This window comes from Myotis yumanensis, unplaced genomic scaffold, assembly GCF_028538775.1.
Source record: "Myotis yumanensis isolate MYYU_CA2020_CCGP unplaced genomic scaffold, mMyoYum1.0.hap1 SCAF_1, whole genome shotgun sequence".
NCBI classification, from domain to species: domain Eukaryota; kingdom Metazoa; phylum Chordata; class Mammalia; order Chiroptera; family Vespertilionidae; genus Myotis; species Myotis yumanensis.
In genome coordinates, this window is record NW_027223752.1 from 1,379,426 (window position 1) to 1,440,373 (window position 60,948).

Here is a 60,948-nt window from a genome sequence, read left to right on the forward strand (position 1 = left end):
GTCCCAGCAGCAGCGCCATGCACACTCGGCCGCCCGCCCCTGACGGGACCTGTGGCCCGGCCGCCACATTCCAGGACAGAAAGACACTCTCACAGAGGGAAGGGCCAAGAAGAACCCAGTGGAGCAAGAGGAGAGATTATGGAAAATCAGTCCAATGCAGCCTTGGCGCAGTGAGCAGGAGTGACAATCTCTCGCAAGGAAACGTGCACTAACGCCACCCTCCGCGGCCGGGGTTGGGGGGGGGGGGGCGGGCGTCCTGTGCACAAGGGTTGGATTCCAGGTCCCGCGCATCCCCAGGTGGTGGGTTCGAGCCCCAGTCCGGCGTGTGTGAGAGGCAATGCATCGATGCTTGGCTCTCACATCGGTGTCTCTCTCCGCGGCTTCCTCCCTCTCTCTCTGGATCAGGGAAGGCCCGTCCGTGGTGAGGGTGCTCTCACTGTAACCACCTGAGCAGGCGCCGGCACCAGCACTGGCCCGAGTGGACCACGGAGCCCGGAGATGCAGAGCGAAGGATCAAACCCCACAAGCAGGAGACAGGAGCCCCGCCCCAGGGAGCTGCCCTGGCCCCACCCTCTTTGGAGAGAGAGAGAGAAAGAGAGAGAGAGAGAGAGAGAGAGGGAGGGAGGCACCCAGGAGTCACTGGGCGGTTGGCGGAGGAGAGGGAGGGTGGCGAGCCAGGGAACTGTCCCGGAACCAGACAGCAGCCCTGAGTGCGAGCACAGCCCATAGGAGCCGATGGACCATTGCTGACCACAGGGCGGGAAAGCACGTGCATTCACGGTGGAGCCTTCGAAAAGCAAAACTTCAGAAGCAAAAAGCAGAAAAGGAGGCAGCCTGCCCTCCGGGAACCAGGCAGCAAAGGCGAAAGGCGTGCGGGGGCTCGGGGCCTGTGGGAAAAGGACCCGAAACTAGCAGGACACACGGCCCCCCACGCCCACCACCCACCAAGTCCATCATCCAAGACGCTAGACCTGCCGTGGGAACCAGGAGGTCAGGTTCGATTCCCGTCAGGGCACAGGCCTGGTTGTGGGCTCCATCCCCAGTGTGGGGCGTGCAGGAGGCAGCCGATCCATGACTCTCATCGCTGATGTTTCTCTCTCCCTCTCCCTTCCTCTCTGAGATCAATAATATATATTTTTAAATGATAGTGAAGCCACTGCCGATCGGACCCTGGGATAGAAGCGGTGACAGGGAGAACCCTCCCTCTGATGCTTCCGCCCACAACCTGCAAGCGAGAGGAGCCGGGCTCCGGTCCCCCAGCCAGAGAGGGAAGCACAGACCAGGCCGCAGGCGCACGGGCCGGAGGGGAGGAGGCGGAGAGCAGAAACCCGGCCTCACTGATAAATCAAACCCTGAACTTCTTAATTAACAAAACAGGCAAACCGCTAGGTGACCTTATTATGAACGGAGAACGAACGGCGAGAGGAAAACCGCTGGCAGAAGGGACGCCGAGGTCACGGGCTGGTGCCAAGGAGATGTGAAGCCTCGATGCTGTGGTTACATGGTGCTCCCTGTGAAAGGGGGAGGGGGGAGGGGGGAGGGAGGGGGAGGGAGAGGGGGGGAGGGAGGGAGAGAGATTTGTTGAGGTCCCAACCCGGAGCCCAGAATAGGACCTAATCTCCAAATAGCATTTTCGCTGAGACCAAGAGCAGGGCCCACTCAGCCCAGCCACGGAGGGCCCAGGGATGTGTCCCCTCGGGAGCCCCATGGGGCGGGGGGGCCAGCTGGGCCCCGCAGCAGGCAGGGACCCTCTCCCCGTCCCCGCGTCCCACTCACACATCCAGCCGACCTCGGCCGAGGCTGGGCTGATGGGGCCGCTGTGGGCGGCTGAGGCCAGCACCCTGATACCCTCAGTGAACCCCATGACTTCCCATCTCCAAGGACGGCCTTGGGGGGAGGGGTGGGCGTCTGTGCCGCGCCAGCACGGCCAGGGGTGACCCTCAGAGGGGCGGTGAAGGGTTAGAAAAGACAGACAAGAGAAGAAAGCTGGGTCTGGGTGGGACGCTGCCCTCTCTGATGGAGAGACAGCGCCATGGCCTGCAAGCCGAGTCTTTATTTCATAGCAGATCCCACGAGGCGCAGTAAGGGCGTGGTCACAACGGTCTCGAGGGTTTCGAATCCACTCAATTGCATGCACCTGATCGAGCTTTGTTTCCTTGCTGCCCCTCCCGCCGCCCACATCACTCAGGCCACGTGGGGCCACAGGTGCGGACCAGAAGGTCAAGCTCACAGCCACAGCCTGTGGCTGTAATGGTGCTGGGACTTGCACGTGGCCTTGCCAGAGAGGACCGTGCCCTCTCATTAGTCCCAGCTTGAACCTGTCCAGACGCTGTAACCGCTCCCCACAGGCGTCCACCTAGGAACCTGGAGGAGTTCCACCCCGCCCTCCCGCCCAGTGCCTCTGCGGCACAGCATGGCCCCAGGTGCTCAGCCGCCCGGCACCGGGGGCCGGGAAGGAGGTGGGAGCCCGCGTGCCCCGGGCACACCCACCCGGCACCCCAGCCCCCGGCAGGACGGACCCCCACACAGGCCACGGGCAAGCGGGCCACACAGGAGGGCAGCCCGAGGCTGGGGGTTCCCCGGACACCCCACCAGGGACACCCCACTGGGACCTCCAGCCGCTCCCACAGCTGCCGCGCAAGACCCTGGAGCCGTGGCCCCGGCCGCACACCTCCACCAGGTGGCCCTCCCGGGGCCCATCCACCCAGCCGCGGCTGCCCCCTTCTGGGGTGCACGGGGCTCCCAGGCGGCTGCTCGGTCCACCCGCTCCACAGGGAAGGGAACTGAGGCCGAGTCAGGGTCACAGCCTGGCGAGGGGCCCGCCCACTGCCCTCCCGCCCGGGGACTCTGAGTGTCAGGGCTCACGCGGCTCTCGGAGCGGCGCCTTTTGCTTCACGGCTAAATGACTATTGTACACACGGAGCCCACGGAGGGGAGGGCGCCCCCGGGAGCGGGAGTGATGGCCGGGCGGGAGTGTAAATTCCCCGAAGCTCCGGCCGCCCCGGGGCTGGGCCCTGTCTCCCCCGACCTTTATTCCCGCCCCACACACAGCCCAGCAATTTGCAAGTTCAGCAGAGACGGGCTTCATAACTTTTATATGCAAATCAGTGAAAAGCCTTTTGCTATCTCATTTAAATCACTGAATAATTAACCAGGCTGCCCCCCCCCCCCCCCCCCCCCCCCCCAGTTCTCAGCTGACCCCTGGATGTGAGAGGGTAGCCTGGCTGGGAGAGAGGCCTGAGCCCCGGGAGTGGCAGCCCTGGGGGTGCTGCCTCCTCACAGCCGCCTGGCCTGACCCCGATGATGAGGAAAGCGTGACCGATCGACCGGCGGCCGGAACGGATGCGAGTCACACGCTGATCCACAGGAATCACCGCCTGGCCCTGTGCCAGCGACAGCGCCCAGGAACGCGCCCCTGACCCCGGGCAGCCCGGCCGGAGCCAGGCAGGGCCGCAGAGCCCAGTGTCCTCAGGATAGTCTCTGGATTCTCTTCGCCAGCCCAGGTCCCCGCAGGCGTTTCAGGAAACTCCCCGATCCCGTCCCAACACGTGGTCCCAGAGGGAGGACCTGCTTTTCCAAAAGGCAGAGGAAGGGGCCCTGACCGGTGTGGCTCAGTGGATGGAGCGTCGGCCTGAGGACTGAAGGGTCCCCGGTTCGATTCCGGTGAAGAGCACGCACCTCGGTTGCAGGCTCATCCCTGGCCCTGGACGGGGTGCGAGCAGGAGGCAACCAGCTGATGTGTCTCTCACATCGATGTTTCTCTCTGTCTCCCTCTCCTTTCTACTCTCTCTGAAAATTAATAAATAAACTGTTTTTTAAAAAACCGTGAAGGAGAGTGGAGGACAGCCTGGAGGAGCCCCCGCGACTGTCCCGGGTGGGGCAGGTGAGCGGCCGGCGCCTGGGCTGAGCCGGCAGCCTCTCCATCTCCCCACCCCACCCCCGCCCCCCCACCTGTCCACCCCCACTCCATCCCCCCACTCCCACCTCCCCACCCCACCCCCCGCCCCCCCACCTGTCCACCCCCACCCCATCCCCCACCCCCACCTCCCCACCCCACCCCCCGCCCCCTACCTGTCCACCCCCACCCCATCCCCCACTCCCACCTCCCCACCCCACCCCCGCCCCCTACCTGTCCACCCCCACTCCATCCCCCACTCCCACCTCCCCACCCCACCCCCGCCCCCTACCTGTCCACCCCCCATCCCCCATCCCCACTCCCACCTCCCCACCCCACCCCCGCCCCCTACCTGTCCACCCCCACCCCATCCCCCACTCCCCACCTCCCCACCCCACCCCCGCCCCCCACCTGTCCACCCCCACTCCCCACCCCATCCCCCCACTCCCACCTCCCCACCCCCACCCCCGCCCCCCACCTGTCCACACCCCACTCCCCACCCCATCCCCCCACTCCCACCTCCCCACCCCCCACCCCCGCCCGCCACCTGTCCACCCCCACCCCATCCCCCACTCCCACCTCCCCACCCCACCCCCGGCCCCCCCACCTGTCCACCCCCACCCCCCGCCCCCGCCCGCCAGCTAAGTCTGAGGCTGGTGACTGAGAGTCACAGACATGGACTTTGCACCGGACACAGGACACAGGACACAGGGCACAGGACACAGGACACAGGACACTGGACACAGGACACAGGACACTGGACACAGGGCACAGGACACAGGACACAGGGCACAGGGCACAGGACACAGGACACAGGGCACAGGGCACAGGGCACAGGACACAGGGCACAGGGCACAGGGCACAGGGCACAGGACACAGGACACAGGGCACAGGACACAGGGCACAGGGCACAGGACACAGGACACAGGGCACAGGGCACAGGACACAGGGCACAGGACACAGGGCACAGGGCACAGGACACAGGACACAGGGCACAGGGCACAGGACACAGGACACAGGACACAGGGCACAGGGCACAGGACACAGGACACAGGGCACAGGGCACAGGGCACAGGGCACAGGGCACAGGACACAGGACACAGGGCACAGGACACAGGGCACAGGGCACAGGGCACAGGACACAGGGCACAGGGCACAGGGCACAGGGCACAGGACACAGGACACAGGACACAGGGCACAGGGCACAGGACACAGGGCACAGGGCACAGGGCACAGGGCACAGGACACAGGACACTGGACACAGGACACTGGACACAGGACACAGGACACAGGGCACAGGACACAGGACACAGGACACTGGACACAGGACACTGGACACAGGACACAGGACACTGGACACAGGACACAGGACACAGGACACTGGACACAGGACACTGGACACAGGACACAGGACACAGGGCACAGGACACAGGACACAGGACAGCCGCACAGACCGGGACGTTGCAGGGGTCGCGGGGGCCCCTCTGCGGGGCTGGCTGGGCCCGGGACAGGACGGGGGCGCCTGCTCCAGCCCGGCCCTCCCCGGGGACCCCACTCCGCCCCCACCACCACCTCCAGCTCCAAACAGGTCTTCGCGGGGAGAGGCAATCTGCGCCCTATCAATGTTTAATTGGGAATTAATATTCATGAGGCTCCCGGAGGCCGGGCTGCGGCTAATAAATATTCACGAGGACGCGGCTCCCCGTCCGCGTTAATACCGCTGTTTGTGCAGCATCCATTATTCAACCCCCGCCGGGAGGGGGCTGCCCTGGGGTCCCCGGGGGCTGTGGGGGGGGCTTGGGTCCCCTCTCCGCGCGCGGGGCTGCGCTCGGACCACCCACGGCCGGTCCCTCCAAGCCCCGCACCACCCACCACCCACAGACACGCGCCTCGCAGCCGCCGCGTCCCAGCCCCTGCGGGCCGCTGCCTGCGATGCCGCCTCCCCCAGGAAGCCCTCCAGGCCTCCCCCTCTGGCCGGCTGGGCTCCTCTCTATCCACTAGCGAGGGGACCGCGCCCGGCCCGCTACCCGCGCCCAGCAAGGTCCGGGGCGTAGAGGACCCGGTTCTCTGATGGGCGGAGTCCCAGCACCCGCAGCCCTGCCGCCTGCACTCCTCGCCCGGCCGGGACGCTGTGGTGGAGCTCGCGCGCCCCCGCGTGGCCAGTGCCGGCCCGGCATGGCCTCCCCCGAGGATGGGGTGCGGGGGGGGGGGGGGGGGGGGCGGGGGGGGACTCAGCAGAAATCAGTCAGTCAACAGCCCTGGCCGGGCAGTGTGGTGGTTAGAGCATCAGCCCAATGCGCCATGGTTGCGGGTCCCATCCCGGGTCCCCGCACAGACACGACTCCACCAACAAAGCACACGTGGGTGGGACAACAAATCAGTGTTTCTCTCTCTCCAGCTACTATCTCCATCTCTATCCCTCCCTCTAAAAATATCAATAAAGCCCTGACCGGTTTGGCTCAGTGGATAGAGCATCGGCCGGCGGACTGAAGGGTCCCGGGTTCGATCCCAGTCAAGGGCACGTACCTTGGTTGCGGGCACATCCCCAGTAGGGGGTGTGCAGGAGGCAGCTGATCGATGGATGTTTCTCTCTCATCGATGTTTCTGACTCTCCCTCTCCGTTCCTCTCTGTAAAAAAATCAATAAAATATATTAAAAATAAATAAAAATTAAAAATTAAAATATCAATAGAAATATTTTAAAAAATTAAAAACACACGGACAGCAGTGTGGGGGTCGCCAGAGGGAGGGGGAGGTGCGGCAGGGCCTCGGCTGTGGGTGGTGAGGGCTCGGTGTCACCCCCATACACTCAACTCACAAATATGCCGAGACTAACAACCTGCTCTCCTCACCCGCCCTCCCTGGGAGAACGGGCATCACACACCAGCGAGTAAATTCACGAAGGAGGGGGAGACGGCCCGGCCGGTGTGGCTCAGTGGCTGAGCGTCGACCTGTGAGCCAGGAGGTCAGGGTTCGAATCCCGGTCGGGGCACAGGCCCGGGCTGCGGGCTCCACCCCAGTGTGGGGCGAGCAGGAGGCAGCCGAGCCGTGATTCCCTCTCCTCATGGATGTTTCCATCTCTCGCTCCCTCTCCCTTCCTCTCTGACATCAATAGAAATATCTATTTTTAAAGTTCACACATAAAGTTAACCATCACAAGCACCCAGCCTGCCATCCATCCAGCACGTAACGGGCTCAGCGCGCCGGGCTCCGGGGTCTTGGTAGCTCACCCGGTGCCTGTGCCTCTCGGGCTGACAGAGACGAAGCTGCTCACGGCCGCCTGAGGCCGAGGTGGCCCTGTCCCCGAGGTGGCCCTGTCCCCGAGGTGGCCCTGTCCGAGGTGGCCCTGTCCCCGAGGTGGCCCTGTCCCGAGGTGGCCCTGTCCGAGGTGGCCCTGTCCCGAGGTGGCCCTGTCCCCGAGGTGGCCCTGTCCGAGGTGGCCCTGTCCCCGAGGTGGCCCTGTCCCCGAGGTGGCCCTGTCCCGAGGTGGCCCTGTCCGAGGTGGCCCTGTCCGAGGTGGCCCTGTTTCCGAGGTGGCCCTGTCCGAGGTGGCCCTGTCCCCGAGGTGGCCCTGTCCCCGAGGTGGCCCTGTCCGAGGTGGCCCTGTCCCCGAGGTGGCCCTGTCCCCGAGGTGGCCCTGTCCGAGGTGGCTCTGTCCGAGGTGGCCCTGTCCCGAGGTGGCCCTGTCCGAGGTGGCCCTGTCCCCGAGGTGGCCCTGTCCGAGGTGGCCCTGTCCGAGGTGGCCCTGTCCCTGAGGTGGCCCTGTCCGAGGTGGCTCTGTCCGAGGTGGCCCTGTCCCGAGGTGGCCCTGTCCGAGGTGGCCCTGTCCGAGGTGGCCCTGTCCCCGAGGTGGCCCTGTCCGAGGTGGCCCTGTCCCCGAGGTGGCCCTGTCCGAGGTGGCTCTGTCCGAGGTGGCCCTGTCCCGAGGTGGCCCTGTCCGAGGTGGCCCTGTCCCCGAGGTGGCCCTGTCCGAGGTGGCCCTGTCCCCGAGGTGGCCCTGTCCCCGAGGTGGCCCTGTCCGAGGTGGCCCTGTCCCCGAGGTGGCCCTGTCCGAGGTGGCCCTGTCCCCGAGGTGGCCCTGTCCCCGAGGTGGCCCTGTCCGAGGTGGCTCTGTCCGAGGTGGCCCTGTCCCGAGGTGGCCCTGTCCCCGAGGTGGCCCTGTCCGAGGTGGCTCTGTCCGAGGTGGCCCTGTCCCGAGGTGGCCCTGTCCGAGGTGGCCCTGTCCGAGGTGGCCCTGTCCCCGAGGTGGCCCTGTCCCCAGGTGGCCCTGTCCCCGAGGTGGCCCTGTCCCGAGGTGGCCCTGTCCCCGAGGTGGCCCTGTCCGAGGTGGCTCTGTCCGAGGTGGCCCTGTCCCGAGGTGGCCCTGTCCGAGGTGGCCCTGTCCGAGGTGGCCCTGTCCCCGAGGTGGCCCTGTCCCCAGGTGGCCCTGTCCCCGAGGTGGCCCTGTGGCCGAGGTGGCCCTGTCCCCGAGGTGGCCCTGTCCGAGGTGGCCCTGTCCGAGGTGGCCCTGTCCCCGAGGTGGCCCTGTCCCAAGGTGGCCCTGTCCGAGGTGGCCCTGTCCGAGGTGGCCCTGTCCCCGAGGTGGCCCTGTCCCCGAGGTGGCCCTGTCCGAGGTGGCCCTGTCCGAGGTGGTCCTGTCCCCGAGGTGGCCCTGTCCGAGGTGGCCCTGTCCCCGAGGTGGTCCTGTCCCCGAGGTGGCCCTGTCCGAGGTGGCCCTGTCCGAGGTGGCCCTGTCCCCGAGGTGGCCCTGTCCGAGGTGGCCCTGTCCCCGAGGTGGCCCTGTCCCCGAGGTGGCCCTGTCCGAGGTGGCCCTGTCCCCGAGGTGGCCCTGTCCGAGGTGGCCCTGTCCCCGAGGTGGCCCTGTCCCCAGGTGGCCCTGTCCCCGAGGTGGCCCTGTGGCCGAGGTGGCCCTGTCCCCGAGGTGGCCCTGTCCCGAGGTGGCCCTGTCCGAGGTGGCCCTGTCCCGAGGTGGCCCTGTCCCCGAGGTGGCCCTGTCCCCGAGGTGGTCCTGTCCCCGGTGGCCCTGTCCCCGAGGTGGCCCTGTCCGAGGTGGCCCTGTCCCCGAGGTGGCCCTGTCCCCGAGGTGGTCCTGTCCCCGGTGGCCCTGTCCCCGAGGTGGCCCTGTCCGAGGTGGCCCTGTCCCCGAGGTGGCCCTGTCCCCGAGGTGGCCCTGTCCGAGGTGGTCCTGTCCCCGAGGTGGCCCTGTCCCCGAGGTGGCCCTGTCCCATGGTGGCCCTGTCCCAACGTGGCCCTGTCCGAGGTGGCCCTGTCCCGAGGTGGCCCTGTCCCCGAGGTGGCCCTGTCCGAGGTGGCCCTGTCCCGAGGTGGCCCTGTCCGAGGTGGCCCTGTCCCGAGGTGGCCCTGTCCCAAGGTGGCCCTGTCCCCAAGGTGCCAGGGCTGCGGGGACGGCATGCCCTCCACCGGGGATGCTGCCCAATCCGAGGCTCACAAGACACAGCCCGCGGCGGCCCCTCCCAGGGGACCCCCCACGGCCACAGCCCCGGCGGGGACGCAGGCGCCTGGACGAGGCAGCGGCGAGCACCAGAGGCATCGGGCCCAAGTCCCGGCCCCACGGGGTTGGGGACGAAGAGGTCCCTGCGGATTATCCGGGACCAGCGCCCCCGGGGCCCGGAGCCGGGCCGAGGACAGCCCCACCCGCCGGCGTCGGGCCTACTGCTTCCCGGTCTCGAGTCTTCCCACGGCGGTGATGGGTCTGTTCTCTGACATCTGAAGGAGAAAGCCCTGCACAGTCTTGTCGGAAATTAGATTTAGAAAATAGACGCTGGGCTGGCAGAGACCGCGGAGCCCGACAGGGATGAGTCCGCCTCGCAGTCGCTGACCTCTCGCTCCAGAGCAGATGGCGAGAAGCTGCTGGACGGCCCGACAGCCGCCCCACCGACAGGCACCGCGGGAGCCCAACACGCCTCCTGCGCCACCGCCAGGTCCGAGAGTAAAGGGAGAGAAACCACATGCAGGACACCTCGGCGCCGTGAACGGACAGGCGGGAAGGAGGAAGTGCAGGCCTCTCCGATGCCAACCAACAGACAAAGCGCATTGGGAGCCCCCAGAACATCTCCATCAGTTCCCGACAGGCGGAATCGGCAGGCAGCGTCCCCGGCACGTTCAACACTCGCTCACCCCAGAGAGCCTTCTAAAGTGCCAGCCTCTTATCGCCTGGGCAGAGCCGCGCTCCTCAGACCCGTTCTGCTGCCTACGGGCTGGCTGGTCCACTTCCTCACCTTCGGAGGGTCCACGCTGTCACCTGCACATCCCGTGTCCTGACGATGAAACGGGATCCAGCACCAAGAATGCGCAGCACACAGACAGCGCACAGTGCGTGTCGGCGCCCCTCACCGGGGTAGCCGGAGCCACACACATTCTTCTGGTTAAAGAGGAAAGGAAGCATCCAATTACAGACTCTCTTGATGAATTTGATGATGAGGGTACTGCATTTCAGTGCAGCCAAAGTGGCTCTCTGAGGACAATGGATAGCCTTGAGTGATTTTTTTTTTTTTGATACAAGTTGGAAAGGAGTGAAGCTATGCTTTCCTTGAAGTAGATGTAAAAGGAAAACAAGGTCCCTCCCTCTCTCTCCCCCACCCTTTTTGAGTGGCATTTGAGTAACACACTTGTTACACTGTTGTTTGGGTTTTTATAAGGAACCTGTGTTACTTCTAAACCAGTGGTTCTCAACCTTCTGGCCCTTTAAATACAGTTCCTCCTGTTGTGACCCAACCATAACATTATTTTCATTGCTACTTCATAACTGTCATGTTGCTACTGTGATGAATCGTCATGTAAATATCTGATATGCAGGATGGTCTTAGGCGACCCCTGTGAAACGGTCGTCCGACCGCCAAAGGGGTCGCGACCCACAGGTTGAGAACCGCTGTTCTAAGCTATAAAAGAGCAGAAAGGGACCATGTGGCGGGACCACTCCAGCGTCTGCAGCCCAGGGCTCCTTCCACCAGGCTCTTCAAACAGCTTCCTCATCCGTTTATGAGGGAAAGTTCCAAGCACACAGCAAAGCTGACGGAGCTGCTCAGGGACCCCACCCGCTGCCCTGAGCCCCGCACCCACAGTGCCGGGTCTGTCCCCACCACCCCCCGTCTCTCAGCTCCTATTTTATATTTTCAATCCTCATCCGAGGACACGCTTTTCATTGACTTTAGAGAGAGAGGGAGAAACACCGGTGTCAGAGAAGAACAGCAATCCGTTGCCTCCCACACTCGCCCCGACCAGGGATCGCACCCGCACCCTGGGCATGTGCCCTGACCAGGAGTGAACCCCATGACCCTTTGGTGTCCAGGACGACGCTCCGGCCACCTGAGCCGCACCGGCCAGGGCTGGCCTGTCGTTTAACACATTTCAAGGTGCGACACGGGCCCACCCCCAGCTCTTCAGCCGGGTCATTACCTAGGGTCCGACGTTGGCTTTGCGTCCGCTGTGTCTTCGAAAGAAAATGTGCATCCAGTGCGTGTCCTTCGCCCTGAGGGGGCGTCCAGCACTGACCCCTGGGCTGAGCCGGGAGGCCGGAGGGAAAGGCGCCGGGGAGCGCCACATGGGGCTCCGTGCACAGGACGCCCAGCCCAGGGCCGGACGCAGGCTGTCCCAGTGCCCCCCCAGGGGTCACGCAGCCAAAGGGGAAGGTGCCTGGGTGAGGCTCCAGGTATGAGGCGGGGGGGGTGGTGCCCCTCTGGGTGAGGCAGCTCCAGCCTCGCTTGTTTGATATCTATTTGTATTGATTCCAGAGAGGAAGGGAGAGAGAATCATCAATGAGGAGAGAGAATCACGGGCCAGCTGCCTCCTGCACACACACACACACACACACACACACACACCTGGGAATCGAGCCCATAACCCAGGTCTGTGCCCTGATTGGAATTGAACCCTGACCTCCTGGCTCCTAGGCCGACGCTCAACCATCGAGTACATCGGCCGGGCCAGCTTCATTTTTAAGTGGCTCCATTCATATTATTTGTACACATAGATCAGCAGTTAAGTTTGGTAATACGTCTTGGGTTGGTCTTTTAAATACAGTGAGGCCTTGGCTTACAAGTTTAATTCGTTCGGAGACCGAGCTCATTAAGGAGCTCGTTAACTCAAATTACTCTATCAACTCAATGCAAAAAATCGGCGGAGAGACAGCTGGTATCTCAAAAAACCCGGTAGTCAGTCGGGACACTCGTAAGTCAAGGCCCCACTGTACATCCAACAAAGCCCAAATATCATGGTGTCTTGATACTCAGCACCATCGGCTTTAAAAAAGAGAATTCTCTCGCAGGCGAATGTCCCCCTTTGCCGTCTCCTTCCACTCTGCCCACAGGGTCTAGTACATTCCGTGCTTAAGAGACTTCATTACCCACCACACTTTCCTGCGTGAAACACTGCCAGGAGCTAAAACGTCACTTTTTACTCTTCGCTTCGGGGGCTCTCCGTTATCCTCAAATGTTTCTCGGATTCCGTTCTTTTTACCATTATTAGCTCACAATTCATCCAAGCCACAGATCTAGATGTCAATAACAAACATTTTGATTAAAGAGACGTCGGGAAAGCGCATCTCCGTGGGAAGCACGTCTCTCCATGGAACGCATGGGCTCGTCCCGTCCAGCCCCGTGTCCAGGGTGAGTTTTACTCGTTAAAAACACGCGGTGTCCGTGGGGCGGGCGAGGCTCGGTGGCTGAGGTCGGCCTACGAGCCAGGAGGTCAGGTTGCTGGCTCCGTCCCCAGTGGGGGGCAGGCAGGAGGCAGCCAATGATGCTCTCCCATCCGTGATGTCTCTGTCTCTCTCCCTCTCCCTTCCTCTCTGGCATCAATAAAAATATCTATTTTTTAAAATGCCGTGTCCAGCCTCAGGCTGACTCCCACTTGGGTTGGTTTTTTTTTATATATTTTATTGATTTTTTACAGAGAGGAAGGGAGAGGGATAGAGTTAGAAACATCGATGAGAGAGAAACATCGATCAGCTGCCTCCTGCACACCTCTTACCAGGGACGTGCCCACAACCAAGGTACATGCCCTTGACCGGAATCAAACCTGGGACCCTTCAGTCCGCAGGCCACTGAGCCAAACGGGTCAGGGCAGACTTGGGGGTTTTGACGCTGTTAGCAGGAAGCAACTGCGCTCCCTAAGCCAGGGCGCGGGACAGAGGGAGTTTGTTACAGCGACCCCAGAACTCACTTGGATGCGGCATCAACGCGGACGTCCGCGCAGCCACCTGCCGCGGGGCGATGCTCCAGGTGCGAGGCAGGTGGGGTGCCCCTCCATCACGGAAGTCCGGGTGCGGGGCTTCATTCCCCCAAAACCGCGAACGCCAGCCCAGCCCCGGGCGCCCGGAGTTTGGAGACACTCACCCACCCGCGCCCTGATGAGGGACCACAGGTCGGCGGAGACAAAGGAGGTGATGCCGGCTCTCGCCACCAGAGGGCGCGCCTCGTCCCCAAACGGACCGGCCCAGCGGCCAGGGAGCTCCCTGCACCTGCCGGCTTGGGTGTGGGGCGCCCGAGCCGGTGGGATCCCGAGCCTGGTGGGGTCTCAGGGCCACAGGACCGCCCAGCCGCCCCCACCCCCCCCCCTCCTGGTTGAGAGGCAGGAAAGGGAAGCCGGCCTGGCAGAGGACCCCCAGGGTGGAGGGGTGGTGCCCACCTGTCCCCCCTCGGACGCTCTGCGAAGCCCGCGCCCCCACGCTCCACCTGACCCCACGGGACCCCACACCGGCCCCAGCCTGGACCTGGGGCTGGGCACAGCTGTGGCAGGTCCTGCCCCATCGCCCCTCAGGAGCAGGGGGAGGTGGAGAAGCCCTCAGGGGCGATCAGGGCCGGCAGCCGGGCACCAGCAGCGGGTGCGAGTGGGGCGGGCACTGGCAGTGTGTGTGAGCGCCGACTCCAGCGCCTGCAGTGGGTGCAAATGGGGCAGGACCGCAGCAGGTGCAAGTGCAGGACCGCAGCGCACGGGAGCCAAGAATTTTCAGTCACCACCAGAGGCTCGCCCTGATGACAGCGACCAGCGCCCCCGCTCCCCTGCTCCACCATCCCGCCACGGCCCACGCCCACCATGTTCTGCACGCCCCCTGGTGGTCAGCGCACATCATAGCGCCAGTTGTTTGGTTGTTGGGTTGTTCTGCTGTTCAGTCTATTTGCATATTAGCCTTTTATCATATAGGATAACGGTAGCTGGTCCCCAGTATCCTGTTTCCGCTCCAACAGGAAGGCTGGCCGGGATGGAAGGTTCTGGCGAGGGGAGAGCAAGACTTAGGAGTTGGCGCCAGGTGGGGAGGGTCTCACCGGCCAGACCCCCGGGAGGGAGGCAGCCACGTCCTTCCACCTGCGGAGGCGAGGGTCGGCCGGGGAGGGTGCCCGGAGGACAGCTGAGGCCCAGTCCCCACGGCGCTCGCCCACGGGGGTGTGGCCTGGGCCCCCTCGGTGTGGTGCCTGTGGCTTCCATGGCTTCCTGACCGTCCAGAGCTGTGGGAGCTGTCAGATCTGGAATCGGCCATTTCTCTGCGAGCCCCGGGAGCCCGCTGTCAGCAGGGATGCTCGCGGCTTCCGGTAGCTCAGCCTGTAGACAACAGGGAACAACCAAGATAACCCATCAGCCCCAGCCGGCTCATGGTCAGGGTGTCGGCCCACACACCCACGGGGCTCAGGTTCGATATCGGTCCAGGGCACGTGCCTGGGCTGCAGGTTCCATCCCAGCCTGCGCGGGGCCTGTGCGGGAGACGCCCACTCAATGTGTCTCTCTCACGTCGGCGTTCCTCCTCCCTCCCCCGGCTCCTTCCTTCCACTCCCTAAAAATCAGCGAGAAAACACCGGCGGGGAGAACTCACAGCTTGTCTGTCACACACCGCAGAGCTCTGTGCAGAGGGCCCTTCCCCCGCCCCCGCCCACGCGAACCCAGTCTGCCTTTTCTGTTCTATTTTTCTAGTTCACCTTGACAGCTCTGGGGGAGAGTCTGCGATGTCCTGATTACATCACAGCCGGGGAGGCGCGGGGGACACGACAGGCTCATCCGTGAATAGCCGTGAGCAGAAAGGCAGCCGAGACCGATACATCCCCGAATGTGTGATGAAACTGGATTTGTGCAACGAGCGAGATAAGAACTGACCGCCAGCCGGCCGCATCCTGCCTGCGTGACCTCTGACCGGCCCACACTCCTCGGGCGAACGCTCCTCCTCGGCCTCACGTACCCGGAGCTGAGCTTCCCGCCTCACCTGGTCTGCCCCTCCCCCTACAGCCAGTGTCCATGCTCTCAAACAACTCACATCTGTCTGCCCTGGCTGGTGAGCTCAGTGGTTAGAGCCCCGCCGGCACACTGAAGGGTCCCGGGTTCCATTCCTGGTCAAGGACAGGTACCTGGGTTGCAAGTTCAATCCCCGGCCCAGTCGCTCGGGCCACATGTGGGAGGCAACCAATCGATGTGTCTCTCTCACACCCATGTCTCTCTCTCTGTCTCTCCCCCTCACCCCCTCCTTTCCGCTCTCTCTAAAAATCTATGGAAAAAACATGCTCGGGTGAGGATTAGCAAACACGCAAAGAAGCTCACATCTTTCGCCCCAAAACGTTTGCTAAAAAGAGCCCGTGAGCCGAAACCGGTTTGGCTCAGTGGATAGAGCGTCAGCCTGCAGACTGAGGGGTCCCGGGTTCGATTCCGGTCAAGGGCATGTACCTGGGTTGCGGGCACATCCCCGGTGGGGGATGTGCAGGAGGCAGCTGATCGATGTTTCTCTCTCATCGATGTTTCTAACTCTATCTCTCTCCCTTCTTCTCTGTAAAAAATCAATAAAATATATTAAAAAAAAAAAGAGCCCGTGAGCTCCAGGGCAGGGGTGTCTGCCCCGCCCGGTCCTGCTGCTGGCGGCTTGGCCCTCGAGCCGTGACCTCCTGGTTCAGAGGCCAGAGCTCCACCCCGAGTCCTGCAACTGACCAGCTGTTCTCACCCTCAGCGGGTGCTGGGCGCCCAGGCAGGGGGAGTGCGGGCGGCCCTTCATGTCTGCAGCCGCTCGCTGCCCTGGCCGCTCCCCTCCGGGAGCCCCTGCAGCGGGTCCGCCTGCAGCTCCCACTGCGCTTCCTATGAAATCGTCCCGCTCCGGAGCGGGCCAAGGGCCGAGGGCTGCTCCCCTGTTCCCGCCGCCGGGGGGTCCGCAGTCCAGGCCCCAGGGTGCGGGGGGAGGAATGTGTGTTTCCCGTTTGGGTCTAACCCGAACCTTACCCCTCGGAGCTCCAGGTCGCTCGGGCCCTGACCCTGCCTTCGCGGGAGATCCTGCCGCCTGCTTTGTCCTCAGGCCCGGATGCCCCAGCTGCTTCCCGCTTCCCCCTGCTCCCAGGTCACAGCTCTGTAGCCTCGGGGGCCTTCCTGCCCTGGGACACCTGGCGGGTGTGGGAGGCACGTGGCGGGTCTGGGGGCATCTGGAGGGTCTGGGAGCACCTGGAGGGCCTGGGGGCACCTGGCTGCTCTGCACGTGCTGGCCGGGGTTTGGCTTTGCCCTCTTGGTGGCTTTGGGGGCTGGTGGGGAGGTTTGGAGAGGCTCAACCCGAGGCCACGCCTGCCACACCATCCGAGAATACAGGGAGTTACCGTGTTTTATTTACGTATTTGTTTTTATTGTTACTTTTAGAGCCCACCCGAAGATATTCTTCCATGGATTTAGAGAGAGAGTGGGAGGGAGAGGGAAAGACGGTGAGAAATATCGATGTGAGAGAAACACATCGATGGGCTGCCTCCTGCACGCGCCCTGACCAGGGCCCGGGCCGGGGAGGAGCCTGCAACCGAGGTCCGTGCCCTTGACCGGAATCGAACCCGGGACTGTTCCCAGGCGGACGCTCTATGCACTGAGCCACACCAGCCAGGGCAGGAATTACAGTGTTTTAATAACTCGGAGTAACAGTTGTCTTCTGCTGGGAACCTGGGAGCCAGGAATGCAGCGAGCACAGGGGTGGTGAGCTGTTGTTTTGGCAAAATTAGGGGGGAGCCACTTACAGACGGTGCAGGCGTTGCACACTGTCTGTGGGAAGGTGATAAAAACTAACCCACACCCCTCCCACCAGGATGTGGACGGAGGGGGGTGGGAGGGAGGTCCTTGGCCGTTTAGTCCTGGCAGCTCTGGCCCCAGCGGCGCCTGCGGTTTCTCTCACATAAAACAAAGGCAGCGAGTGACACGCACGCGCTCAGATGGAGGCCCGCTTCCCAGAAAGACAGTCGGCTGGCTGTGCGGTGAGAAGAGCCCCCCACTAACGCGTTAACGAGGCCCAGCGAGGGCGAGTGCCCCTGGCGACACCGCAGGGTCCCCGCCCCCGTCCTGGCGGCTTCACAGGGGAGCTCAGGACTGGAGCCGTGAGGATAGAGTGACTGTTCGCCCTGGCCGGTGTGGCCCAGTGGACAGAGCGTCAGCCTGCGGACCAAAAGGTCCCGGGTTCGATTCCGGTCAAGGGCACGGACCTCGGCTGCAGGCTCCTCCCCGGCCCTGGCCCTGGTCAGGGCGCGTGCAGGAGGCAACCTATCAATGTGTTTCTCTCACATCCATGTTTCTCTCTGTCTCTCCCTCTCTCTTCCACGCTCCCTAAAAGTCAAGGGGAAAATATCCTCGGGTGAGGATTAAAAAAAAGAAAGAGTGACAGTTCCACATCCTGGACCCTGACAGGCGAGGTCACAGGCTTTTCGGGGGCTCCTGTGGGAGGCACTCCTTCCCCCTTCCCGGCTGTCGAGAGGGGGCTGGGCCAGACACCCACTTCTATGTTTTTTAAATATATTTGTATTCACTTCTGAGAGGAAGGGAGAGGGAGAGAGAGAGAAACATCAATGATGAGAGAGAATCATGGATTGGCTGCCTCCTGCACGCCCCCCACTGGGGATCGAGCCCCGTAGGCCCCGGCACATGCCCTGACTGGAAATCAAACCCAGGACCCTTCAGTCCGCAGGCCGACGCTCTATCCACTAAGCCACACCAGCAGGGCTGCGATGCCTGGGTGTGCGGCCTGCGCTGACTGAACCCCTACGCTCGAGGCCCCCCCGAGCCCCGCGGCTTCCCCAGCTGCCGGCTCTGCCCCACCCTGACTGCCACTGCCCAGGACGCTGGTGGGAGGTGCCACCGCATGGCCGCTGAGGCCCCGGCTGGGTGCCGAGATCTGGGACACTCAGCCAGCAGCTGGGAAAGAAAAGCCTTGTGTCCCGGGGCTCCGCCCAGGAATGCAGCCCGCCCCCTCCCACCTCATGCAGAGCAGATGACTCCTGGACAAAGGCCTGCTGTCCCTCTGGCCCGGTGACCGGTGACATGGATCTGAGAAAGGGCAGCCTCGGCAGGTGGGCGGCCACAGCAGCTCCCATGGCTCCTCCTGCTGCAGGGCCCCCACTCCCCCTGCACCAGCCAGAGGCACCTGTGGAGGGGACAGGGTTGGCCCCTGGCTGCAGGGCCCCCCACTCCCCCTGCACCCAGCCAGAGGCACCTGTGGAGGGGACAGGGTGGCCCCCAAAAAGGGGCACGAGGGGACCTTCTGATGGTAGAAATGTCCTCCATATTCTCAGGATGTGAGTGAATGAATGGATGATTGTACGGATGTTGGATGGATGCAAGGATGAATGGATGGATGATGGGTGATGGATGGGTGAATGAGTGATGGATGGATGGATGATGAATGAATGAATGAATGAATGATTGTATGGATGTTGGATGGATGGATGGATGGATGGATGGATGATGGGTGATGAATGGATGGATGGATGAGTGATGGATGGGTGGGTGGATGTTGATGGATGGATAGATGATGAATGTTGGGTGGATAGATGAATGGATGATGGATGTTGGGTGGATGCATGGATGAATGGGTGCATGAGTGGTGGATAGATGGATGGATGGATGGATGGATGGATTGGATAGATGGATGGATGGATGGATGAATGATGGATGAATAGATGGATGAATGGATGTTGGATGGATGGATGATGGATGGATGGATGGATGGATGGATAGCTGATGGATGAATGAATGATGATGGATTATGGACGGATGATGGATGAATGAATGGATGTTGACAGAGCCTGGTGAGAGCAAAAGAAGTGCCGATCAATGGGAAGACAGCCACCCACCCCCAGCTCTGACCCATCTCACTGTCTCGCTTGGTCTGTGTCTGTAAACAGGAAGGCTCTGTTGTGCCCCAGACAAGAGGCAGCCCAGTGCGCTGGGCACGGGCTCTGGGCCCCTTACCTGGGCAGGGTGGCAGCGCTTGCCGCAGGCTCCCAGGTCCTGTGGGATCCCTGACTTCATAGGAAGGAAGGCGGAGGGTGATGACCAGGAGCAAGGGTGACCTCTCGACCCCAGCACCCAGGAGCTGCCCCGACAGCTGACCACCCCATGGCCAAGCTCAAGCCTCGGGCTGCCCCTTCAGAGGTCGCGAAGCCCTGGCAGCCTGTCGGGTGCCCCGCTCCGGCCGGGGGTCCGGAGCCATGGGAAGCACCAGGCCTTACCAGCGTGCCCACCCCCTGCAGGGAAGGGCTGGGGCCAGGCAGGCCCGACAGCACCTCAGACACAAGCCTGCAGCTCCCAGCCCCTCCCCTGGACACCTGCCCGCCTGGTGGAACCAAGGTCTTCCCTCCCGAGCACCTCACTCCCCTGGCCCCCCCACAGAGACGGTGCAGCGGCGGGGGAGGGACCCTAAGTGTCCATGGAAGCCCCTGCCCCCCCGCTCCTCCTGGGGCCGGGGCGTCTCAGCATCATGCCACCTTCCCCCAGGCCCCCGGGGGCAGTGAGCCGGCAGGTGTGGGCAGGACGAGGCTGAGACCGAGGGGAGAGGCTGTGCTGACCTCGGGACTCGGGCCATCAATTCCTCTTCCTCGCCCCCCTCCCCCCAGGCTGGGCTTCTGGCTCTTGCAACAAAGGCTCTGGACTTCCTCCTCGCTGGGCAGGACCCGGGGCTGCCCTCACCAGGACGGGCCAGCCGGCGGCGCCTCCACCACTGACTTCCTGGCCTTGACCTGGACACAGGTCAGGCGCAGTCAGGGTCACCCGCAGCCCCACTGTAGACCAGGAACCCACACCTAGGAAGGTGCTATAGTGTCTGGATACGCCTTCACCTGGGTCAGTGGTTCCCAACCTTCTGGCCCTTTAAATACAGTTCCTCAGGCTGTGATCCAACCATAAAATTATTTTCATTGCTACTTCATAACTGTCATGTTGCTACTGTGATGAATCGTCATGTAAATATCTGAGATGCAGGATGGTCTTGTGGCAACCCCCGTGAAAGGGTCGTTCGACTGCCAAAGGGGTCGCGACCCACAGGTTGAGAACCGCTCACCTGGATGGAAGCTCCAGCCGTAGAGACATGCCCAGTGCTCCACTCGCTGGGAGGCACTGGGAGGCGCTGGGAGGCACTGGGACGTGCTGGGAGGCGCTGGGAGGCACTGGGAGGCACTGGGATGTGCTGGGAGGCGCTGGGAGGCGCTGGGAGGCGCTGGGAGGCGCTGGGTGGTGCTGGGAGGCACTGGGACATGCTGGGAGGCGCTGGGAGGCGCTGGGAGGCGCTGGGAGGCACTGGGACATGCTGGGAGGCACTGGGAGGCGCTGGGAGGCACTGGGACATGCTGGGAGGCGCTGGGAGGCGCTGGGAGGTGCTGGGACATGCTGGGAGGCGCTGGGAGGCGCTGGGACATGCTGGGAGGCGCTGGGAGGCACTGGGAGGCGCTGGGAGGCACTGGGACATGCTGGGAGGCGCTGGGAGGCACTGGGAGGCGCTGGGAGGCACTGGGACATGCTGGGAGGCACTGGGAGGCGCTGGGAGGCACTGGGACATGCTGGGAGGCGCTGGGAGGCGCTGGGAGGTGCTGGGACATGCTGGGAGGCGCTGGGAGGCGCTGGGAGGCACTGGGACATGCTGGGAGGCGCTGGGAGGCGCTGGGAGGCGCTGGGACATGCTGGGAGGCGCTGGGAGGCGCTGGGACATGCTGGGAGGCGCTGGGAGGCACTGGGACATGCTGGGAGGCTCTGGGACGCGCTGGGAGGTGCTGGGAGGCACTAGGAGGCGCTGGGAGGCGCTGGGAGGCGCTGGGACGTGCTGGGAGGCGCTGGGAGGTACTGGGAGGCGCTGGGACGTGCTGGGACATGCTGGGAGGCGCTGGGAGGTACTGGGAGGCGCTGGGAGGCGCTGGGACGTGCTGGGAGGCGCTGGGAGGCGCTGGGAGGCGCTGGGAGGTGCTGGGAGGTGCTGGGAGGCGCTGGGAGGTACTGGGAGGCGCTGGGAGGCGCTGGGACGTGCTGGGAGGCGCTGGGAGGCGCTGGGAGGTACTGGGAGGCGCTGGGAGGCGCTGGGAGGCGCTGGGACGTGCTGGGACATGCTGGGAGGCGCTGGGAGGTACTGGGAGGCGCTGGGAGGCGCTGGGAGGCGCTGGGACGTGCTGGGAGGTGCTGGGAGGCACTGGCCCAGCTGGGAGGTGCTGGGAGGCGCTGGGAGGTGCTGGGAGGTGCTGGGAGGCGCTGGGACGTGCTGGGAGGCGCTGGGAGGCGCTGGGAGGTGCTGGGAGGCGCTGGGAGGTACTGGGAGGCGCTGGGAGGTGCTGGGAGGCACTGGCCCAGCTGGGAGGTGCTGGGAGGCACTGGGAGGGGCCTCAGCTGCCCCACAGAACGGCTCACAGCGGGGGATCTTAGTCAGAGGCTGGGAGGCAGCACAGCCTGGGGGCTGCCCCAGCCAGAGGGCACCCCGCACCCACCCAGCCGTGGAGGGGGCGGGGCTGGACCACTGACCAGAGCCCCGCAGTGGCCCCATAGCCCCCCTGGGGCAGGTTCTCAGGGGCTGGGAGTGGGGGTGGGGCTCACAGCTCCAAGGACGTGGTGCCAGGGCCCAGGGACGTCCAGCTCACGCACGTGCACACACATGCACACACACACAGGATATCTGAGCCACTAGGACACGTGACGTGATGGGCAGTGCTGTGCTGGGGTCCCTGACCGGGACGAGGGGGTTCCCAGAGGCGCCCCCAGAAGCCTCTAGGAGGGGCCTGGTGGGGCCTGGCTGTGCTCTGCGGAGCCTGGGGACCGCTCCCCGTGCCTGTGGGCCCCGTGGGAAGGAGACCCCACCCCCACCCCACTCAGCCAGGAGGAGGCACCGGCCCTGCAGCCGCCCTCTGCCCTCCCCGCTCCTCCCGGCTTCCCCTCCTCCTCTTCCCAGGACACAGATGGTGGTGGAAACAGCCTCCTTCATTCTCGGGAGCGTGACTCAGCCCTCAGCTGCCTCCTCAGCCCGAAGGCTGCAGCCTGCCCGCCCCCCCGCACCCCAGGCCTCCGAGCCTCCTCCCGCATGGCAGGGCGGAGGGGCTGGGCGGCTCTGCCCGGACCCCGCACCCCGTCTGCCCCGCAGCCTGGCCCACCCTGAGGAGGCCCCCCACTTCCTGCCTCCTGGCATCAGCACCCACAGCGAACAGCAGGGGGACAGAGTGTCCAGGGGCTCCCCACGGGGTCCTGGGTCTGGGGGCAGTGAAGGGCCCTGGCCTGGTGCCAGGCTGAGTCCTGGGTCCAGGAGCTCTCTGTGGCTTTCTTTTTTTAAATTTTTTTAATTAAATCTTTATTGTTCAGATTATTACAGTTGTTCCTCTTTTTTCCCCCCATAGCTCCCCTCCACCCAGTTCCCACCCCACCCTCTGCCCTTACTCCTGCCACTGTCCTCAACCATAGGTGCACGATTTTTGTCCAGTCTCTTCCTGACCCCTCACACCCCTTTCCCCCCAAGAATTGTCAGTCCACTCCTTTTCCATGTCCCTGATTCTATTATAATCACCAGTTTATTCTGTTCATCAGATTATTTATTCACTTGATTTTTAGATTCACTTGTTGATAGATATGTATTTGCTGTTCATAACTTTTTATCTTTACCTTTTTCTTCTTCCTCTTCTTAAAGAATACCTTTCAGCATCCTATCTAATAATAGAGAAACATGGTAATTAGCCGTACCTCTGCTACTCTTCCCATTGGCTAATCAGGGCGATATGCAAATTAGCTGCCAACCAAGATGGCAGCCGGCAGTCAGGCAGCTTGAAGCAAACAGGAGGCTTGCTTGCTTCAGTGACAGAGGAAGCCAACATTCCTCGCCTGTGGCTGCTGGCCTCTGAGCTTGCAGTTTGAAACATTGTTACAAATATAGAAGCTAAACAAAACCCCAGAAACCTGCTTTCAGCCAGCCGGGATCTCAGAGCTGGAGTTGAAACAGTGTTTCGATTATAGAACGCAAACAAACCAGATACCTGCTTTCAGCAGCCGAGGCCTCAGAGCTGGAGCCAAGCCTCAGAGCTAAAGCTGGCCCAGAATAAAAAAGAAAAGAAAAAAAGGACAGGTTGGGAGCTTCAGTCACCTGCCAGCCTGAAAACGGCCCTCAGCCCCTCACCCAGACTGGCCAGGCACCCCAGTGGGGACGCCCACCCTGAAGGGGGTGTGACCAGATGCAAACAGCCATCATCCCCTCATGCAGGCTGGCCATCATCTCTCAGTGCTCCAGACGCCCCTGGGTGTGGGGTTGAGGGGACGGGGCTCTGCCCAGCCCCGGTCTCTGAAAGCTTCAGTCGCCCCCGAAGGCCCTGCAGCTCTGCAGGTCTTTACCAGCCTCTATCTAATGAGTGTGACGTACTTCCAGAGGAACACCACCAGCATCACCACCAGAAATAACACTTCTTCATGAGCTTTCAGATTGATCTGGAAAAGTTCCTGTTGCCCTTAGACTAGAGCAAGCATGTCAAACTCACAGCCCGTGGGCCGCACACCTCGTTTACTCGGCCCATGTTAGCCTTCGGGTTTGACATGCTTGGACTAGAGCCTCATATCAAGGTCCCTTGAAACACATCTTTATTCTGTTACTTGTTTGAAATGCAGTTACTTTCTTTTGTTTCCAGTGATCAATCGCTCGGTTTTCTGTTGGAGACTTTGAAAATTTTCTATTGATTTTAAATATTAACCCTGTCATATATTTTGCAAATGATTTCCCTTTTCTCTGGTTGCTTTCTTAAGTAATATTTTTATATTCAAAGTTTAATATTTTTATATAATCAAATCTATTGACCTTTTCCTTTCATATTTTCCCATTAATTTATGCTTCTAGGGGCTTTTCTCGTTGAGTGTCTGAGTCTTTATTCTCACTGCCTGTGATCACAGACACAGCTGAAGTCCTGCGTCCTGAGCCACTCCCTCTGGAACAGGCGGACGCATTTCTGACGAGACATCTTTCTCCACACGCAGGTGTGGCGGGCCCAGCCTGTGACACTGGGGGTGACCTTCGAAGCCGCCATTCTCTGTGACATCTCCCAAGGCCTCTCCTACAGCTGGAGCCTCACCAACTCCGCGGGGTCGCCGGTGCCCCTGCCTCCTGCCATCAGCACCCACAGGCAGACCTTCACTGTCCCCCACTACTTCCTGGAACCCGGGAACTACACTGCGCTGGCCCAGGTGGGTGGCAGCCGGCGGCGGCACCTGCCCAAGCTCATGCTCCCTTCCCATCAGCCTCAGAGACCCTGGGACCCGGACCGGCCTGTCCCAGAGGAGGGTTCTCTTAAATCCCTGGCATTCCTTTAAGGCCATGACATGTTCGGGGTTAGAAAGGGAGCTTAAGCAGGGTAGGCTAAACAAAATCAACACCATGGGGAAATTTACTGTCGGCAGAGCAGGTTTATAAACCAGGGAATAGTTGGGTGTTCTTACGTCCCCAGACCCAGAACCCCAGCTTCATGTTAACACAGACACGGACAGGAAAATGCTCCTGCTCCTGTACCCCAGCCCCTCTGTCCCCTGTGGGCCTCCTGCTCCTGTACCCCAGCCCCTCTGTCCCCAGTGGGCCTCCTGCTCCTGTACCCCAGCCCCTCTGTCCCCAGTGGGCCTCCTGCTCCTGTACCCCAGCCCCTCTGTCCCCTGTGGGCCTCCTGCTCCTGTACCCCAGCCCCTCTGTCCCCTGTGGGCCTCCTGCTCCTGTACCCCAGCCCCTCTGTCCCCAGTGGGCCTCCTGCTCCTGTAGCCCAGGGAGGGAGGACCTGGGAGGGAGCCCCGAGGGAGGAGAAGTTTCCAGAAGCAGAAGGTCCTGCTGCAGGAGCCAGGAGACCAGCCTCCCCAAGGACAGTGTGGCCAGAGGCCCAGTGGGGTGCACCCCAGGGGTCCCGGGGCACCAACTCCGGACCCACCAATTCGGGGCCTTGCTCTGAGCCCCTCTCCCCTCACACCCACCCCCTGGCAGCCCCAAAAGACACTCTCCACTTGGCCAGCACCTCGGCCACCCCCCCTCCCTCTCCCTCCTGCTGGGCCATGGGCACTGAGCTGCCCCGCAGGACACGGACACACATGCATGTGCACACACACAAGCACACACATATGAGCACACACATGTGCATGCACACATAGACATGTGTGTGCACACATACACATATGTGTGTGCGCACAGGCACGATGGTAGAAACAGGCTCCCGCGTGTCCCCACCTTTTAAATTGCCAGCTGCCCCAGAAGCCTAAGTTTCCCTCCTCCTGAGCTAATGCCCCAGGGGCCTGGCTGCCCTCACGGCCGGGCACGTGCCTCCCACAGTCGTCCCCACAGCGGGCGGTGGCCTGCGCTCCCCTTGCAGAGACCAAAGGCTGACTTTCGACACACACACACACACACGTATGCACATCCTCACACTCTCACACCCTCAGCACCACCTCGCTCATGCTCACACATGTGCTCACACACTAACACACACATACTGGAGTCTAACCACCATCGCAGCCTCACTGCCCCCCCGCCCCCCCCCCCCCCCGTGCCAGGGGTCTTTCATGCCATTAGTCAGGTCCCCGCCCAGCCCAGCCCTGCTCACACCTTCCCCTGCCCTCCCACCTCACCCTGCCAGACCGTGTCCACTGACTCTCCCCCTCCCTCCCTCGGCGTGTCCAAGGAGCTGCCCTGCCCCCCAGTGTACAGTGACCCCCCACCCCCGCCCTGCACTTCAGCTGGTCATTGAGGGTCGGTTGGCGGCCTGGCCTCGTCTCTGGAGGACCTGGCGCTCACTTTCACACCCACAGACCCAACCAGGGGGCTTCCCACACCCCCTCCGGCCTCCCAGCGGCCCGAGGCAGACGTCCTGTCCACCCCACTCCCCAGGGGCCAGCTCCTTGCAGCCAAGGGCCTGCTGGGCAGCAGCTCAGCACAGAGCAGGGCCGGCGGCAGCTACAGGGCCCTGGCTGCTCCTGGGCCACACTGCCTCTCCTGGGGCCTCCCAGGCGGCCGGGCCCACAGCTCTGGAGTGTGGCCCGTGGGTGGCACTCCCTGCCCGCACAGGGCCCTGCTGGGTGGGGCCAGGCTGCACCTCCGGACTCCTGCCCCACTGCCCCCCCCCTCTGTCCGGGCCACACCCTCTGCCACACCCTGGGATGGTGGCGATGACTCAGGCCTCCGTCAGCAGCTTAGGGAGGATGCCACCATCCCTGTGCCAACACGGGGGGAGGGGGTGGGGGGAGGGGTGCAGAAGGGCCCAGGATCCGCCAGCCGGGTCAGCAGGGACCCCTGGCCAGGACTGAGTGGTATGGGTTGGCTCAGCGAGATAGACCACCGACTCAGAATTTAAATTTAAGAGCCTTTATTAAGCTGGCCAGCTGACCACAGCCCGCACCCTCCCCCTCTGGGAAGGTTTGCAGCATGTGGCAGAGACCAAGGGTGCAGTATGACCCTTTATAGCAAAACAGTGTTAAAAAAACACAAAGCATTTCATTAGCTGTTCCTTAGAAGTTCACAGAAAGTTCATAAGCACAAAGGGGAGGTAAACGGAGTCACACCTGGCTGGAGCATATCATAACACATTGTTTTCCTAAGACAATCCAGCAATTTTTCTTCCCTGGTCCCTGACCCTGACACAGTCGGTAACCTTTCCAGGCCGCAGTCCCTCCCCCAACACATCCAGTAAGTTTCTCATGTTTCATTTCCTCCCCCAGCACACTGAGCCCCACACCCCCCGCTGGGGCACTGGGGCCAGACCGTCTCCTCTCGGGGAAAACGCACACAAACCCACCTCAGGGAGCTGGGGGGCGAGGGGGGGGGGGGCAGCCCAGCTGGTGGGAGAGACAGACAGTGAGGTGGGGCCCCCGGGCTGCACCCCGCGTGCCCCCAGCAGGCACGGAGCTACCTGCCAACTCCGCACACACGCCCACTGCGCCTCGGCCAGGCCCGGGACTGGACAGGAAGGGGGGACGGGGCTGATCCAGAACTGACCGACCGACCTTCTGGGAAGAACTAGCCGGCGGCCAGGCCCCCCCGAAGCCGAGCACAGGCACTGCCGCCCCCCGCCCCCCAGGCCTCCCACCTGGGCCCGCGGTTGTGTCCAGCGAACACGTCGATGCCATTGGCGCCGAGAGGAGGAGGAGAACGAGCAGGTGCCCCTGAGGCGCCCGAAGCCTGGCCCCGCCCCAGCCACCGGCTCCTGGGCTGGATGCGGGGAGCCCCCAGCACGGCCTGTGCCCCCCACAGCGCGGCCTGTGCCCCCCACAGCCAGGCGGGGCACGGCGCCCTCCCCAGGCCTCACGGACACCCAGAGCCCAGCTGCACCTCATGCTGCTCCGCTCATCCAATTAGAGCTGGATTTCCAGTGAATTCCACCGCTGCCCAGTCCTCAGGAGGGGAGAGGGCGGGGTCGCCAGAGGGCCTCCTGGGGGAAGGCGTCCTGAGGGCCAAGGGCTGGGCACGCGTGGGGACAGTGGGGTTCATGCTGGGGCTCTGGGTAGAGCTCACCCCCACCCCTCACCCCCACCCCTCACCCCCACCCTCACCCCCACCCCCACCCTATCTCCACCCCCCACCCCTCACCCCTCACCCCCACCCCCACCCCCAACCTATCCCCACCCCCCACCCCTCACCCCCACCCCCAACCTATCCCCACCCCCCACCCCTCACCCCCACCCCCAACCTATCCCCACCCCCCACCCCTCACCCCTCACCCCCACCCCCATGGTTCCTCCCAGGACTGACCTTTGCCAGCCTGGGCCTGGAAGCTGCAGTGTGACCTGGGAAAGAGATGTCGCAATACACAGCCCAGGCCAGGAGAGCGGGGTCAGAGTTCAGTGGGACGAGGGGAGATGAGATCCTTCCCTGCAGAGGTGCAGGGGAGGGTCCTTGCCGGCAGGTGGGGGGGCAGTGGGAGGGGTCTCCCAGCGGCCAGAGCGAGTGTGGCTGCTGTGTTTCTGGGTAGAGACTCCTGTGCCGAGTCCTTAACACTGAGCTCAGGGCCTGCCACCCCCAGGCCCGGGCACTGCAGCCGGGACGCCTCCAACAGTAAACCCTGCGCCCAGAGTGCAAACACCGCACCAAGCCCGTCAGGGGAGGGCGAGGGCGAGGCCGAGGGGAGGGCGACGGTTAGGGCGAGGGTTAGGGCGAGGGTGAGGGTGAGGGTTTAAGGTTAGAGTGAGGGTTAGAGTTGTGGACAGAAGGGGCCACGTGCTGACCTGACAGCTCAGGGGAGGCCTGCGGGCGGCCTTGCAAACTCAGACCTAAAGTCACGACAAAGGATGGTCTGAAATTAAACTTTAACCAAAGCAGTGATGGTGGCACTTACATCCTAGGCGAGTATCTTCCCTGACAAGGTCAGCCTTCACCTTCACTGAGCCCATCTGTCTTTTGGGATCTATGATAACACACCCTGGAAATGTCTGGGTACCTGGTAACTCCCCTTTTTCTGGACCCCTCGGGGCACCACCTACTGTGCTGGGCCCAGGACAGAGGCCACAGATTCCTTCATCATCATGTTAATTGTCCCTGCACCCACCTAAGTACGTGTCCATCATTTCACTTCTTATCCAACCCCAGGGGCTTCCCCGCTTTGCTTTATCCCTTCTCCTTAATCCATCACCAATGAATTTCATGTAACCCACCTATGTCCCTCCTTTGATTGCAAACGTATAAATACAGATGTAACCCGCCATTCTCCGGAGCATTATCTCAATTCGTTGAGGTTCTGCTTCCTGGCCTATGTTGACAGTTTGGCTCAAATAAACTCACAAAAATTCTTTACGGGTTTCAATGGCTTTTTTTGTGTTAACAGGGTTAAGATTTGGGGTTTGGGTTGGTTAGGGTTAGAGTTAGGGTGAGGGTTTAAGGTTAGGGTTAGGGGTAGGGCTAGGGCCGTGATGGCGAACCTATGACACGGGTGTCAGAGGTGACACGAGAACTCATTTTTTTGGTTGATTTTTCTTTGTTAAATGGCATTTAAATATATAAAATAAATGTCAAAAATATAAGTCTTTGTTTTACTATGGTTGCAAATATCAAAAAATTTCTATATGTGACACGGCACCAGAGTTAAGTTAGGGTTTTTCAAAATGCTGACACACCGAGCTCAAAAGGTTCGCCATCACTGGGCTAGGGTGAGGGTGAGGGTGAGGGTGAGGGTGAGGGTTGGGTTAGGGGGAGGGGGAGGGGGAGGGGGAGGGTTGGGTTAGGGTTGTTGGGTGTCAGCTGGCGTCTCTGACTGCCTCTCTGCGCAAGTCCACAAGTAGCAGCAGAGCAAGTATTGATTTCAGGGTTTTAAATACATTTTAGCGCGTTTGTTAAAAACAACATCTGCAAGTGAGAGAACCTCCCGTAAGATGATACTCAGATGGAGAGGCTACCGCCTGCCCCCCGCCCCCCGCCCCTCCCAGAGCAGCGAGGAGCCGGGTTGACACCCTCCTCCCCGCACAGGCATGCAGAGGCCGGCCCCCAGGGGCTGCGGGGAGAGTCTGGGAAGCCGAAAGCCCGCCACGAGAGTCAACCAGGCCCCACGGCCAAGCTGCCGGGACCCAGAGCAAAGGGCTGAGGAGAGGCAGGGGTGCAGGTGGCGGGACAGGCCAGGCTCACAGCTGCGGCCCCCCACGGCCCCCCTGCAGGAGCGGGAATGGCTGCCCCAGGTTCCCGAGCTGCTCAGGCAGGGGGGCTGCTGCCCAGTTCTCACCCCCCAGGTGCAGCTAACCCGGGAGTGGGAGGGAGGGTGTTGGGGGGGGTCTGTGGGGGGTTGGGGTGGGGGGTGAGTTGATGGGTAGGTGGGTGGTGGTTGGGTCGGTGATGGGTGAGTGGATGGATGGGTGGGAGTAGGGAGGCGGAGGGTGGGTGACGGGTGAGTGGATGGGTGGGGTTTGGGGGTGGAGGGGTGGGAGTGAGTGGATGGGTGTGAGGTGGGGGGGGTGGATGGGGGCAGAGGGATGGGGTGGGTGATGGGTGGGTGGGTGGGGGTGGATGGGTGTGTGGGGGGTGGGTGATGGGGGTGGGGGGGGTGGATGGGTGTGTGTGGGGTGGGTGATGGGGGTGGGGCGGGTGGGGGGGTGAGGGGGGCGGCCATGCTCTCGCTGGCTTCTTTCTGTAGCAGCACTGAAGGTTTTCCCAGGGCATCCGTGTGGGACACAAAAGGGAACATGTTTTAGAGGAAAAAGGCGTCGGGAGAGGAACTGATCAAACGGATAAGTGAAACGAAACCCTCTCGTGGGAAGTGCCTGCCCCCACCCGGTCCCCTGGCGTCACCTCGTCACCTCGCCTGGAAGGCCGCCTGGGAAGGCCTTTCCCTGAGAAGTGCCCACCCGCCTGCCACCACCCCCCGCCCCCCCCCGCAGGGCTCCCACTGGCAGTGCCCGCTCCCGGCTTGGCTCAGGCTGGCAGTGCCGCCGCCGGCAGGAGGCAGGAGGCAGCGAGAAGCTCCCCCGGCTCACTGAGGCCGGGCCGGGCCCTGTGGGTGGGTGTGGGCGGCTGGGCGGTGACCTGACCCTCAGGGTCCGGGCAGCTGCGCCTCCTCTGGGGCAGGTTCCCAGGCACCGGCCGGAAGGTCTCAGGCTGAGGCTCTGCGCCTCCTCTGGGGCAGGTTCCCAGGCACCGGCCGGAAGGTCTCAGGCTGAGGCTCGGGATCTGTTCGCCCCCAGGCCCAGGGGGTGAGGCTGGGTCAGGGCAGAGGCCCACCCCCAGCAGGGCCGTCCTCGCACCCAGGCCAGGCCGGAAGGTCACCCCGTCCTCCGGTCCTCCCGGCATTCCTCCCTCCACCGGGTCAGCAAGCCACCTACCCACCCACCTACTGACCCACCACAGCCGGCAGCCGGGCGCCAGCGGCCGGGAGGAGTCAGCTGGCCGAGCCTCCCATCCCCCTTCCTGGTGCTGCCAGAACAGGAGCCCTGGGGCCAGGCGGAGGCCGGAGCCCAGCGGGGCGGGAGGGGAGGGGAGCTCAGAAAGGCCGGAGCTGGGGGAGGGCTGGCGGCCCTCCTGGCAGAGGCAGCCGCGCATTCTAAGAACCTGAGTCCCCTCCAGACACGGAGCCACTCGCACATCCCGGCTGGAGGGCGTCCCCGAGGCAGCAGCACCTCCTCCCCGCTTTCCTGGGCGCGGCCCTCGGCCCTCCATCAGCCTGGCCTGTTGCCAGGCAGCGCTCCTGCGTGGGCAGAGGCCTCCCGGGCGGGCGGGCTGGGCTGCACATGCTGGGCATGGACAGCGGGCCTTGTCCCACCAACGGAGGGGCACCCTGAGCACCGCGAGGGCACGAGGTCGGCCAGGGCAGGAGCTGCAGCCAGGCTGGAGGCCAGCGGGACCAGGGCTGAAGCGTCCAGTGCCCTTCCCTCGGCCCCATCCCTCCTCGGGCCCTGCCCACTCCCTGCCCACCACCCACCTCCCACCACCTGCCTCCCACCTGCTCACCCACCACCCACCACCCACCTCCCACCACCTGCCTCCCACCTGCTCACCCACCACCCACCACCCACCTCCCACCACCCACCTCCCACCTGCTCACCCACCTCCCACCACCTTCCACCACCCGCCTCCTGCCTCCCACGCCCCACAGGAGCAGGTCTGAGGGGAGACCAGTCCAGACAGAACAGCCTAGAGACACTTCACCTGTTTGTTTGTCTCAGGCTGGTTACAGCCCCCAGAGACACTGGTCTTGTTTACAGACGGGGAAACTGAGGCCCGGCGGTTCCCGGCCCGTCGGAGCCCGAGGTCACATGCTGAGAGCCCAGCGCAGCCCTCAGGGCAGGCCTGAACCTCCGTCAGACTGGCACCGGGCAGGGGCCCCTGGCGAGCCGGCCGGGCCCGGTGCAGCTGCTCAGGGAGCCGGTGCCTGCGGGTGCGGTGCCTGCAGGTGCGGTGCCAGCAGGGCTCAGGGCTCAGGGCTCAGGGCTCAGGGCTGGGCAGCTGTCTCCAGCCCCTCCTGAGGGGAGCCCCAGGCTGGGCAAGGTGGGGGCACGGACAGGGCGCCCACCAGGTTTGGCAGGACAGGAAGAGGAGGTGACAGAGAACAAGGCTCAGGGCTCAGGGCTGGCGGGCAGCTCCCCCAGGCCTTCTGCCTACACCCCCTCCCCCCAGTCCATCCTGCCCAGAGGCCAGAGCCGCCCGGGCAGTCAGGGAGGGCTGCGCGGAGGAGGCTGCGGGGCAGGCCGGGGGACCTGGACGCTCTCCATCCCAGAAGCCCACGAAGAGCCACCTGATCTGCCAGGCGTGGGAGCTCACGATCAGCGGCCTGAGCAGGTCCCGCGTGGGGACAGAGGGCGGTGCGCGCCGGGAGGAAGCGGGCGGGCGCAGGGGACCAGGAAGGGCGGGCGGAGCAGCCCGGTCCCAGGTCCCAGGTGGGCGGATAACCAGGTGCGTCCGCCCCCGTGTCCCCCCGGAGCCGGCCCGCGGCTGGGCAGGCGCGGAGCCCGCGGGAAGCCGGCGGGCGTTTACCGGCGCGGGGATCCCCGCACACCCCGAGGCCGCCGCGACCCCCTCCCGGCTCCGCCCCTGGCCCGCGCCGGCTCCCCACGTGGCGGCGGGCGGGGCAGGGCAGGGCGGCGCCTCCCCTTCCTCCCGAGCCCAGCCCGAGCCGCCGGAACCCGAGCCCGCGCCGAACCGGCCGAGCCGAACCGCGCGGAGCCCGCGGGGGGCCGCTGTCCGCCGCCCCCGCCCCATCGGACTGAGCTCGGCCGCACCCCGAACCCCTGGCCGCCGCCCCCGCCCAGTAAGTTCGCGCCCCTCTGGGCCCCAGGAGCCGGGGGGAACTGAGTCCGGGGAGGGGGGGGGGCCTGGGCTGTGGGACGGGGTCGGACCAGCGTCCCGTGCGCCCCCCCTCCCCCGTGCGCGCCGCCTGTGGGTCGCCGTGCTGGGCTGGGGCTCCGCCCGGTGCCGGGGCCGCACAACTTCCCCACCTCGCGGCCGCCACATCCTGACCATGAATCAGCCACAGTTGGGAAAATAAACTTCCACTTGGGGTTCGCCCCCTCTGGCCCCGCGAGGCGCGCAGCCTGGGGTCCCCCTGGCCTGTGCTGGGTCTGTGGCGCCTCCGAGCAGGTGGGCGCACACGCAGCCCGGCGCCCCGACAGGTGCCCGGGGAGCAGGCTCCGGGGTGGGGCTGGTGGGCGGGGTGACGGCTGGCCTGTGCCCCCCAGCGCCCCCCCTCAACCCCCCTCTCTGAGGACCCAGGAGGGACTGGACCTCAGGAGCCAGGCCGGGGAGGCTGTGGCCTGGGCGGCCGCGTGGTGGCCCCCGCAGTTGTGACCCCAGCCTATTGCCCCAAACCAACCCACCAGGTAGACGAGGACCCCCCGCCCCGTCAGGCACCCCCACATGGAGCCTGAGTTCTCCAGCCTGCCCTGCCCCTGCTTCCTCTGGCCGTGGGCCTGGCCAGGACGCTGGCCTCAGTTTCCCCACAGTGGCTCCGGCGGGGACCACCTCCCTGTGGCCTGCAGGGGAGGAGGCAGGGCCTCGGAGCCCGTGCCCTCGCAGGGCCTGGGGCGCCTTCAGGGAGCGGGGGCTGCAGGCCTGGGGGTGACGATTCGGGGTCTGGGTCTGAGGCACCTCCTGTCCCCACCCCTCACAGGTCAGCAGTAGGTGTCCCCGACCGACCGGCCGCTGACCAGGCCCTGCCCTCCCGCCCGCTCCCTGCCAGCCCCCTGCTCGGGGCTGACGGCCAGACAGGTCATGAGGGCCGCAGGCAGGAGCGGGGGTGCTGGGTAGTGGACTGAGGTGGGCAGGTGGCTGCCTTCCTGCAACTGCAACCACCCAGGCGGCCTGTCTGCCCCCAGGCCGCCCCCTCACAGCAGCGGGGCACTTTGTGGAGGTGCTGATGGGCTGTCGACCTAATTGCACACACCTCACCCCGCACCTAATTGCACACACCTCACCCCGCATTGCATTCCATTCCGGGACCTGGGAGCTCCCGCCTTAAATAGACTGCGTGCCGCTCATCAGAGAGCGCTCTGTTCCAGGTGGAAGTTCGCGCTCGGAAAGGCTGCGGAGGGGTGCAGATGACTGGGGCGCGCCTGTGGGTGCTGCCTGTGGGGGTGGGTGCTCCCTGTGGGTGCAGGGCGCCATGCAGCCAGCCCGGGGGAGTCCCTCTCCTGGCCAGTGGCCTGGGTCTGGACCTGGAGGTGGGCTCAGTCCCTGACTTTTGAGGGTGCCCAGAGGAGGATCGGGGAGACTGAGGGGTGAGGCCTGACTCCGCTGCCCGGCCCCTCCCCCACTGCAGTGTGGCACACAGCAGGCGTCTAATCGTTGCATGGTTCAAGGCCCATGGACACAGTGCGTTGTGGAGGGCACACTTACCTCTGTTTCAGGACGGTGGTCAGGAGTGTGTCTGGGGGAGACAGGCCAAGCAGGAGCCAGTCTGCAGGGCTGTCCGCAGAGGGTGGAGCCAGGCCTGGGGACCCCGAGATCCAGGCTGAGCAGGCGGCTTCATCCCTTTAGATTCAGTGGTTCTCAACCTTCCTAATGCTTTAATACAGTTCCTCATGTGGTGGCGACCCCCAACCATAACATTATTTTCGTTGCTACTTCATAACTGTCATTTTGCTACTGTTATGAATCATAATGTAAGTATCTGATATGCAGGATGTATTTTCATTGTTACAAATTGAACATAATTAAAGCATAGTGATTAATCACAAAAACAATATGTAATTATGTGTTTTCTGATGGTCTTAGGCGACCTCTGTGAAAGGGTCATTCGACTCCCAAAGGGGTCGCGACCCACAGGTTGAGAACCGCTGCCTTAGAAGGAGGGAGTGCATGGTAGGGGGTGAGCTCCCCGTCCCCGGAGGTGAGATCAGCATCCAACCCTCGGCTTCCCGTTAGGGGGACCCCGCTCCCGCCAGCCTCACCTGTAAGGAGTGTCCTGCCCGGGCCGCCTCTGCACGCCGGGCCGCCGAGTCCTGAGGCCGCCAGGTCTGTGGGCACGGCTGTCCCCGCTGCCCGGCCCAGAGGCCACGTGGTGAGGGGAGCTCCCTGGTGACCGCAGCTGCTTCCCCCACCAGGCAGGGAGGGGGCAGGAGGGCCTGCCCCAGAGGGGCCACAGCTGTGCTCTCAGCGCCTCCTGAGGTGTGACAGCCGGGAGCCTGGTCTGTCCCCATAGGCTTCCCACCCGACGCCCTGAGCAGGCCCCGAGCTGAATGAGAGCGTGCGTGAAGGAATGAGTGAACCTGCCTGCCAGTCCGCCCCGCTCCCGCCCTCACGTCTGCCCGCCGCCAAGGGTCTGGTCTGGCGATTGTCACGTCTCATGGGTGACCTGTAACCTGGGGGGCTGGGTTACAGAATCGGCGCCACTGTCTTTAAAGAAGCATTTATAAAGCCCCTACTGTGTGCATAGGCCTTTGCAACTGGGCTAGAGGGTGGAGGGTGGAGGACACCACACTGGCAGACAGAAGGTGCTTGCCCGGGGGCCGGAGACCAGGTGAGAATTGGCCGGCCAGCTACCCCTGTCACCACTGTAGTGCCCGGGGCCGGGTGGAAAGAGGGCTGGAGGGTGGGCTCAGGGTCAACAGCTCCCCTGAGGCTGGGCCTGGGCTGAGCCCACGGGGAGGCCGAGGCCTCCGGGGGAGGGGGGTGTGGCCTGTGCTCCAGGGAGGCCAGGGCTGTGGAGGGAAGGCCTCAGGGAACCCGCCCTGGTGGGGGGCAGACTATTCCCATTCTCCAGGGGGTGCCGCTGAGCGCCTCGCATCAAAGCCCAGTGCGGAGGCTCACCGAGGGCACGGGGTCCGAGGGGAGGGCCAGGCGGCCAGGTGTCCCTGCGAGGCCCCTGGCCTGCCCTCGGCTGCCGTGGGCTGAGTCCAGCCCCTCCCCGTGCCCAGCCAGTGCCCCACACGCACAGGGAGTCCCCACACACCTGGCCCGTGGGGCAGGGTCCTCCCGTCCTGGGCTTGATCTTGGCCCTTGCCAAGTGCTGGTGGGCCCCGGCCAGCGTGTGAGCGGCCTCAGTCTCCCCGCCTGTGCCCGGCCCCCGCTCCCTGCTCCCCGATGTGGCCTCGGTGTGCAGCCTGCCTCCCCCGCCATCCGCATCCCGTCCTGCTTTTGCCTCCAAGTACAGCTCGGCCCGGCCGCCCGCGCACAGCAGCAGCGGCAGACATCTGCTCCTACCCCCGTGTGGGCTGGCTGCTCCCGGTGCGCAGCCCTGAGCAGCCGGAGAAGGGAGCCCCGTGCTCAGATCGGACCCTGCCCACTTTGAGGGCACCCTGCCCACCGGGCACTGCTGGGCTGCCCCACCTGGGGGCCGGGGGAGGCCGTGGAGGTGGTGGCAGAGTGATGGCATGGCAGGTCGGCCAGAACAGACACCCACACGTGGGACCCAGCCAGGGAGGTGGGGAAGCAGCCGGGGAGGGGCCGTGCTGGGGATCCGGGCTCAGCCCACTCAGGCTCCCTGGAGGAGAACACCGGGACCATTTCACAGATGAGGATAGCCAGTCTGGAATGGGCCTGCTCCCCCGCACCCTCCCGCCGGGCACCCAGCAAGGAATGCCACCAGCATCCTGAGCCAGATGCCAAGGACCTTGCTGGCCCGGTTGGGTCAGGCTCCTGGTGCTGCCCACGTGGGCAGGGGGTGGGGTCGGCACCAACATGCTCAGGCCCTTGGAGGATGGAATCAGGGCCTGCAGAGCCTGGTCTGACCCAGAACCTGAGCTGTCCCCGGCCCGGCCCGGCCCGGCCCTGGCCACAGTCCCTGGCAGTGCCAGGTTGTGCCGCCCGGCCCCTCCTCCACCCTCAATCTGCTGCTTTGTTTTCTCTGCTCGGGGGCGGGCAGCCTGGGGCTGGAGCACAGGACCCAGCTGGGGGCAGGGGCCGCCAGGTCCTACCTGGCACCCGGCGGCCTGGACCGCACGCACCGCAGAGCCCGCCTCGGCCAGTCCCTCTCCCCCGGCACTGAGAGTCCTGCGGGGACCAGGAGGGACGCTGGGCTCTGGGCGAGGCGCTGCAGAGCTGCTTGTGGTCAGGGAGAGGGACCCAGCAGCGCGTCCTTCCTGTGCCCTCGGAGCCTGTGGTGGAAGCTGTGGTCGGTCAAACGCTGCCCCTGTGGCCGCCGGGTCCGCCCTGCCCACCCCCACCACGGTCTGCACACATCACCCCTCCAGTGTCCGCTGTCGGAACTGACTCAGCCACAGCGGGGCCGGCGGCCACCGCCACCCTTGGCCCGGTGCTGCTCCCCAGGCTGGGTGTTGGCAGTGCCAGGCCCTCAGGCACTCGCCCCTGCCCTGCTCCTGTGCAGCTGGCGAGGCCCGGCCCCTCGGGTGGCAGCGGGAGGCGAGGGCAGAGGTCGCTGCCAGCCCTCGGTGCAGGTGGAAGCGAAAGCCGGGCTTCCTGGCGAGGCGCCTCCACCCTTCCTGTCCTCCCGCTGCAGGGCTTGGCCAGACGCGGGGGGCGGGGGCGCTCCCAGCCCATTCCCAGGAGACAGTGCCGGCCTCAGGCTGCACTGGGAGGACCCCCTGCACGGGGCAGGCCCGAGGTGGCACTGCCCACCCCCTCCCTAGGTGTTTCCTGTTTGCCCAAGTCCTTTGCCCACCTCTCTGTGCCTTCCACCTGCTTCTATCCCTGACCCAGGAGGGTGGGGTGCGTGGAGGACGTGGCCGGGCCAGGCCTGGGCACAGGGTGTCTGACCTGCTCCCAGATCCTGGGGACACAGTGGGCCAAGCCCTGGCCTGGCTCCCTGACCCGCCACGTCCCCCAGCTCTCGGCCCCGCCAGCCCCTACCCTGGCCCATCTCCCTGTCTGTGCCGTGGAGACCAGCTCCGGGCTCTTCCCTTGCTCGCTGAGCTGGGGCAGCCACTCGGGACATGTGTGGGTCCTCTTCGCTCTGTCTTCTCTCTCATTCTAAGTATGAGAGCGGCCATATTCACCCGATGCAACCTCGGTTAGTATTCCTGTGTGTGTGTGTGTGTGACATCATAGTCCCTGCAATGTGGTGCCCTGCTCCTCATCTCCGTGGTAACGGCAGTGCGCCCATGACCCCCACCTGGGATGAGCCTCTCGGGTGACCCACGGGGCAGTGAGGGCTCGCCAGGGCTCAGGCCTGGTCGGGGAGATGACGCGGGTGCCGGAGCTCCGGAGACGGGATGGTGGGAGGAGAGGAACGGGGTTGTGGTGAGGCTGTCTCAGCCGCAGGGCCTGGGCTGCCCCTGAGCGCCAAGAGCTTCCAGGAACGAAATCCAAGGGTTGCCAGGCAGTGGAAAAATTTGGGTTCCTGGAGGAGCTAAAAATAGAGTGGCAGCCCCTGCTCCCCGTTCCGGAATCCCGCGCCTGCCATCTGCCCGCCCACCCGGGGAAGACAGGCTCGCTCTGCACCCACCCCGCTGGCCAGGGGCCTAGAGGCACCCGGTGCTGTGAGCACGCTGGCAGGGCCACCCTGAAGCTGCCTCCCACCCCGGCAGCCCCCCCTCCCCCCCACCCCCGTCCCCTGAGTCCCTCTGCCAACGCTGGCAGGGATCCAGGGACAGAGGCAACACCCCCTTCCCAAGGAGCCAACCTCTGGCCGGGAGGCGGCTTCCCCATCCCACCAGGCTGCCCACAGCGAGGTAGGCCTGTGCCCAGGACACGGCTCCGTGCCTGGTGCCAGCCTCAGAGGCTCACCCCATGACTCAGTTTCTCCATCTGCACAGCAGGGCCCGGGTAGCTGGTCTCTGAAGTCTGGGGGCCCTGTCTCTCCCACCTTCGGCCACACATACACATACACTCAGCTTGACAGACAACCGCCAGGCAGGGCGGCGCCCTCTGGCTTCCCGGGAGCCCCGCCGCTGCCCAGATTTGTGGGCGCCCAGGCATGTGGGTGCCCAGGCATGTGAGTGCCATATGGAGGTGCCCGCTTCGCCGCGCCGGCCCCGTGTCTCTCCAGGCCCAGCCTCTGTCTGGCTCCGGGGCACTCGGCCCGGCCTCAGGGCAGCCAGGCCAGCGGGTGACCCAGGACAGCCCGGAGGGAGGCCCTGCCTTCAGGAGCCCCGGCTGAAGGGAGGCACGACCCCACCCCAGGGGTAACCCCGCGTTATCGGTAGAAAAAGGTGAACCCTCCCACTCGGGTCAGCCTCACAGCATCCACATAGTCCCCCCGAGGTTCCAGGGTGCAGGGGGCGGGGTGCCTGCCTAGCGGGCAAGTGGGGGCACTGCAGCGCGCGGGGTGCTGGGAGCCCCATGGCCCAGATGGCCCTGCTCCGCCTGCTTCACCCGAGGGTGCTGGCGCCCAAAGCTTGTGAACGTGAATTCCTGCGCAGGCCCCGCCCGCCGCCGGGGAGCGCTGAGAACAGCCGCATTCCTGAGCTGGGCCCCGCCCCGCCCGCGGGAGGCCACGCCCCGGACAGGCGGCCACGCCCCCTGGAGGCCACGCCCCGCCGCTGGGGGAGCGCTGAGAACAGCCGCATTCCTGAGCTGGGGCCCGCCCCGCCCGCGGGAGGCCACGCCCCGGACAGGCGGCCACGCCCCCTGGAGGCCACGCCCCGCCGCTGGGGGAGCGCTGAGAACAGCCGCATTCCTGAGCTGGGGCCCCGCCCCTAGCAGGCTGTCACGCCCCCGCGGAGGCCCCGCCCTCGGGGAGGCCACGCCCCGCCGCTGGGGGAGCGCTGAGAACAGCCGCATTCCTGAGCTGGGGCCCCGCCCCTAGCAGGCTGTCACGCCCCCGCGGAGGCCCCGCCCTCGGGGAGGCCACGCCCCGCCTCGTGAGAGGGAGCCGGGAAAGTCCCTGAGGCCGCGGTCTGGGCGCCAGGCCCAGCTGGGAGCGGGACACAGCCCGCAGGCAGGGCCGGGCCGGGCCGGGCGGGGAGGCGGGTGGAGGCCCAGCGTCCACAGACCCAGCGCAGCCCTGAGCACCTCGCCCACCCGTCCAGTTGCTCCACCGAACACCCTGCTGTCGCCCTCGGGGACGCTCGCTGTCAGTTTGCAGAGGGAGAGCCGAGTGGTCCCTTCCAGGGTCCTCGCCCGAGCCCGGGATTGAGCCCTCCTTCCTGGAGCTGCCGCCAGGGCCGGGCGTGGTCAGGAAGGGCGTTCCCCAGCCCTGCCTCCTGAGCAGCACAAGCAGTACCTTAGGGTGCGAGGCCTGGCCTGGGCCGCTCAGCTCCGGGCCCCCCACCCCCACCCGGAGGCCTGGCCTGGGCTGGTTCAGCTCCCGGCCCCCCCCCCCACCCGGAGGCCTGGCCTGGGCTGGTTCAGCTCTGTCCACTCAGCCCGTGCCCCCTGCCACCCAGATCCCCAGCTGCTGCGGCCGGGAGTCGGCCTCCAGGGCAGGCAGGAGAGGGAGGGGGCTCTGTAGTATTATTGCCTGTATGTATGTTAATTGTTACTATGTACATACAATAACATGCATGTAATATATGTACACGTTCCATTGTACAGGTTCATAGGTTAAATACAGAAACAAAAGGGGTGCCCTGAGTGGGCTGGGGTGTCCTGTGTGACAGTTTGGGGAGCACATTTGGCTGTCCCTGGTGGGTCCTGAGCTGGAGGAGGGGACAGAACTCCGGAAGCCCCGCCAGTGACCCTGGAGACCGGAGGTCTGACTTCCTGCAGGTCCCCTGGAGCGCTGCTTCCGGGGCTGGTTCCTGCCGATGGAGGCCCGCTTCCTGGCGGGCTGCAGGTCAGAGCGCTATCTGGACGTGTGGCCTGGCCTCGCTCCATCTCCAGCTCAGTCTCTCGTCCTGGAAACCGGAGGAACGCTTCTAGGGGGACGTGCTCTGCCTGGGACCTGCCGGTGGGCACCCCAGCGGGAGAAAGGCTGCCCCCACCCAGCCCGGGTCCCCGTGAGCTCACTGACCTGCCTGGACACCCGTCCACACCAGACCCCGGCCAGCGCTCCCCCTGGGTGTCCGATGGGCTTGGCCAGCCGTGCAATCTGCTCCAGGACGCAGAGCACAGGGTCTTTATGGGCAGATGGGATCGGTCACCTTCCCCCCCCCCCCCAAGACCAAAGGGACCCCCTAAGTGGGGTCTTTCCGGGGAGGGAGCCATGGCCGGGGACAGGGGCACTGGGCAGGGCCGGTGGGTGGGTCGAGGCGACACTGGCCGGCTTTTCTGCATCCAGGGACCCCTGGGGCTCCCGGCTGGGCAGGTCACTCGGGAGGCCAGCAGCCTGGCCTGGGAGAGTTCTGTGTCCACTCAGCCTATGCCAAAGAAGCAGGGACTCGGGCCAATGGGAGCCGGGAGGGGAGGGCCAGTTCTGGGTGCCTCTTTAAGCAGCAGCACCCCAGGGGGTGGCCGTGTGCACGCTGGGCCCGTCTGCTGTGCTCCGCATGGTGCTGGGAGCAGCCCTTCCCTGCCACGGAGAGGCCGCCGGGAGGGCCCGGGACTGCAGCCATGAGGAGCCAGGAGAGCGTGCGGGGCAGCCCGCGGCCGGGCCCGGGATGGGTGGGCAGAGGCAGCCGGAAGGTCTTGCGCATCTGGGTGAGTGGATGATGTGGGGCCAAGAGGGCTGGACCTGGGAGGCGGTGTTATAAGCACCCCAACACCCCCTTGGCTGCCTGTCGGATGCTTCCAGCCGGCTGGTGCCAGAGGTGCAGGGGCGGAAACTGAGGCTCAGATGGGGCAGTGAAGGGGCCAAAGTCTGTTGGCAAGGGCCAGGGCTGGGCGCCCACCCAGGTCAGCCAGGCCGCCGCCCAGGAGGACCCAGGGGTCCCGAAGAGCAGTTGACGGGGGTGGGGGGTGGGGGGGGAGGAGGAGGCGGGGTGCCTCCTGGGAGGACCCACAGCACACAGGAGCGAGCCGTGATGCCGGATCCCCAGGCTGTGCTCTGTGTTCCCAGCAGGCCCCAGGGTGGGCTCCAGGAGCCCAAGGAAGGACACCCACCACCCTCACCCAGGAAGGGGGCTGCGGGGCCTCCTGGAGGGGCAGGCACCTGGGCTCTTGTCCAGGCTCAGCCCCAGTGCCCTGCCTGACCTCGGACGGCCCCTGCTCTCCCCTCTGAGCTCCCCGGTGCAGCAGCTGTAGAGCCGGGGAGGCCTGGCCGCTCCAGGGCCCCCTGGGGTCCAGGCTCACTTGGCTCTACCATTTCCAACTCTGGGGCGGTGGGCACATGGCCTGGCTTCTCTGGGTGCCCCCTCCAGCCCCCTCCTGTAGAGTGGGGTGTACACTCCTGCCTCCGGGTGGTGGGAGGCTGAGGGCTGGGCGTGAGGCCCAGTGGCGTCGCCATGGCGTCTCTCGGGCTCTCTCCCAGCGACTCCACACGGCCCTTCTCGGCCGCTAAATATAAGACCCAAGCCATACATGGCTGCAGCAGAGCATGGGCTGCCCCTGCCCTTTGGGGCCAGTTCCCAGGGGCTATGGTTGAGGACAGCGTCACTGCCGGGGAAGGGGCGGGGTGGTGGTGATGACACAGAGGCACGGGCTGGGGGGACGTTCTGGCAGCAGATCCGAGTGGACCTCCGAGAGCCGGGGGCCTAGGCAGTGATGGCAAACCTATGACACGCGTGTCAGAGGTGACACGAGAACTCATTTTTTTGGTTTGTTTTTCTTTGTTAAATGGCATTTAAATATATAAAATAAATATCAAAAATATAAGTCCTTGTTTTACTATGGTTGCAAAGATCAAAAAATTTCTATATGTGACACAGCACCAGAGTTAAGTTAGGGTTTTTCAAAATGCTGGCACGCCGAGCTCAAAAGGTTCGCCATCACTGGGCTAGGGGCACCCGGACCTCCACCCGCACGCAGGTGACACGCAGACCCACAGAACCAGGCCTGGCAGGGCTGCTCCCCCCGCGGGGCCCTGGTCTTGCCCAGAACCGGATGGGCGTTGGGCATGACCCTCGAGTCGCCCCCCCCCCCCCCCCCGCCCACTCATGCGCGTCGGGCAGCCTGGAGTGCCAGGGCCAAGAATCATCGTGCCCATCTGGCCCATCCAGTGGGCAGGGGCTGTGCCCGGTGGAGATAAGGGCGTCCCAGACACAACACGCTTGTTGCATTGTCACCACTGGTCCGGGGCGTTGCTGCCTGGGTGGCTGTGAGGTCGAGGTGCCCACAGCAGGGCAGTGCTGCCACCTCCGGTCAGGGGTGGGTGCTCGGGGAGCCTGCACCAGGTGCTGCAGGGTGCCACGGGCAGCGCTGGGAACACGTTCGGTGGGTGGGGGTACCAGGCGGAGGACCGAGCCCTGCCTGGGCCCTGGCTGACCCCCGCTACCCTCTGGCCCCGCAGTTCGGCAAGATGTCGGTGAAGGAGGGCGCGCAGCGCAAGTGGGCGGCGCTGAAGGAGAGGCTGGGGCCGCAGGACGCGGACCCTACGGAGGCCAACCTGGAGAACGCGGACCCCGAGCTCTGCATCCGGCTGCTGCAGATGCCCTCGGTGGTCAACTACTCGGGCCTGCGCAAGCGGCTGGAGGGCAGCGACGGCGGCTGGATGGTGCAGTTCCTGGAGCAGAGCGGCCTGGACCTGCTGCTCGAGGCCCTGGCGCGCCTGTCGGGCCGCGGCGTGGCCCGCATCTCGGACGCCCTGCTGCAGCTCACCTGCATCAGCTGCGTGCGCGCCGTCATGAACTCGCAGCAGGGCATGGAGTACATCCTCAGCAACCAGGCCTACGTGCGCCAGCTCTCCCAGGGTGAGCCGCTGGGCGCCGAGGGCAGCAGGCCGCGGACAGAAAGGCAGGCCTTAGCAACTCTGTGTGAGGCTCACGGCCATGCCAGGCGGCGGGAGGGCTGGGCGCACAGGAGGAGACAGCGGGGCTGGGCAGGCAGGGAGGGCTTCCTGGAGGAGGCGCCAGTTTCCCATTTACCCCAAGTCTGAGACACCCCTCCCCCCAGCCAGGTCACCTTGGAGCCCTGGTCCCTCCACCAGCTGCACCTAGTTACCCCCTCTGTTTTATGGCTTTGCCCCAATTATCCACCCAGCCTGTTGCTGGTTCAGGCTCCACTCCCCCCCGCCACCTCCCCCATCCACACTGTGGCAGCTGGAGTCACTGGGTCAAAAACAAAAGTCCACCCGAGTGATCCTACACTCCACCTGGCTCCGAGCCCCCAGCCCTAGCCTGCTGGAGCCCTTCAGGTCTGGCCGACACCTGCTGGCGGCATCGTCCACTCCCCCTGGCCCTGTCCCTGCCCCTGGGGGCTTCTTGAATGCGGGCCCCAGGCTCCACCTCCATACCAGGCTGCTCTCTCTTTGTGTGCACAGTCCTGCTACCCCTGTGAGTTCCAGCTCACTGTCACCTCCTCCAGTGAGTCTCAGGGGTAGTCCTCAGCCCTCAGGAGACCCCGAGGTCACTGTGTGTCCCTGGCCCACCAGGCCTGCTGCTCCATGGGGTGACAGAGTCCCTCCTGCTTGGGGCTCCGGGGGCGGCGGGGACGGGCGGGTGCCTGTGTGGGTGAACGAGAGAGCAGTCACCTCATTCCTGTCCGACCCCGTCCAGGCCTGGCCATGCCCGACTGTAGAGTCCTCTGTGACGTGCTCTCAGCCGGGCCAGGCGAGGGGCACCCCAAAACTTTCCAGCTCAGGGGATGAGGCGGGAGGCAGGTGGTAGAGTTCAGAGAAGACCCTGTGGGCGGTGGGTGGGTGCAGAGCGCCCCCTGGTGTTTGCCTGCTGCCCCGCGTTCCTGGCTGAAGTGTGGCAGTTCTGGGCGGAGGGGGCCACAGGGGGGCGACGGGCAGAGGGGGAGGCCTGGCCTGGATGCCTGGGCCCCCCACTGAGACACCCCCTCCCCCGGCCCTCGGCAGCTCTGGACACGTCCAACGTGATGGTCAAGAAGCAGGTGTTTGAGCTGCTGGCCGCCCTGTGCATCTACTCGCCCGAGGGCCACGCCCTGGCCCTGGACGCCCTGGACCACTACAAGGTGAGCAGCAGGTGGGGCTGGGGCAGGGCTGGGGCAGGGCCTGGGCAGAGCTGACCCCGCCCCCCCTCCCCCTGCAGACGGTGTGCAGCCAGCAGTACCGCTTCAGCGTCATCATGACGGAGCTGTCCGGCAGCGACAACCTGCCGTACGTGGCCACCCTGCTCAGCGTGGTCAACGCCATCATCCTGGGCCCCGAGGACCTGCGCACCCGCACCCAGCTGCGCGGCGAGTTCATCGGTCAGCCGCCTGCCTGCACCCCCCCCCCCGGGGGATGCCCAGCGCCCCAGCCCCCCACCCCTAGCTGTTCCCTTCGTGGACAGGGGCCTCGGGACCCCGGGCCTGAGCCCTGGAGGCTCTCGGTGGGAGGCAGGGTCCTGACCCCGGTCCAGTGGTGACGGACCCCTGGACGGTCACCACCAAGTGTCCCCCGAGATGTCTCCCTCTGAGCTTCCTGTCCGGGTGCCCTGTGGGAGTGGCAGGGACCCTCCCCCTGCACGCTGGTCTCAGGGTGTCGGGAGGGGCCCAGGGGAAGGCGGCAGAAGGTACAGTGACTGGAGGATGGGGCCGCTGACCCTCCGTCCCTCCCCAGGGCTGCAGCTGCTGGACGTCCTGACACGGCTTCGGTGAGTCGTCCCCCCCCCCCCCCCCCCCCCCCCCCGCTGCTCCTGCCCTGGCCACCCCCCGGCTCCCACACAGCGCCTCCAGAGGGGCAGGGGGCCCAGGTCCCAGCGAGAGCCCAGCCATTGCTTCCCTGCCCTGGGGACTGGGCAGCTGCCCCTAGAGCCAGGGCTGCCACATGCAGACAGGACACGAGTTGAATTGACTAGACAGACAGGGTTGCTGTAGTATAAGCACATCCCAGATGGTGCATGGGACGTACTTACAGCTAAAAACCATTCATTGTTTCTCTCTTTTTATATATATATTTTTTACTGATTTCAGAGAGGAAGGGAGAGGGAGAGAGAAACATCAATGATGCAAGAGAATCATGGATCGGCTGCCTCCTGCACGCCCCCTACTGGGGATCAAGCCTGCAACCCAGGCCTGTGCCCTGACTGGGAATTGAACCGTGACCTCCTGGTTCATAGGTCAACGCTCAACCATTGAGCCAGGCTGGCTGGGCCTGAAATTCAGTTTTATTTGGGTTCCTGGGAACCCACATAGCTGAGAACCTCCATCCGAGGCCTCACAGGACCACTTTCCGGGGTGTCAGCTTTGGCTCGGGGGACCCCAGGAGGAAGGGGCGAGGCTGGGGTGCTGAGAGGGCCTGCCCTGCCTCTGTATGCACAGCTCATTGGCCAGACTAAGATGACTGGCAGGTCCTGGGCCCAATGAACAATCAAGCTCCCCTGCTCTGCCCCAAGTCCCACCCCCCACGGTGACCACCCCCCTCCTCCTCAGGTGGGTCTGGTTGCTGACCTCCCAGCTCCCATCCATGAGCCTCTGCCCCTGACCGTGCAGCCCAGCCCCACAGACCAGCGGGCCCCTGGCTGCTGTGGCCCTTGCCCTGCTCGGGGTTGTCTGTCCTGCGTGGGGGAGGCTGGTGGGGCTCCGGCTCAGCCGCCCGGCCCCCCATCGCAGGGACCTGGAGGACGCAGACGTGCTGATCCAGCTCGAGGCCTTCGAGGAGGCCAAGGCGGAGGACGAGGAGGAGCTGCTGCAGGCGTGCGGGGGCGTCGACATGAGCAGCCACCAGGAGGTCTTCAGCTCCCTGTTCCACAAGGTGGGCCCCTCCCGCCCTCCCCCTCCGTGACTGCGCAGGAGGCCAGGTCTGGAGCCAACTCAGGGAGCAGCCAGGGCTCCGGGGTGACAGGACCAGGAGGCCAGGGCTGCCAGAGGAGGCTGTGCGGTCCCGGGCCCAGCAGGCTGCCACCAGGAGGGGCGGAGGGCACTTCAGCACCAGGAGGCAGAGTTCCGGCCCAGCCCAGGCCTCGCTGGCCGGTCACCACCCTTCACGGCAGCCGGGGGTTCTCTGACCGGGGCCCGTGTCCCCAGCGGCCGCCGGAAACATCTGGAGGCTTTGGGTTGTCCCAGGTGGGCAGGGATGCTGCTCCACGTCCCACAATGCACAGCGTAGTACCACCCAGAGAGCTGGCCGGCCCACGTGCCACGCGGGAACCCTGGCCCCTGGAGGCACGGACGGTCGTGGGTGGACACTCAGGCAGACTGAGGCCGGGGGTGTGAGCCCGCCCCCGGGAGGCCGTGGCCGCTGACCGCACCCCTCTGCCCAGCAGGTGAGCCGCTCCCCGGCGTCCGCCCAGCTGCTGTCCGTGCTGCAGGGCCTCCTGCACCTGGATCCCGGGCTGCGCTCCAGCCAGCTGCTCTGGGAGGCGCTGGAGCGCCTGGTGAACCGGGCCGTGCTCCTGGCCAGCGACGGTGAGCGGCTGCCTTCCTGCCCCGCCTCGGGGCACACACGGGGGTCTGAGATCGTGGGGGTGCCCCTCCTTGACCTGCCGGAGGGAGGGGCCACGCCTTTCCGACGGCCTCCACCTGCCCCCTCTGACCCCAGCGGTCCCCACCGCAGCCCAGGAATGCACCCTGGACGAGATGGTGGAGCGGCTCGTGTCCGTCAAGAGGCGGCCCCCGCCCGAGCTCCCTGGACAAGGCCCACAAGGGCGTCCAGGCCGACCTAGGCCAGGGCCGGAAGGGCAGCTCCCCCCAGAACACGGGCGCCCCGAAGGCGGGGGTGGAGGACCAGCTGCCCGCAGTGACCCTCGCTGGCCTGCGGGCCGTCAGCGTCCAGAGTTCCAGCGGCGAGCAGCAGATGCCCACCCCGCCCCTGCCGGCCCCCAGCTCCCCCAGCTCCCCCAGCTCCACCGCCCAGCCCCCTCCCCCGCCCCCCCCCACCCCCACCTCCACCTCTCCCAGGACCAGCGACCTCATTCCCCCCACCCCCACCCCCACCCCCACCTCTCCCCAGTCCAGCGACCTCAATCCCCCCTCCACCCCCGCCACCCCTACCCCCACCCCTGCCAGGCCTGGGAAACTCGTTCCCCCCCACCCCCGCCACCCCCACCACTGCCTGGCCTGAGCGGGACCCTACCCCCCGCACCTCCACCACCCCCGGGCATGGGGTGCCCGCCCCCGCCCCCACCCCTGCCGGGCTTCGCGGCCCCCCCTGCCGTGGGCGGCGTGGAGGAGATCATTGTGGCCCACGTGGACCACAGCCTGGGCTCCGCCCGGGTCCCCAGCCACCGGCGGGTCAACCCCCCCACGCTGCGCATGAAGAAGCTGAACTGGCAGAAGCTGCCGTCCCACGTGGCACAAGGTGAGGACCGGTTCCCCGCGCCCCCCCCCCCCCCTGTGGCCTCCCTCCTGGGCGGGCTGGGGCCGCTGGCAGCGTAGCAGCGGTACTTGTGGCACGTGTACTGTCCGGGCCCCTGGGCAGGGCAGTGTGTCCCTGCTCCGGGTGGTCCAGGGCGGGCGGGGGCAGGAGCCGGTCCAAGGCCCCGTGTGCGGACCCGCCCTCCCAGGCACCTTTGAAGCTGGTGTGTGTCAGATGCCACAGCCCTGCCCTGCTCAGGCCCCGGTGCTCGTCATCCTGGGGGCCAGGGTGCTGTGTGCGCAGAGGTCAGGGCCAAGGTCAGCCGGAGGTCTGGCTGCCTGCTGCCTGGACAGGGCGAGGCCAGGGCGGCGCTGACCGGCCTCCCCCGCAGAGCACAGCTCCATGTGGGCCGCGCTGGACAGCCTGGGCGCGGAGGCGGTGGAGCCCGACTTCTCCAGCATCGAGCAGCTCTTCTGCTTCCCCGTGGCCAAGCCCAAGGCGCCGGCGGCCGCCCCGGCCAGGAAGGAGCCCAAGGAGGTGGGCCGGGGCCTGGGATCGGGAGTGCCCCCTTCTGCCCCCTCTGCCCCGCCCTCGGGGACCGCTGACGGGGGTGTTTTCCAGATCACCTTCCTGGACTCCAAGAAGAGCCTGAACCTCAACATCTTCCTGAAGCAGTTCAAGTGGTGAGCCCGGGGTCCGCCGCCCGCGGTTCACCGGGGCTCGGCAGTGCCCTCTGCAGGCCGCCCTGGGCAGTGCATCCGGCTCCGGCCGACAGTGGGGTGATAGCCAGACTGTCCCCAGAGGCCCGGAGACCCCCCCACACCCCGTCCAGGCTCCCGGGGAAGGAGACCCGGAAGCCCGCCCCGCCCCCAGGTCCCCCCCCCACCCCCACGGGCCCTGCGCCTGGTCCCGAGCGGCCGCCCAGGGGGAGGCGGAGGGTGGAGGGGGCCCTGGCCCGGGCGTGGGCTGCTCAGCTCCAGCCTCTCTGTGTGGCCCGGCGGGTGGCCACCTTCTCGGTGCCCCGACCTCACGGTGGGGGCGGAGCCCCGGTGTGACCGGCAGAGGTGTCCGGGCCGAGGGCCGCCCGCCTGCCTGGCAGGGTCTCTCTTCCGCCTCCAACCCCGTCCTCTCGGCCCAGCTCCAACGAGGAGGTCACCGCCATGATCCGAGCGGGGGACACGGCCAGGTTTGACGTGGAGGTGCTCAAGCAGCTGCTCAAACTCCTCCCCGAGAAGCACGAGGTCAGGGGGCGGGGCTGCCGGGAGGGGCGGGGCTTCTGGGAGGGGAGGGGCTGTCGAGAGGGGGCGGGGCTTATGGGAGAGGAGGGGCTGCCGGGAGGGGAGGGGCTGCCGGAGCTGCTGGGAGGGGGCGGGGCTTCTGGGAGAGGAGGGGCTGCCGGGAGGGGCGGGGCTGTCGGGAGGGGGAGGGGCTGCCGGGAGGGGAGGGGCTGTAGGGAGGGGGCGGGGCTTCTGGGAGGGGGCGCTGCGGGGTGCGGGCCGGCCCCACTGGCAGCCGCACCCACGCGTGGGCCTCCCCCGCAGATCGAAAACCTGCGCTCCTTCGCGGAGGACCGCGCCAAGCTGGCCAGCGCCGACCAGTTCTACCTCCTGCTGCTGGGGATCCCCTGGTGAGCTGGGCCCAGCCTGCAGGGGGGGGCGTGCGGACCATCCCCGGCTCCCTGCCCACCTCACTCATGCACCCCCGGCCGTGGGGCCTCCCAGGGGACCTGAGGGGTCAGCAACGCGGGGGACGGGCGTTGGCAGGGCCCTTGCGGCCTCCCTGAGAGACCCCAGCCATCCTAAGAGGGAGGGATGCCCCCAGGGAGGCCATGGCGCCTCGGCACTGGGCACTGGGCACTGGTCCCACCCGCCCCTTCCTGGGCCCCGCCCGGACCAGCTGAGGCCTGGCCGAGTGTGACCTGGAGCAGGGGCGGGCGCGGGACCCCCAGCTCTGTGCCCAGCGGACTGCGGGCCTCACCCCCACACTGCGGGCCAGGGCAGGGGTGTGTCAGGCCGGGCCCTGACCGCCGCTCTGCCCCCAGCTACCAGCTGCGGATCGAGTGCATGCTGCTGTGCGAGGGCACGGCCGTGGTGCTGGACATGGTGCGGCCCAAGGCCCAGCTGATGCTCAGCGCCTGCGAGAGTGAGTGGCCCGGAGCCCTGGGGGCCGCACAGGTGGGGCCCATCCAGCCCCTGCATCCCAGCACCCAGACTCCCCGAGAGCACCTGTGGGTGCCGAGCTTCCTCGTGTCACAGACCACCCCCTCCCTGGCTCTGAGGCAAACTGCATGTACCTGTGTGCACGCACAGACACATGCCTGTGCACACAGACACACACGTGCAGACAGGGGTGTGCACGCAGACTTGCACACACAGACACCCGCACACACGTGCACACACCACCCCTCTGAGTGAGGAGTCGCGGGGACCCCACGCAGCCCTGGCCCCCGGGGTGCGGCTCACTCCGGCTGGGGACACAGCAGTGGACACCCATGCCCATCTTGGGGACAGGGTCAGAAGGGACACCCTCTGGGAGCCCCCACGGATGGTTTGCTGAGAACCAGGGAAGCCACAGGTTCTGGAAGGTTCCGCTCCGCGTCCTCCCCCGCGGCTGTGGGCTGAGGTGGGAGAGCACTAGGGGACCCGCCTCCCGAGCCCACACCTCCCTGAGCCGCCCCCCACCCCCCAGGCCTGCTCTCCAGCCGCCAGCTGCCTGTCTTCTGCCAGCTGATCCTGAAGATCGGGAACTTCCTCAACTATGTGAGTGGCTGTGCCTGGCCCCTGGCCCCTGCCCTACCCCCACCCCACCTCGCCCCGCCCCACTGGGAGGCAGGGGGACTCACTCCGTCCTCCTCCCTCGTAGGGCAGCCACACGGGGAACGCCGACGGCTTCAAGATCAGCACGCTGCTGAAGCTCACGGAGACCAAGTCCCAGCAGAGCCGCGTGACGCTGCTGCACCACGTGCTGGAGGTGGGCACGGCCTCGCGTCCCGGGCCTCAGGCCTCGGGAGGGTCCACACCCCTCGTTGCCCCAGCCCCGCTCCGGAAACTCCCACTCAGGCCCCTGCCTCCCCGCCCCCTCCTCCCGTCCAGGGGTGGGAGGCGTGGGCTCGGGCATCCCCAGGGCGGGGCGGGGCGGGGCGGCCACGGCCACCTCCCTGGACCCGGCTGTTGCAGGAGGTGGAGAGGAGCCACCCGGACCTGCTGCAGCTGCCCCGAGACCTGGAGCAGCCCGCCCAGGCGGCAGGGTAGGTGTCTCCTGCCCGCACAGCGCGAGCCCGGCCCGGCTCCGTCCCTGTCCCCACCAGTGAGGGCTGGACCAGGCCGGTCTCAGGCTGCAGCACCCTGGGGTCCCCAGGAACGGCTGCCCCCACGCCTGCCCCCCCGTGACTTAGAGGGAAATTGAGGCCTGAAGAGGCAGGGAATGGCCGGCCATGGTCACACTGGAGGCTAGTCTCACGAAGCCTCTTCAAAGGCTAACCCCTGAGCAACCCACATCCCTGCCGCCACCCTGTCCAGACAGGGGCCAGGAAGAGGGGCACATTTGGGGGGTCCCACCGCCCGCAGGGGCAGCTCTGGGAGCAGCGGGCTGACCAGCTGCGCGTCCGCTGCTGCAGCAGGTCCTGTGGTCCTAGCACTGCAGGCCCAACACCTGCTGAGGCAGGCGCCCCACCCCACCCGCCCGGCCAGCCCAGAGCTCCGACTGCTTCTGGCAGCCTCGGGTGCAGGGCCAGGGCCCCTCTGTCCAGCGAGGCCGGGCATCAGCTGTCACCTGACCCCGCCCGGCCTTTCAGGATCAACCTTGAGATCATCCGCTCCGAGTCCAGCGGCAACCTGAAGCGGCTGCTGGAGATGGAGCGGAAGGTGGCGGCCTCCCAGGAGCCTGAAGTGCGGGAGCAGTACGCCCAGCGCCTGCAGGCAAGTGCTGCGGCCACGGAGGGGCTTGGCGCTGAGTGTGGCCTCTGGGAGGCAGCCCTCCGGTCTGCTGTCTGCCCCGCCTGGGGTGCGTTAGGGAGAGGAGAGGCCGGGCAGGGCAGGTGAGGGTGGGGGAGGAGAGGCTGGGCGGGGGCCGCACAGCAGGTCCTGGTCCCAGAGGGGGTCCTGCAAGGAGCCCCCCTGAGCCCCAGGCCCAGCATCCAGATCCCCGGTCCTGCACAGGGACCCTGTCTGCAGGCCTGGCCCTCACCCTCCCACAGCCACGGGCCTGGCCCTCACTCAGGGGTCCTATCTGGGCCGTCACCCTATGCCCGTGGGCCGCCTGCCGTGGGCCTCCCGGGCCCTGACCGTGCGGTGCCCGGGCCCCAGGCCTGCATCGAGGCCTCCCAGGCGCTGGAGCAGGTGTTCGAGGCGGTGGAGCAGAAGAAGCTGGCGTTGGCCAACTACCTGTGCGAGGACGCCCAGCAGCTGAGCCTGGAGGATACGTTCAGCACCATGAAGACCTTCCGGGACCTCTTCCTCCGCGCCCTGAAGGTGGGCCCCGCCCCTGCGGCCTGGGGGGCGGGCGAGAGGGCCTGCACGGTTAAGGGGGGCGGTCACCTGCTCCGTGTCTGCCCCGCAGGAGAACAAGGACCGGCAGGAGCAGGCGGCCAAGGCCGAGAGGAGGAAGCGGCAGCTGGCGGAGGAGGAGGCGCGGAGGCCGCGGGGCGAGGACGGGAAGCCTGGTGAGGCCAGCGGGCGCGGGGCTGGGCCGGCCCGGGTGGGCTCTGGCCCTGCGAGCCGTGCCTGAGGGTCCTGGCCTCTCAGTCAGGAAGGGAGGCAAGAAGCAGCAGGAGGAGGTGTGTGTGATCGACGCGCTGCTGGCCGACATCAGGAAGGGCTTCCAGCTGCGCAAGACGGCACGAGGCCGCGGCGACGGGGAAGGGGGCAGCCGGGCGGCGGCCGCAGGCCCCCCGCGGGACGCCACGCCTGGTAAGACCCTCGCCTCCCTCCTCCGCTTTCTTCCCGCCGTCCCTGCTGTGCCATCCTTCGGGCCACACCCCCTTCCTCCGGGAAGCCCTCCCTGGCCTCCCGAGGGAGCCCTCCTCTCCCCTGGCCGCCCTGAGAAGGAGACAGCCAGGAGGTGGGGCTGGAGGCTGCTTGCCCTGACAATGGTCACCCGTGTCTCTGCTGCTGTGACAGCCACCTGCCCAGCCCCGGAGTGGGCAGGAGAGACGGGGCCCGCGGGCCCATGACAACTGCCCTGTGGGGGCCCAGGCTTGGAGGCCACCAGGGAAGGCCCCCGGGGGTGGGGGCCACTCGGGGGGAAGCTGAGCTGGAGGGCGCCCCCCGCTCACACTGTTCCCGAAGAGGGTGCCACCAGGATGGCTGGGAGTGCCCTGCCCTCCGCCTACACGTGCTCCATCCACAGTGGCCTCCAGCGGCCCCCCAGGAGGCCCCAGGGTTGGCACCAGCAGCCCGGCCTCTGGGCCTGGCCTCGACGTGGTGGACGCGGTGGCAGCCAGGCCGCCCCAGGACTGGGACCTTGCAGACGCCACGGCCCCCAGCCCCAAGCCCCCTGCGGACCCATCGGAGGAGGCCGGCCCCCAGCCCCAGGAGAGGCGGTCCTCCTGGTACGTGGACGCCAGCGATGTCCTGCCCACCGAGGACCCCCTGAGCTCCCAGCTCCCGGCAGCGGCCTGGCCCGTGGTGCTGGGGGACGCGCGGGCCCTGGAGCCCCTCCCGTTCTCCAGTGAGAAGCCCCCCGGGGCCCTGGGCTCGAGCGGGGATGCCGAGGACCCCACAGCCCCCCGGGGCGTCGGCTGGGCCGAAGCTGACAGCACAGGAGAGGGGCCGGCGGCCACGGCTGCCCTCGGCCGAGGAGCCGGCCCTCCCGCCGCAGCGCCCGGCGGGGACGAGGACCAGGAGGACGCCGCCCCCGATTCCGCGCTGGACACGTCCCTGGACAGGTCCTTCTCCGAGGACTCGGTGGCCGACTCCTCGGGGTCCGGCACCCTCCCCAGGGCCCAGGGCCGGGCCTCGAAGGGGACAGGCAGGCGGAGGAAGAAGCACCGCACTCGGATTCAGGAAGGTAAGGCGGGGCCTCCCCCTCGTCCCCAGCAGGACCGGGAGGGCGGGTCCACGGGGCTCCGGGCTCCGGGCTCCGGTGTGGGTCCGCTGATCCATTCATGCCAGGACCTGGCCTCTCCCTGCAGCCGGAGGTCCCCCTGCCCCCGAGATGGGGGACTCCCAGGCCCCCGAGCCCTGCAGGTGAGGGGTCAGCGGCGCCTCCGCTCCGGGAGGGGCAGGTGTGGGGCACCGCCTGCTCGCTGCACCCTAAGCCACTCAGTCCTGCCACCACCCACGCCAGGGAGGCTGGGGGCGGGGGCACAGCCACACCACAGCCCCGAGTCCACGCCACAGCCCCGGGTCCACGCCACAGCCCCGCGTCCACGCCACAGCCCCGCGTCCACGCCACAGCCCCGCGCCCACGCAGCCCCGCGTCCACACCACAGCTCCGCGTCCACACCACAGCCCCGCGTCCACACCACAGCCCCGCGCCCACGCAGCCCCGCGTCCACACCACAGCCCCGCGTCCATGCCACAGCCCCGCGCCCACGCAGCCCCGCGTCCACACCACAGCCCCGCGCCCACGCAGCCCCGCGTCCACACCACAGCCCCGCGTCCACGCCACAGCCCCGCGTCCACACCACAGCCCCACGCCCACGCAGCCCCGCGTCCACACCACAGCCCCGCGTCCACACCACAGCCCCATGTCCACGCCACAGCCCCGCGTCCACGCCACAGCCCCGCGTCCACGCCACAGCCCCGGGTCCACGCAGCCCCGCGTCCACACCACAGCCCCATGTCCACGCCACAGCCCCGCGTCCACGCCACAGCCCCGGGTCCACGCCACAGCCCCGCGTCCACGCAGCCCCATGTCCACGCCACAGCCCCGCGTCCACGCCACAGCCCCGCGTCCATGCCACAGCCCCACGCCCACGCAGCCCCGCGTCCACACCACAGCCCCGCGTCCACACCACAGCCCCGTGTCCACACCACAACCCCGCGTCCACGCCACAGCCCTGCGTCCACGCCTCAGCCCTGCGCCCACGCAGCCCCGGCTCCGCTCAGGGCCTCGGGAGGGACCAGCGGTTGAGTGTGTTTCTTTTATTTGAAAGCAGAGGTTGCCCCCGACTCTGACGATAGTAAACCCAAAAGGTTCTGTGTGATCCAGTAAGGTAGGTCCACGCCTGGCCTCGCACTAATGCTGGTGGCGGTGGTGGTGGCGCTGGTGGCAGTGGTGGCGGCGGCGGGGACGGCCCTGCCCGGCCGCCCAGACACTAACTAACCCGCTTCGGCCCTCGGCAGCAGCCCCCGCCCCCCGCCCCCCCATCCCCTGCCTGGGCCGCTTGAGTGCGCGTCACCCCACCATCCCCGGGAGGGCAGGAGCCATGCCGCGTGGCTGGTGTCCCTCTGCTGTGGCTGGTGCGGCCTGGGAGCTGCCTGCTGGGCAAACAGCCTGAGAGGCGGGTGGACGCGGCTACCTGGGTGCCTCCGGGAGCAAGGCTCCTGGGCCTGGGGGGCGCGCGGGGCCTCCGGGCCTGGCGCACAGGCTGAGGTTGCCCCCCGCCTAACCTACCTAACCCTGGGCTTTACTGACGACCCCCCCCGTGTCCCCCAGGGTGCCACCTTCACCCTGGGTCCGTCCGCAGGGCACACCCAGCCCTCCTTGGCCCTGGTGCTGGCCACCCCTGTCCGCGGGGAGGCAGTGAGGGACAGGGACAGCCCCGGGGACAGGCTGCCAGGCACCTCGGTGGGGTCTGCAGCACCCCTCCTGGAGGCCGGTTGTTGGCTGAGAGCAGCGGCCCCCCTAGACCCCCCTCCCCTCCCCCTCTGGACAGGCAGGGGCTCTGCCTTTCCCCCAGAGCCTCCCAGGTGCAGCCACACCGACGGGCTGGTCCCTGCTGCGTCCTGGCCTTGCCAGGTGGGGACACCCAGTGCAGGGGACCCCGCCCCCGCCCCACCTGAGCTCAGGGCCGTCTGTTCCCCACGCGCCTCCAGCCGGAGGGGCCCGGGCGCAGAGGTGAGGCCCCGCGGGCGCCAGGGAGTGGGAGCAGGGGCGAGGCGAGCGCACCTCTGCCCGACTTGGCTCCGGGGCCACACACCTCGTGCCTTCGCAGCAGCGTCTGTCCTGGCCCTGAGGGGCCAGGGGCAGCCTTGTGGCCCCGGCTGCGGGCTCTGGGCGTGGGGACAGTGGGTCTGGGCTGGCAGCCACGGGCGGCCACTGCCCAGCGACAGGTCAGTGCGCCCCGGCGGGCCTGTGCGCCCCAGCACTGCTGGCCAGGCGTGGCCCCCAGGCTGCGGGTGCGAAAGTTAGCTGGGCCTCCCCGCCTACCACCCCCATGGCCAAGGGAGGAGGAAGGAACCCCACTTTTTATTGATGTCAGAGAGGGAGAGAGAGAGAAACATCTATGGTGAGAGAGACGCATTGATCGGCTGCCTCCTGCACGCCCCCCACTGGGGGTCGAGCCTGCAAACCATGACCTCCTGGCTCATAGGTCAACGCTCAACCACTGAGCCCCCGTGGCCAGAATCCCTTTTTATTTGGGAAAACTTCAACCCGACAGGAAATTCGCAAGGAGATGAAAATGAGCAGCCCTGCCTTTCACCCGGGAACGGCCCAAACCTGCAAAATACAGCAAATTGTTCCTTTTTGGTGCCCCGTCCCCGCCCCCCCACACACACACACTTTATTGAATGACCTCACAGCTACTTGCAGGCATCACGGAGCTGCCCCAGTGTCTCCCAAGCACAAGGCCATGTCCCTGGACCAGAGAGTGCCACGGGCAGTGATGGGCAGGAGGCAGGTGGGGTGGGGGCAGGTGCCAGGGGCCCCAGCTGAGGAAGAGGGGCAGGAGGCATCCGGCCGGGGCCGGGGTGCCTGAGGGAGCCCGGGGAGGAGGTGGCCATGGACCGATGGCCGTGGACGGGGCAGCCTGGGTCTGAGGCAGAGACAGTAGGACACTGGACCCCACGCCCTCGGGGGAGACGCAGCCTGGACAGGGGGGGCAGAGGCAGCCCCTGCCCCCAGGGAAGACACAGCCCAGCCCCCGGGGCAGTGGCGACAGAAAGACAGCTGGGGCCTGGGACCCAGCTGCGGGCGCCCTGGCGCTGCCCCAGCAAGGCAGCTCCTCACCGTTCCTGTCCCTCCCACAGGCCTCAGGCCCAAGCCCAGAGCCAAGTGACGCCCCGAGGGCCGGCCTCCACGCAGCAGGGCCTGGGCGTGCTGCTGAGCCGGGAGCCGGGAGCCGGGAGCACCCAGGGCCGGGCTGGGACTGGGCCCTGGGACAACGGAGCTCATGCCTTACCCAGCCAGGGGTCTCGGGGGCACGGTGGCCGCCTGGCACCGTGGACTGCCCGCCTGACACCCCTGGACTGCCCGTCTGACACCCTGGACTGCCCGTCCGACACCCCTGGACTGCCCGCCTGGCACCCCTGGACTGCCCGCCTGGCACCCTGGACTGCCCATCTGGCACCCTGGACCGCCCGTCTGACACCCCTGGACTGCCCGCCTGACACCCCTGGACTGCCCGTCTGACACCCCTGGACTGCCTGCCTGGGACCCTGGACTGCCCGTCTGACACCCCTGGACTGCCCGCCTGGGACCCTGGACTGCCCGTCTGACACCCCTGGACTGCCCGCCTGGGACCCTGGACTGCCCGCCTGGCACCGTGGACTGCCCATCTGACACCCCTGGACTGCCCGCCTGGGACCCTGGACTGCCCGTCTGACACCCCTGGACTGCCCGCCTGACACCCTGGACTGCCCGTCTGACACCCCTGGACTGCCCGCCTGGGACCCTGGACTGCCCGTCTGACACCCTGGACTGCCCGCCTGGGACCCTGGACTGCCCGTCTGACACCCCTGGACTGCCCGTCTGACACCCTGGACTGCCCGTCTGACACCCCTGGACTGCCCGTCTGACACCCTGGACTGCCCGTCTGACACCCCTGGACTGCCCGCCTGACACCCCTGGACTGCCCGTCTGGCACCCCTGACTGCCCGTCTGACACCCCTGGACTGCCCGTCTGGCACCCCTGGACTGCCCGCCTGGGACCCTGGACTGCCCGCCTGACACCCTGGACTGCCCGCCTGGGACCCTGGACTGCCCGTCTGACACCCCTGGACTGCCCGCCTGGGACCCTGGACTGCCCGCCTGACACCCTGGACTGCCCGCCTGGGACCCTGGACTGCCCGTCTGACACCCCTGGACTGCCCGCCTGGGACCCTGGACTGCCCGTCTGACACCCTGGACTGCCCGTCTGACACCCTGGACTGCCCGCCTGGGACCCTGGACTGCCCGCCTGGCACCGTGGACTGCCCGCCTGACACCCTGGACTGCCCGTCTGACACCCCTGGACTGCCCGTCTGACACCCTGGACTGCCCGTCTGACACCCCTGGACTGCCCGCCTGACACCCTGGACTGCCCGCCTGACACCCTGGACTGCCCGTCTGGCACCCCTGGACTGCCCGCCTGGCACCCCTGGACTGCCCGCCTGGGACCCTGGACTGCCCGCCTGACACCCTGGATTGCCCGTCTGGCACCTTGGACTGCCCGCACGCCTGGTCCTCGTGGTCCGGCTCTCATGCTGGTGCCGCCCCCGCATGCACCTGGCACCCCCCCGAGGAGGGGTCCTGGCGCGTCCCCTGGCACCTCAGCTTGCACCTACTTTCCAGTGACCTGGCACCCAGATTCCTCGGGGGACGGCCCGTTAGACCCCCCGAACCACGGAGCCAGGCAGGGCTGGAGCCCCGATGCCCCGTTCTTGCTTCCCAGCTCGGCCCCCTACCTGCTCAGCTGGGCTGGAACAGAGGGATTTTAACACAAATGTGATTGTGCGTTTCTTTCATTCTGTGGTGCCTCGGTGGGTGGGGGTGGGGGGGTGAAAGGCTCTGGGGCCCTGGGAGGAGCAGGCTGGCGGGCACTGCTCGGGGCAGGACAGGGGCCCCTTGCTCAGCAGAGGGGTGGGGGCCCCATGGAGTGTCCCCCCCCAGTGTGTCTAGGCCTGAGGGTGGAGGTGCCTGCCCACCCCACAGCCCAGACCTGGAGTCTTGTCCACAGAACCACCCACCCGCTGCTCCTGGGGCCGCTTCCCTCTGGACAGAGGAGGCCGAGGGGGCCGGGAGGATGCAGCTGGGGGGGTTGGGGGGGCCGCTGCCTGTGCTGATGGCTCTGCCTGTTGAGGCTGGAAGCGGGGGATGTGGACCAGGACATCCCAGAGCAGGCCTGGCAGGGCGGGGGTGGGGGCGTGCGGTGCTCAGATGCTCTACCAGAGTCGAACCCAGGGCCCTTCAGGCTGCAGGCTGATGCTCTATCCACTGAGCCAACCCGCTAGGGCTGATGGGAGTATCTTAAGCCTGGACCACGGTTAGAATGTCATGACCTTGTACATCTGCAGAGGCCACAATGGGGAGCTTATGGGTGTGAATTGTGCCCCCAGAGGGCTGATGTGGGCCCGTGTGCCATCTGCTCTGCCCCTGTCCAAGGCACTCAGCGGCTCCGGCCCAACCCCCGTCCCTCCTCCCCCACCCACCTGCTGACCCGGCCCTCCCTCCCTCCGCCTGTCTGTCCGTCATCCCATCACCCACCCACCAGGGCCAGGCCCCACCACGTTCACCCGCTTGTGCCTCGGTTGTAGGCTCGATGCCCAGCCCTAGGTGGGGCGCGTGGGAGGCCACCAATCGATGTTTCTCTCTGTCTCTCTCCCTCCCTTCCTCTCTCCCTAAAAACCAATGGGAAATATCCTCAGGTGAGGAGCGACCAAAAAAAGGTACTTCCACCCTCCGCAAGCAGCCATTCCCCGCGCCCCCGGCCCCCCCCCCCCCCCGCCCCGCCCCTGCCCTGTCTGTCCATCTGCTTTCTGGACGCTTCCCGTGGCCTTCGCCACCCTTCATTCTGCGTGTTTTCCAAGCTGCCCCGCTGGAGGGGCCCTCCGGCCGCTGCCTGGCCTCCTGCGAGGCCGGGGGGAGGCGGGGGGGGGGGGGGGGAGGGGGTGCCGGCCGCTCCCTGAGGCTCTGGGAGAGGCGCTGTGGCCCTGCTCGCTGGCCTCCGCGGCTCCTGTGGTCGGTTCTCGGGGATTCAGGCGGGGGTCAGAGGCTGCATTTACTTTTAACGTTTTTTATTGATTTTTTATTGATTTTTTATTGATTTTTTATTGATCTCAGAGCGGAAGGGAGAGGGAGAGAGAGAAACATCAATGAGGAGAGAGAATCATGGATGGGCTGCCTCCTATACGCCCCCCACTGGGGATGGAGCCCGCAACCCGGGCCTGTGCCCTGACATGGAGTCGAACCTGGGACCCTTCCATCCGCAGGCCAACGCTCTATCCACTGAGCACACTGGCCAGGGCTTCCAAAGCAGCCGCACCCTTCATTCCCGCACACGTTCCAAGTTCCAGGTGCAGGCGGCTGTGCAGGCATCTGTGTCCTGGTCGCCAGGGCAATGCCCCACCGTGAGCTGTGGCCCCCAGTGGCCGGGCCCACTTGCTCCCTGACAGCAGCTGGGGGTCACACAGCCCTGTGGGGGGTCACACAGCCATGTGGGGGGTCACACAGCCATGTGGGGGGCTCACACAGCCATGTGAGGGGTCACACAGCCATGTGGGGGGGTCACACAGCCATGTGGGGGGTCACACAGCCATTTGGGGGGGTCACACAGCCATGTGGGGGGGGTGACACAGCCATGTGGGGGGTCACACAGCCATGTGGGGGGGTCACACAGCCATGTGGGGGGCTCACACAGCCATGTGGGGGGTCACACAGCCATGTGGGGGGGGTCACACAGCCATGTGGGGGGTCACACAGCCATGCCAGAGGTCACACAGCCATGTGGGGGGTCACACAGCCATGTGGGGGGTCACA

At 66.2% G+C, this 60,948-nt stretch overlaps 1 protein-coding gene across 1 annotated transcript; it reads left to right on the forward strand.

Annotated features, from left to right (window-relative positions):
• The first annotated feature begins 32,531 nt into the window (after window positions 1-32,531).
• INF2 (inverted formin 2) lies at window positions 32,532-58,916 on the forward strand. The gene is given in 25 exon segments (XM_070412291.1): window positions 32,532-32,808; window positions 43,219-43,618; window positions 44,728-44,843; window positions 44,921-45,080; window positions 45,433-45,466; window positions 46,425-46,566; window positions 47,078-47,219; window positions 47,368-47,417; window positions 47,419-47,540; window positions 47,587-47,841; window positions 47,843-48,111; window positions 48,500-48,645; window positions 48,730-48,791; window positions 49,247-49,349; window positions 49,650-49,735; window positions 50,150-50,250; window positions 50,797-50,867; window positions 50,971-51,078; window positions 51,285-51,355; window positions 51,902-52,025; window positions 52,413-52,577; window positions 52,666-52,768; window positions 52,851-53,015; window positions 53,455-54,114; window positions 57,243-58,916. Coding segments are annotated over 24 exon segments (3,675 nt in total). The 5' UTR covers window positions 32,532-32,808; window positions 43,219-43,227; the 3' UTR covers window positions 57,272-58,916.
• Window positions 58,917-60,948: the final 2,032 nt, after the last annotated feature.